General features: G+C 38.6%; 3 protein-coding genes and 1 long non-coding RNA gene across 5 annotated transcripts; 2 read left to right on the top strand and 2 right to left on the bottom strand.

Moving 5' to 3' along the window:
* Positions 1-1,245: 1,245 nt before the first annotated feature.
* On the bottom strand, positions 1,246-10,906 carry ak1 (adenylate kinase 1). Of its 2 annotated transcripts, XM_042394350.1 has the most exons (7): positions 10,798-10,906; positions 3,013-3,049; positions 2,265-2,300; positions 1,993-2,156; positions 1,705-1,821; positions 1,427-1,618; positions 1,246-1,329 (listed from the first exon to the last, which is right to left on the bottom strand). In XM_042394350.1, the coding sequence occupies exons 2-7, from the start codon at positions 3,017-3,019 to the stop codon at positions 1,261-1,263; spliced, it is 585 nt and encodes a 194-aa protein (XP_042250284.1). In that variant the 5' UTR covers positions 3,020-3,049; positions 10,798-10,906; the 3' UTR covers positions 1,246-1,260. The 2 variants fall into 2 exon arrangements, with proteins under 2 accessions (XP_042250284.1, XP_042250283.1); XM_042394349.1 differs by lacking the exons at positions 3,013-3,049; positions 10,798-10,906 and adding an exon at positions 2,396-2,503.
* A 767-nt stretch (positions 10,907-11,673) lies between these two features.
* gpsm1b (G protein signaling modulator 1b) lies at positions 11,674-39,538 on the bottom strand. The gene is made up of 14 exons (XM_042395706.1): positions 39,257-39,538; positions 28,799-29,020; positions 27,182-27,317; positions 26,891-27,033; positions 25,989-26,112; positions 24,369-24,484; positions 23,905-24,060; positions 23,704-23,812; positions 23,478-23,592; positions 21,185-21,255; positions 20,896-21,066; positions 14,427-14,589; positions 13,998-14,203; positions 11,674-13,850 (listed from the first exon to the last, which is right to left on the bottom strand). Exons 1-14 carry the CDS (start codon positions 39,316-39,318, stop codon positions 13,650-13,652), a joined length of 1,995 nt encoding a protein of 664 aa, XP_042251640.1. The 5' UTR covers positions 39,319-39,538; the 3' UTR covers positions 11,674-13,649.
* Positions 39,539-41,427: 1,889 nt separating this feature from the next.
* On the top strand, positions 41,428-42,634 carry LOC121885990. The gene is made up of 2 exons (XR_006092653.1): positions 41,428-41,660; positions 41,774-42,634. It is a non-coding gene; the product is annotated as an uncharacterized LOC121885990 (long non-coding RNA).
* Positions 42,635-58,787: 16,153 nt separating this feature from the next.
* lhx3 (LIM homeobox 3) lies at positions 58,788-70,510 on the top strand. Its single transcript, XM_042395532.1, has 6 exons — positions 58,788-58,857; positions 64,770-64,941; positions 65,073-65,275; positions 67,186-67,337; positions 68,423-68,594; positions 69,236-70,510. Exons 1-6 carry the CDS (start codon positions 58,788-58,790, stop codon positions 69,667-69,669), a joined length of 1,203 nt encoding a protein of 400 aa, XP_042251466.1. The 3' UTR covers positions 69,670-70,510.
* Positions 70,511-72,089: the final 1,579 nt, after the last annotated feature.

Here is a 72,089-nt window from a genome sequence, read left to right on the forward strand (position 1 = left end):
CACGGGCTCAAAGGAAACATAACAGTGGTGACCTTTGCCTGAAGCAACGTGTCCTGCATCCTGTTGTGTCTACATGCTCCAGCACCTTGACCATGTTTTCTGAACAGAAGAATGTTTCCTTTATCAAAGCTGAAGCATTGAAGTCCTTTGTTTAACTGTCTGTACAGTTTGTGTTTATCCATGATTAGTTACAATGTCAGCCTGTATACTATTAAATAGTACTGGAAAGTGCATCCTTTAAATAGTCAAATACAGTCATTGCTAATAAACTAATTTCAAATGTTAGACATTTTGTACCATATGTGTCTGTACAGTTTGTGTTTGTCCATGATTAGTTACAATGTCAGCCTGTGTACTATTAAATAGTACTGGAAAGTGCATCCTCTAAATAGTAAAATACAGTCATTGATAATAAACTAATTTCAAATGTTAGACATTTTGTACCATATGTGTCTGTACAGTTTGTGTTTGTCCATGATTAGTTACAATGTCAGCCTGTGTACTATTAAATAGTACTGGAAAGTGCATCCTCTAAATAGTATAAGTCAAATGTTAGACATTTTTCCTTATTCTTTAATTCAGATTTTTTTTTTACTTATACCACTTTATAGACATCCATGTTACATGTGTACACCCTGATGAAAAACTAAAATGTTTCTGTGCTTTAAATATAGTTGCAAATAGATTAATAGAACTTAATTTATGAAGTAATTTAAAAGTTTTGTCAATGTACATGTATACAGAGTTTCACCAGTTAGGCCACAGTGGATGATCTCTGCCATTGTCTAATGGCACAACCAAAAATGAGAACTCTGGACTCTCTATGGTAGGCTTAAGAAGAGAAAGAAAAACATTGTGTAAAGTGCAGGTTTTCCCCAGAGTGAGCGTGTGCATTAAAGGTTAGAGGATTGTTCACACCTCATGTGTAAAAATACTTTTCACCTCTTATACCCTTATACAGTAGTTTTTGAGCTGGGTACATCCACATACATGTTCACCACAGAATGGAAACAAGACTTAAATATAGACAAAAGTGGATTTCTAGGTGCTGCTATGTATAAACAGATTAATTGTTGTGTGAGTTTAAAAATGTAGATTCTTATTGCTGGATTAGAAGTAGAGTTAAGGCTTCAGTTTTTCTTACCAAGGTGAGTGGGAGGGGTATTATTTCAGTTGTTGCTCATGTTTCATCCTTATGAAATAGACACTGAGACAATAATTAAACAACAACAACAACAACAACCAGACAGTTATGTTGTTTTACTTCAGTGCATCAATAGCCTTGGAGACTTGGCTGAAGACTTCATCCACTGGCAATTCAGAGTTAACCTAGGCAAAGCAAGATCACACCATATGTGTATGTCAGATTTCACATAGGATTCATGTTTCACTGTTATATTTTCACAAGCATTGCAGATGTACTCACCTTCCTTACAATCCCACGGCCCTCATAAAAGGCAATGACTGGCTCAGTTGCTTTGTAATACAAGTCCAGGCGCTTCTTGATGGTCTCCTCATTATCGTCAGCACGGCCGCTGGTCTCACCACGCTTCAAAAGCCTCTTGACCATGGTCTCTGCTTTTGCGTCAACGTACAGCAGCAGGCAGGGTTTGCCGATCTGGGATCAAAGAGAGTTTGCTGATTTAAGGTTTTTCCTTTATTGTATGAATTGTATGAAGTATAGACCAACATATTATCTCCTACCTTCTTCTCAAACTCCTCGCCCTGCTTCACCTCACGGGGGTAGCCATCAATAAGGAAGCCCTTGGAGACATCAGCCTTGGCGATCATGGCATCCTTAATCATGTCTAAGACTGTGTCCTGAAAGCCCAAAACATTATGATCAACCTTCACAATGAACTTTTTTATTTCATCTGTTTGGTATTGCACAAATGGATAAATACAGTGCTCCTTATTTATTATTATCACTTGCAAAAGATGAAATCAATTCCTGTTTTAAAAAATAAATTAAATTAAGTCCCACTTTCTTACCAGGGGCACAAGCTCTCCCTTTTGCATGATGGCCTGGAGGTGTTTGCCCCTCTCAGAGCCAGAGGCCACCTCAGCACGGAGCAGATCCCCAGATGACAGATGGGTGTAGCCATACTTTGCCACAACCTTCTCACACTGGGTGCCCTTTCCAGAGCCAGGTCCACCTGAAAAAGAAAGACAGAAGGCATCAGTACAGCATGAAGCGTAACTATTAGTGGTCAAATGTGTTGCTGCCGAAGATGAGACAAAATTCAGAGTTTGAATGTACTCACCCACGACAAAGATGATCTTTGAATCTTTAATTTTGTCTGAAATAAGCAAGTACAAATGAGGTTATTAGTCCATACATGTGATATGCTTTCTTTTAAGCAAGAGTTAAATAAAAGGATTTTTTGTAACAAACCATCTCGAGGGTCAAATGTGGAGGAAACGCCTTCAGTTGAATCAGCGACACGCATATTTTCCATTATTTAGTTGCAGGACACAGTGTCTCCTGGTCCACTATGCTGTTTTGACTGTGCTTGTTTTGGTGTAGGTTTGTGTTATTGCTCAAACAGTGTCACCATGGCAACAGTTGTCACTTAATAATGTTATGTAGCCAGGTAGGACACTGCAGCTACATGCAACTGTTCACAGGACACTGCAGTCTGAGTTATAAATCTAGTGAGCAAAAAATTCTAATAAAACACAAGATATTAACTTAACTTAACTATATTGATAATGGGTGTCACTTTATTGTATGATAATTGCAAATCATGTTTTGTCAATTGTATATAATATCCTAATAATTTATTGGACTGCTTAATAACAACTGAATATATGTGTTTAAATGTAAAATAAGACCTCCACTGTATTCTCTAAAATCACCAAAAGAGGGCAATAGAGTCCTAGTAAATAAAACAAGTCTGCTTCTGCCTTACATCAACTCTATAAAAATGCAAATACAAATCAACATTTTCCACATCATTAATCATTATTGATATACATTTACAATATTACTTAAACACACATGTTATTTACCTGCCATTGTGTTGCGTTAGTTGAGTGTTCTCTTCAACTACAAGACAAAAAAGGACACAGAAAAGTAAATAATTTTACTACAGCAGATGACAATAGAAGAATTTAAGGTCACACAAGCAGTCCATTGTTGTATAGAGAACTGACCCTCTTGGTTGACAGTGTCTAAGTGTCTGGACAAGGGCTCATTTCAAAGCAGGGGTTAATTTCACACAATTAAGACAACAGATACTTAGTCGAGCATGTTATCATTCTATCTACAGACTATTCCGTAAATCCCCAAAGATAGTCCCAGTAATGACTTATATTTATTTTTGTAGCAGCATAATCAAGATCATAAAGATATTTCTCCAAAAGTGCTCTCTGGTCTTTTTCACTTCTGGTCTTGTGTTTCATATGATCTGTTCAGACAATCTGTACCACTCTATGCATATATATGCAATTACCAAGGAATCCGAATTCTACTTTTTTCTTTGGCAATAGTTCTTAGTACTTAGACAGCACTGTAAGCAATTGCTGTTAATTTACAGCCAATTTTCACCACTAATCTGCTTTATTTATGTAATATGGTTTTGTACCTTACTTAACAATGCACTGTGGGCTGGTCCATTTGAAACAACAGCACAGAGGCCCTAAATAGTGTGTTAATGTTTTATATTACAGTAACAATATTTTTTGGAAATTGGGTTTTGCAGAGAGAATATTGGAGCTCGATAAGAAGTTTGATAATAAATTGGCATATTATTTTAAAGGACCAGTGTGTAGGATTTAGTGTCATCTAGCAGTGAGGTTGCAGTTTGCAATTAAGTAAATACCCCTCCCCTCACCCTCCCCTTCCAAGCATGTAGGAGAACCTACGGTTTGCCAAAAATATGGCCTTCTCTAGAGAGCCAGTGTTTTACCATCAGAACTTGATCCATTTGGTCCGATCACATTTCAAAAGTCTAGAAAAGCCGCATGATTTAATTGTTTTATCTACATTCAAGTTAGCCAGAGGGTTCAACTTGAAGTTAGCCATCTCAGCTAGTGGAAGTCTTTAGTTAGCATGCTCCATGGCCTATGCAGCACATAGAGAATGCGCAGTATGTTTTCATCTGGGCAATGTCTTTACAGTGGCAAGTGACTTTTTTGGCTTCATAAGCTTCTGAGCAATATTCATAGGAATGAACGGGGCAAATTGAGTAGCTAGTAGGGATGTGCAGAGGGCCCAGTATTTGTATTTGTATCTGTATTTGTTGAGGCAGCAAAATTATTTGTATTTGTATTCAAATAAAAGTGGCAGGAGGTTTAAAAATCCTGTTTTTGTTTTTATTATGCTTTTAATTTTAGAAAATTAAAGTGTTACAATAAGTGTTCATGAAGTGTTCCCTTGGGAGCACTTTGCTTGTGTCAGTAGCTCAGCTTTATCTCTGGGGAACACCCCCAACTCTGGGAGTGATGTCCACATTATGAAATGTGCGTCATGTAGCAGGTGGATGTGACTCTCCTCTTTGAGACCTGCTGATAGACGTAACAATGGAGCAGAGGTAAGAGACTGAAATAGCGATGTAACTGACCTGCACACTGGTATTTGACATGGTTTTTTTTTCTTACAGAAAACAAATAATTTTTAAAAGATTTCTATGAGACAAATATTCATTAAAAAAAAACACTATTTGTGCTTTGCCAAATTATGTATTTGTATTCGGGCACACCCCTAGTAGCTAGTGAGTTAGCTAGCTAACAGCACTCAACTCACTGGCTTCAAAGGTTTCCATAGGGTGTATGATTTAAAAATGTCACTTATCAGTGAGGCTGAGATTTGAATGTCACTGTATTTTATCAAAACAGTTCTAAAGACCACAATTCATGGGGGCTGGACACCCTTTTTAAGGGTTGAAATCAATATTTAAAATTTTCCCAACCATATTGGTCAATACTAATACATATTTTTGTAAGAATGTTTGTACAAAGGCAGGTGCAAAACAAGCTAAGTTTTTCAGACATGCCTAATATAAGATAAATAAGTGGATTTTAAACAAAGACTAAGTTGTTTTTTTCTTTAGCTAATTTGACAGAAAAAGAAAGGCCATAAAAGTTCTAAATCCACATTTGGCCAAATGTCTGCAGAGACACTTATATAGCTTATCAGCGATGTACCCAAAATCTTTCTTTGTTTCTTATGTTTTTTTTAGAGACAGAGACAGTTACGTTGGATCTGTAAATTATTCCAAGCTCTTCACCACTGAGTAGTGCTTTGTCAGTCTCTGAGTCTTCATCGCCATCGTCATCAGGCACTCAATCTCATTCTAACCCATCACAGCTGTCGGCCATTGCATTATTGTTAAGCCAGGCAGGAAACAACGATTCAAGCAACAGACCTTCTACATCTCAAATACTGAAAACATGGCCAGAAAAATTCCATTTTCCCTGGGAACAAATGCAACAGGAAATATGCAATTGTGGAGCGACAATGGACCAGTGGAGCAATGGAGATGGTACAAGTGCTTGTAGATGAAATGAGGAGGTATGAGGCTAACCCCACTCACTCGCAGTGCCTCACTGTTATTCGAAATATCAAGTAGTACTGAAAGAATTTTGCTGATGTGACAGTAGATGGGTCACTTTTGGTTGGAGGTTTAATGTCACTTTGGTTCAAGTGAAAAACCGCATTGAGAATGTGAACTGTGACGGAAGCTGTGCATCGAGCCTCTAGATCCAGTTCTACATACAAGAGACACCTACAAGATTTCAGCCACAACTCCCTCTAGAAGAAATTTATGAGACTGTGGGGCAGAACTGCCAAAGACTAGAGGAGATTTACAGACAGGAGGGTGCAGGTAAGAAACTTTGGTGTAGTAAAACAGACAGCCTGGAATTATCAGCTTTATAACCATTGATTAGGCATTGTTATTATACATTCCCAAGAGTTATTTTGATTAATTATTTGTTTGTTTGTTTGTTTGTTGCTGTTTTACAGTGGCAGCACTGGAATAAATCTATGGAGAGGAACGACAACCAGCCAGATGATGTTCATATCTAACTGACCCAGAAGATTCCTATTTGAATCAGGACTGTCCCATAGACTGTATAAAAATAATGGACGTAGCCACCGGATATCACCCATTGGTTTGTGGGCTTCTGTTTTGAAGCCTTGAGTTTGGCATTTTGACCATTGCCATCTTGGTTTTTAGTAGCCAGAAGTGATGAGAAGTGACCATATTTGGATAAGAGTGTGGAGCTGGGGAGGAGCTCCCCAGGGTCCAACTACAGCACCCCACACACTGCTGTGGTAGCAACTTGTCAATAACAAGCTAGCCACGCCCTAAAGCATACCCTGCTTTATCATCTATTTTACTCTGAATGGGGCCATAATTTACAAAATGAACATCAGACTTCCGTACAATTGGACTTCTTTTCAGAGCCAGTTGAGTCTCCCCCTGCTGGCCATTAGAGAGAATACAGGTTTAAGGTACTTTGCATTGGCTTCACTTTTCAGACTCAGAGCTACGTGCTTGGACTGTCCACACCCAGAGACTTTTCCTGTAGCTCAGCATGCACCTACTTCACAGGACTCTTTTGAGGGGTAAAACACAAGCCAATCTCACAGGACTATTATATTCCAGAAGTAAAAAGAACCCAAACAATTTATTTTCCAAATGTTGCTATTGTTGCATATTTTCAGAATGATTCTATATTATCAAAATGGTCTTAATACTACAGCAGAGAATACATTGCAGTAAATTTATATATTTTGCATATATTTTTTACTGCTTTTTGAGAGAACCTAAACATACCTCATTGGATTCTTTATAGGTTAAATACTTATTCCCTCTGTATTAGTTGCCTTGGTATTCAGCCCACTTGTTTGATCCAAGGTTAAGATCAAGTTTGGTAAGAAAAATCACTTATAGCAATAATTTGGAAGGAGTTACAATTTGTATCTCAGGTATTTTCACATTTGGTAAGGGGCAGTCTCTGACATGCAATGTAAGACTTTTGGTTTATTGCCATTGTTTTGAGCAGATACTATTAACTTTTAAATAAAAGTTTGTTTGATTTATATCCTTTCTAAATTGTGTATTTCTTATTTTGCATAATTTTCGTAATAATGCATATTTTTAAGCAGATGTCTGTAGCCCACAGAACAATAAAGTGCTAATGTTAATTGCATTGAAGATTGAGTTATTGTATTATCAATTATGTCTTTTTAGAGAAAACAGTGAGAAGTTAAAGTAATCTACTGGCAACCCCCTAACCAGAATGTTACTATTAATTCAAAAAAGCATAGAAATATACAGCATTTCATTTTTACTGTAATAGACTGTATCAGTCAGTCAAAAGTATCAGTACTGTAGAATTACAGTGTTGCAGTTACTCTGCTGCCAGCAGTTTACTCTTATCTAACAGAAAAATTCTTTAAAATGCGGGTACCCTTCAACTCAACTCTACCTTTCAACGACTTTTTAACTTATCTCTTGTGCTTCACATCCACCACACAAACACATAAAAACATCAGCAGAAGTAGTAGTAGTAGTAGTACTGGCAATGTTGTTATCGATGTTCTCATATGCATCTCTCAAGGATGTGTCATTGGTGCATATTTTCGTAATGTGAATACTGATGATGCACAGAGAAAAGTTCATTTTCAATGTCTTTATTAATAGAGACATTACAATGTAGCCACACTAAACTTAAATTGAGCATAACAATACTGAGTAGCACTGTATGTCTCAACTCTGATAAAAAGTTATCTCCTATGGCCTTTAAGCTATTTTGAATATATTTTTGCAAACCAATGATAACCTGGCCTACCCGTGGTAGAACAGTAGAAGCCTCTGTCTGTAGCATGTAGGGTTATTTAATGCTGACAATTCAAAATAAGACCACAACAATCTGTGGCACAGGAATCCCCATAAATTCTGGATTATTCGTACTGAATATATCTAAAGAAGACAACAGCCTGATGGTTTCCTGTTTCTCTGACTTAAAGACAGACAAAAATGAGGAAGGAGATCGGGCAAAGTCATTGGTGCTGCTGTGTGTAAACAGATATCTTAGTTCAAGTAGCTGCTTGTCTGTGTCATGCCTCGGGTGGAAAATGAGTGTGTTTGACAGAACTGACTTAATATAATTTTAAGGTTTGGCTCAACAGGTGTTGCCTGTGCCAAAATAACCACCTAGTTTTGTACAGGCTGTAGGGAAGGCCTATAGTATACAGGCCAGATTTCTGATACGTATCTATTTCACCAGCACAACTATTTTCCACTGATGTTTGGAATTATTTCAGAGTCAGAATGCCATCTTTATGCCACCTGTCAATGCACAGTATATGGATCATATAACATCTATATATATTATCATCTTACAGTAACTCCCCCCTTTGCATACAGTTATGCAAACTCCAGTTTTGACTACTGAACTTGTCACTAGGTTACCAGGTTACTACATTAAACACACACACATGCACTATGCTCATCAAGTAACTTGAGAAGTTTCTGGTCTGAGTTCTGTGAAACCAGATTTTTGATAAAAAGGCTGATTTCTTAGGTTACTTAAAGCTGCTCATAAATAAAATAGAGGGAGTTCAAGAAGTGTTACCCTAATTACAAATATCTCTGTACACACACTAAAATGTAATATTCTGAGTACAATCCCAGAAAAAGAACTTACACGGACCATAAATAGCAAAGAAAAAACAAAAATAGGATAAGAAATATGAAAGATGAGTGAATTTGTCTCTCTTTTAAGACACATTCAACTAGTTCTTGATGGGTTATCCCAAACTTTACATTATTTCAAAACCCTACTTTACAATAGATACAGTAGAAATGGGTGACAGTACATAAAATTGCATGTAATATTAATAACGTTTTTAAAGTCAGAGACTTGAATTTGACCTTGTGACCTTGTGGCTGTTTGTTCACTGGCACATGGCTGCTATTCAAACAAATCTGTTACTATGAGGCCAGAATGATAAATATCAAAGGTGATACTAGTTGTTTCACTTCAGCAACACTGAAGCAGAGAATCAAATAAATGACAGTTAAACATGGTTCAAAATAATAATTCTGTAGCTAACACATCTTTCCTGGTTCACTATGAAGGACATACTGTAGCAGACTATACACTGAAGTTGCTACCAGCTTGTTCTCTGATTCTTACTTGCAATAGTCCTCTGTCCTAGTGGTGCTGCTTCTCAGGTGTCCAGTTTTATGTCAGCGGCTGTTAACCCTGTGGCCTGTCTAAATGTCACTTGGACGCTGGTATCTGAGTCAGCACAGTGCCTGTTTGGGAATCCCACTCTGACCTATTATGGTGCCATCTAGAGGGTGTCTTGCCTTTTTGGTATGTCAAACATGTTCTGGTTCTACTAAATTGCACAGCTCAAGATGAATTGCAATCAATACTGTATGTAATCAATATGGCATAATGATATTTATATATTGTAATCAATATGGCATGGAATTATGGAACAGAAACCTACTATTCGGTGGAACATAACATGGCTTTGCTGCAGTGTGATTGCTCTAATACTTTCCCCAACAGAAGTTGTATAATTACTAGATATAGATGTGGCATGGTGTTTAAACTGGACTTTATCATATGTAGACAAAGCCCTGTGAATGTTGGACTAGGATTGGATCCATATTATGTTCCTTGAAATGGACGCATTTCTTAATAATACATAACTATTGCAATGCCATGCATAGCCAGAATGCAAGAGTACTTAGAGAACCAGATATATCAGTGGAGTCACATTTGAACACGTGGGTTTTTTGTAATTCTATCTGTATATTGAAATATTAAGATACTGGGTTCACCACAACCCCCACCCGATGTCAATATATCATGCCTGTCCCACCCCAATGTCTTATTACTGTTCTTTAACATGTAGCCCAGCTAAAAAAAGACTCAGTCAGTCTGCAGCTGTTAAGGGATAGCGTGTCAACCATTCTCAAAGAGCACATGGGGATGAAGCTTTCACTGACTGCCCTTAGAAGCAACAGGAGCGAAAACAAAGTACTGAGCACATAATCTATTAGTGCATTCTCTCTGTACGGTTGGTTGCTAAGGTGCTCTGCAATTTAATTGAGTGCACTGTCCCTTTAAGGGTGAACAGGGGATCCTTTGACGTCAGTGCAGTGGGAAATATTCCATGTTGTTTGTGAAAGGATGGAGTGAGATAATTTCCGAGTTAGCTGTGACTGTCACGAATGTGTTTGTTTTCCAAATTGCAAGGTTTGATTCTCTTAATCGTGTGCCGTCTATTCACAAGAATCAATGTCACTCAGCCCCTAAGCAGCTGTCAATGACCATTACTAGGAGCTAGAAACATGGCAGAGGAATTAAAAGGTTGTATAAAAACGGCTTTCAATGGATGGAGGTGGAGGAAAATGTTTTTATAGTAACCGTAAACAAAAAAAAAAGAATAAAAAAAGAATCAATGACAGGACTACATATTTTCAGCAGAGTAATTATGCCATCCATTGAGTGGCATCACTGTGGGTGACATACAAGACCTACATGCCCTTGCACTATGAAGAAATGCCTGATCTACTGACACTCAACCATTTTAAACAGTGTGACTAACCAAAGTGCTGAGACAGATGACAATTTACCATTACAGTCTCTGCTTCTGTAATTCTCACTCTCCATCCCATCAAACAGCCCTGCCCACTCTGCCTGCCCACTCTCTTTCTCTCTGACATGTCTCTCTGTTCATTACACATTCTGACAAAATCCGACCCTTTCCCTGCCATTTCCTGCCTGCTTGTCCTCTATGGAGCCTTTGTCCTCTGTACTGACCTGTCTTTCGCGCTGTGGCTCTAGATCCCAGTGCAAGGGGCTTCCGTCCCTGAATCCCCGTGTGTGTGTGTCTGCACAGTTCCTGCTGCACGGCAGCCCTCCCTCCCCCATGCTATGCCTTTTTATAGCTCAGCTGAGCCTGCTCAGCCTGCGCTGCATTCTGGGTAAGAGGGAGCAAGAACAGGCAAGGAGAGTGAGGAAGGGAGAGAAAGGGAGATGGACAGGAGGAGGCACGGGTGAAATTAGAGAGAGAGAGAGGAGGGGAGGGCTGTGGCAGTGTGCACGACTAAGTATTAGTTCAGGTCATTGGGTGACAAATGGCTGCATGAGAATGTGTCACTGCAGCTTCCTTTTAAACTTAAAATGTATTATAGAGACCATATTTATGAGGATGTAAGCTAAAAGCGGATGATTATTTGTGATGGTAATGTATTGTGTGCATGATCTGGACCAGCAAATATTCAAAACCAGAAACCATACTGGAGTGCTTTGTAATAATGAAAGTGACACAAAAAAGGGGGGGAAATGGAAAAATATATTTTGACTGTTGTTATAAGAGAACTGAGAGACAAATCAGACATAACCAGCATGTACATGGTTAATTCGTTTCAATAAATTCTTTACATTCCTGCTCAGACTTGATTATGCAACCAAACTGGAAGATAACCAACACGTTTGGTCAGTCCTTTGTGCTTTGTTCCACCAAAGATTAGAGGTTGGGAAATTCAATCCATTGATTGCACTATTCTCAGGAATCGAATGCACTCTAACTGTAGTAATACTTCTGTGCTATAGAGGTCAGTGTTAACAATGTCATTTCTGCAGCATTGGTATATCAATGCAAAAGAAGTGTTACAAAAACAAACAGAGCCAAAATAACATCTGAAACATTTTATTAAAAGCATGAGGGGACATATTCATGTCCCCAAATGGAACATAAATACAAAATATATATATATGTACAAATTATGGCAGTGACAAATAGAAGTGTACCGGGTACTTTCTAAATATGTTAATTCACAAAAAAAAACTGAGAAAGAAAATATTAACTGTAGCTCCCAATGTGTTCTTTATCAAAGAGAGATGAATCAAACATAACCACAATGAACTTGGTATATGATCCATCTGGGTTCAGAACTCAGTATCTCTAAGGTTCACAACCTTTGAGATACAAAAATGAGGTATGCTCTACTGTTAAAGAAAAAGCAAGCCCATAGGTAAGGTCAAATATTTTTTGTACCATTATACAGATGCTCTGTACAGCTAAATCTTTCACTTAGCCAATCAAAATTTCTGCAGTTTGCACTGCTGTTGCTGATTTTTTTCTGTACATCGGGGAGCTTTTATGGCAGCAAATGGATAGAAATGTACACCTGGCCCTCCCCGATTTTGACGATAGGCTCTTACTTTTATGAAATGATTTACAAAACTCTCCACATTTATGGTACAAATTGCTGAAAGCACAATATCATTATTACAACTGTGTCCTACAAATAGTCAAGGAAAGGGAATACCTTTTATCCCCAAAGACTGCACTTGTATTTCACAGAGGTAATACAAGGTTTTGACCACATGGGGGCAGAATACCAGCAGCACAGCCTAGAATTAGCACTTCCATTATCGTTCATGGTTTTAGATTCCTCAAAATATGACACATTCATCTCATCCATCTGTTTCTATTCCTATGTTAAGTAATAAAAATGGCAGTAAGCAGTAGTCTGTTATTAGATGTTCAGAACACTATGGGCAGCAGATATTGCAGCATTGTAGTCACTTTAAAAGCTAAGCAGAAACATTTATTGGAGCTTGAATTATCACACAACTCTAATATTGACTCTATAAAATAAGCAGCTATTTCATATTCTTTGCTCAGTAACCTCAGTTACTGCTTACTCTGTGAGGAGATTGAGGCTGATTTCTATATTATTTATTTGGAAAATAATATTTCAGTCAGTCTTTCAATTGAAATGAATCATACTTTGTCTGAGCAAAAGTGAAGCGTGATTATAAATCAGTGGTTTCAAGTTTGAACTGACCAAAGCAGTTAGTTTAACACTGGATAGCCATCCCTAATACTGTTATTGAACAAATAACACCAGCCCTCGATGAGCAGTGGGAACCACAAAAATTGAATGTAGCAATGATCAAAAAATAATTGAATTGATACATTTTGTCTAAAATTCAACTTGTTTGATAAAGACATTTGGCATGTACATTATAGTATGTACTTGTTTTAAGAAAAAAAGAAAATACATAAATATTTGAAGAAAACAGGCATAATTTATGTCAAATCTGGCTGTTTTAATCATTCATGTCTTTATAAAACCGGTTTAGATTTCAGTGCAAATCCATCATTTCTTGGATGTTTTCAACAACAGTTTCTAGGATTAAATCTTTGTGATTTCCTCAACTCATAGGTCTCCACGTTAATTGTCCATATTACACTGTGTGCCCATCATGTGCTTCTAAAAACACATCTGACACAAGGAAATACAATCTTGAGTCCGAAAAAAATGCTGATTAAGGCATTAGATTGAGTACATATTTCACGTTTGTTGTTATCATGAGAGCATTTTAAATTTGTAAAATCCCAACTTGTATCTTCTTCTTCTTCCTCACGCAGCCGCGCTTAAATTCTGCTTGTTTTCCTGTTATATTTACACACATGTAGGACTTAATACGAGGAGCAACATTTGACGGGACACCACCTTTTGCACATGGAATCTGTCTTGTTTTTAGAAATCTTGTTAGTTCACCGCTCAGCGCTCTCTTCAAATGTTGGCTCATCCTTCTTTCATTTTCTTCTATTTTTTTTTCTTTTTCTGTAAGTGTGCTGCATTTTTCACCAAGTCCTAGCTGGAGAAACCACCAGGTGGCTCTGGATCAGGGGACGGAGGGCTGTCCTGGTCATCTGTGGGCAGCTGGACACGCTGCTCATCCATACGCTTGGCCTGCACCCTCTGGATTAGACTGAAGAAATCTTCATCAGGCACTGTGGGGGCGTGGGGGCCTGCTTCTGGTGGGGAGCACCGCTGATCATCAATCCTGGAGGACTACAGTCAGAAAGATTGATACATTTAGAGAATGGAGGCAGCTTCCTCTATTACCTACAAAGTCCATCTCCAAAAGGACTAATGATTAAGAATCTAAACACATTATTAAACCCTTAAGCTCTTGTTATATATGAATTATGGTCTTACCTGGCATTTGATAAGCATGTTGAAGAAGTCATCGCTGGGTTCTTGATGATCTCCCTCACCCACCAGGTGACCCAGGTTGTTATGGGTAATCCTCAGACCCGGAAGGTTTCCAACATTGACGCGTTGGTCATCAAGACGGCGACTCTGAGAGCTAGCAATCAAATCAAACAGCTCCTCGGTCTGGGGGGAAGTGGTAATTGCAGGATCTAGGGGAGGAGAATATAAATAAAATGTAATGTATTTAATGCTCTCAGGTGTTACAGGGATTCATTTTTCACAGACACAGAAAAATAAAAAAATGCTTACATGATTCCATTGAACTTCAAACATCTCAAATCTCACTGTTATTAAAAAGGAGTCTAGGTATTCCTTTAAAAACAAGCCTATACAGGACTGAACAATGTGAACATGTGAATACTCTCAACCGACCTATCATCTCATTCAGGGACGGCATGGAGTTAGCAGCACCTTCTCCGTTGTCACCGTTCTGTGGCTCATCAAGATGGCAGCGCTGGTCATCCATGCGGCTGCTCTGGAACTTACTGAGGAGGTCGAAGAAGCAGTCTTCATCGGAGGGGTCACGGCCCAACTTCTGAAACGAAAAATGACAAATTGGGAAAACATTAATTCTTGTTCGGTATAAACACACAAAGACTAAACCCTTTTATCTCTAGAAATCGTGTCATTTTATTTACTGCTTTTACTGGAATACAGATTTCCTTAACAGTACATCACAAACCCTCAGGACATCTGTAGGTGATCAAATGTTCTTTACTAATAATAATAATACAAATTCTGCCCCGTTTCCAAACTAGTCTCTGTTCCACTTTACTCCATTCCTCAATGCATTTTCTCATGGGGGCCTTTATTTCACTTCTTTTGTTGCACTTCCGCATCGTCAAGTGAACTGAAAGAGAATTTGGTTCACTTTGTTTTCACTGGACTACCTGTTTATGTTGAACTGTTCCTCAAAGTGCAGATAAAATAATTAAAATCGATGCCAGTATGAGTTACGTAATGAGGATTTTCAAGATGAAAGGCATGTGGACCAGAAAATATTCTGATAATAGTCACAAGGGATGGTCTTCCTAGAGAGACTACCTTGACCTAGATACTGGAGGTGGTACAATACTGTATCATGAAATGTAAAAATAAATAACCCATTTTCATTTAAGTAAAATGGCCCACATATCACAAACCCGTAAAATCTGATTAAAATATAGACAGGTACAGCTGTGGAAGCCATACACTGCCAAGTAACAAGTTATTTTCAATTTACCAGCAGTCCTTTGTTTCAGATTCAGTTGGCAGTGCTGGAAATGAGCATATAGCTCCGATCAATGATCACCCGATCAATGATTCGACTGAATGCAAAACTGACTGGCCAAATGCATTTTATGTGTACTGTACATCCCCAATGCTAGTCAGTAGTTCTTCCATTGTTTGTTTTGAGATAACACCAAGAAAGATCCTGAAAGATGCTCCTTCACCCAGTGTCACGCTGTGAATTATCCACTTCAGTTGTAAAACTGAAGTGGATAATGTATGCGTGAAATATATTCTAGCTACAAATGCACTGAGCTCGCAAAGCAAATGTGGAATTTATTATGTTTGAGCAATGCTACTGAAATATTCAGGCAATCAGGCTGTGATGTCATGATACTGAATGAGAGCTGATCAAATGGACAACAGCAATAAAATGATTCTACACAACACTGAGCCAAAATAAAAGTAAAGCTGCTGGCTCACTGAGAAATTATCTAAGAACATCTAAAACTGCCAATAACCTAATTTAACTGTCAGATGAAAGCAAAAACATCATCATAAAACAAGCTTTCAGCTATGACTTCAAACACAATGATAAAGTACTAAAATAGACGATTTGTACTTTCTCGATCTTATCCAACAAACTTCAAGGTGTCTACTTAGAAATTGGTATGATCTAAGAATCAGGTTTACTATGTTGCCTGAATAACTTTGCAGGGAAAACCTGGACACTTCTGAAATCTGGAGCATAAACATTTGCAAAGCGACCTTTTACTCAGTGAACTTAACCAAATAAATAATTAAAAACAGCCTCTTAGACCAAAGCCTCGGTCACTCTTTGCCTTTAACCTGCAGGACTGGGAAAACAGTATTTCATCTTCGAACACTATGCTTCTAAGCATATGAAGATAAAATCTCCATAATATAGTAGTATAAGTAGTAGCTAAAATTGAGCGATCTCGCTGATACATAATTGATAGTTTGGGCAATAATATCAACTAATCAGCTGAACAGCCATTTTATATATACGCTCCTCCCCTGCCGTAACAAACTACCCCACTAGTTTTTAACAAAAAGTCAGTATTCACTATAAAAACTATTCTGATTTAAAACCAAAACAGGACAAGATATAATACCTTTAACAACAACTAGTGGTTAAAGTAAATATCCCTACGCCTTACAGCAAGATGTGAAGTAGGTCAGCAGACACCTGATTTCACTCCGAAGAGTGTTTTCTATTACAACTTTTATAATAGAAAATCAAACTATGCTTCAAACACAACAAATGTTTTGCTGTTTTCCATAAAAAGTTTTTCACTGACACTGCATCTACTCCCTGAAAGACAGTAAGTAAGTAAAACATCTGCACATACAGTGCAAACACACAAACTACAAGTACTTAAAAAAAATCAGCAGGATGAGATTGATAATAACCTCTGGTATCCTTTGCACCATGTTGTTATTCAAGCTGTAAAACATAAATGAAACATCTTACCAGCTGTACTTCTTCCTTGTCCTCTATCTACCCTACTCTCTCTCTCTCATTTCTCTCTGAGCTCTCTTTCCCCTCTTGCTCTGTCCACACTCCTGGCTCACACCTCCTTCTCCCCTACTTTCACCCACCACTTTACATCACTCTCTCTCTCTCTCTCCCTCTCTCTCTTTGCTCCCCTGCTGTACATGACTCCCTCCCTCTAATTTCCTCTCCTCTTGTATCCCTCTATTCCAGCCTTCTTTTAATCTCTACCACACACTCCCTCCTCCTCTCTGTCTCACACTCTCTCTCTCTCTGTGGCTCTCCTGCAGGCCATTTTTGTCCCGTTCGCCCACTGTGGGAAAACAACTCATTATGGGAGGCAGGGGGGTTGACCCTGTGGGGAGGGCAGTTCTCTGATCAAGGTCACATTATCAGCAGAGAGGGAGAGCTGGGGGGACAAAGGGGGGGAGGGGAGAAAGGGAGTGGAAAGATGGGTGCAAGGGCATAGTCATGAGTAAATTGCATGCCAGCACTGGAAACCAGCAGAGATCAACTACCCTCGACTGAGAAGAACCACTAATGTCAACACTCAATTCAGACAAAGCTGTTTATAATATTTTTTTTTTCCTTACATGGACATTAAAAAGTCTTCCATGTGATTAGCATTTACTTGCTCATTGCATGCTAGTCAGCTATGACTTCTAGCAATTTATCTCCTCTGTCCTTGGCCCCTTGGTCTCTGTGTGGATCTCCTCACTTCCCTCTCTGTATTGTCCAATTAATAAAGTAGGCCACAGGGACAAAACAAGAGAGAGGGGGACACGTGATGATGATGAGACTGAAAGAAATGCGAGCAAAAGAGAGTGAGAGGAGTAGGGAAATTAAGTGATGTGAGTGTGTGAATGGAATGGAGGAAAATAAAAGACATTGTCTTCCTGGACTATATCACCAAAGTGCTATCTAACTAAAAAAGACATACAACCTTAAACTAAAATTAAATTAAAAATTAAAATGCCCACTCAATCCAAATATAGCTTTTTGCTTATCATCATACTTATAATACTTGGGCTAACTAGCTTTACTCTGCAATACAAGAACAATGCTGTTTCTTTTCTCATGAGTTTTGCTTGACATATGCATCTTTAGCCTCATCTTTTCGCATTATAGTACGTATGTAGCCACGGAGTGCATATTTAAGACCACTATAAGAGTGCTTTTAAAACAAATCAGCAGGAAAATGTTAAAAGTCAGCCGGAGGCGACATTTTCGTCCAACTCGCGTAGCGTTAGCTTGTTCAGCTAGCTAGCTACAAATGATAAAATTTGCTTGCGAGATTTGTCATTTCAGCCGACAAAATCAACTATCACTGGCAAAAAATGAGAAGCCTGCTTTTGTCTAACTTTGTCAGAAAGCACAAGAACCCTTTGTTTCAAAAGTCACTAATATCAAACGGTAAATCTTCGGCTGCATATGTCATGCGAGAACAGAAAGCTTGATAGGCGTAGCAAAAATGACTGAGGGGGAACAGGGCTTAGAGGACGGTCAATTGTCAAAGGAATATCTCTCATCTGGCCATGGTATATTGTGATTATATCACAGCTAGGGGCATTGTTCGGCCCAACGCGCAGGCGAGGTTACCAAACGGTTACCAAATATTACAATATAGAATTTATAGACCGAATCCAATAAAAACTGTTAAATAACAATTGAATAACAATTACATTAGAGTCATTTACAAAAAAGTAGGTCCTGGCTGCCTGCAGTTCCTGTGCAACGTTAGTAAACTGCTAAACTAATGTTCAAGCCAGCAATCTAACCAGAGTTTATTTATTCACATTAATTTGAACGTTCCCCATTAATTGTACACCCATGGAAAACTGTCTAATGTTACCGGGGTCACATTGCAAAGTCTTTGCAATCGTGTTAGGTCCACTCATTTTGTTAGAAGATGCATTGCTTAGTGTGGCGAGGATGCTGCTCCACTTTCTCCAGACACCGAGCTTCAGTCGCCAATAGTTCTGGAGAGAGTTCCCACATTTGTGCTTACGAACATTACCTCTCTTGCTTCAAGGCCCGCATCCTAAAGCTTTTGCACCATGGTGCTGCAGAGAAAGTGGTTGGTGTAGCGTCGTCTGCGTCGTCCCTGCTTGCTTACAGATTGAGGGCAACATTTTAACGGTAGCCACGGAATGATAATTAAAAACAGAACTGTAAAACAACATTAAACGTCATAGCTGTTGTATACACTCATTAAACCACACTTATCAACCAATCAGACTGCAAGACTACCCGTTTTATAATGAAATATTCATTAATGTGTCAGGTAACAGCACAAATGTTAAAATGTTTGTACTGTATAGTTGTGATTTGGTCAATAGTTATGGAACATACATAAGTATGGAAGTTCAACTGAGATTGTTTCGTTAACTGCTGTTTCCAAGGTCAAGAGTGAATTGTCGAGCTCAAAGTCAATGTGTGAGAAACAAGAGTCCTACTAAAATGGGAAAATATCTACAGTTCCACAACAAGAGTGTAAACTCTCTCTGCTGATGAGGACTGTGGTATTGTCAAAAAGATATGGAACAAGCAAATGGGTATTGACGTTGTTGTTGACCAATAAAATGTATGTAGGTTGTGGCACCCAAACATGATTTCAGCTGGTGCATAAGAAATAATGTTTGAATGTGAACTTCATTTAGATAACTACAATAATCATTTAATAATAATCTTAATTTAATACATCCTAATGACATCACAAGGTCAAAAGGTTTAACTTGTGTAGCTTTAAGAAAAAAGTGGCCCAAATTCACAGATGAGCAACTGACTTTACAAGATCAGACGACATGAAAAGGGTATGCTTCAATGTCAGGATTTCCAACATTTAGTTCCAAATGCTATTTCTAGTCCCTTGTAATGAACTATCATCATGCAACCCAATAATTTTCACTCCTTTCCAAGATGTCAGCTTGCTGATTACAACAATTAGCACTGTCACAGGGATGGAGCATGAATAGCGGCAGTGGGGACACAAAATTTTAGGGATACAACAGCTGTGAAACGACATATTCATTAAGAATCTAGTTCACAGGAAATTGAGAACTGTTGGCATTTAATGAGAAGACACTTTACACTGTAGGTGACTGAGGTTATACAATATGATTACATTTTATCGTATAATCTCATGGGAAATTAAAGGAAGTGTTCCCAATTGAATCTCTCTAATTTCTCTAATCTTCTCTTTAAAGTAGAAGCCCTGAAGACGTGTTGGATGGGATGAACAGACAGGAATGGAAAAAGTAGTTGAGTGAATTCAACGGTCAGCGTTTTAGATCCCCTTGATGCTTTCTATGACAAAAATTAATCTCATCTTTTCACAGGTGGGATTGCAGGGATTGAATTACAAGGCAGGAAGATCTAAGATTCAAAGAGAATGTGAACTAGAGATTGGTTATAATACATTTTGGTGGTTATCTTAATACTTAGAGGCATGAAATTGAATTTGGAGCTTGGACAATTATAAATTACACAGACCTTTTTTCTGTTTAAAATATTAAGAAGAAAATAATTATATTTTAAATCTTAATCGTTGGATTCTTGGGGGGTTTTTTTCTTTCTAAAACTGAGTCTGGTATGAGTCCGTTATGAGTCAGTTATGAGTACAGTAATATATAATTTAGGAGAGTACAAACCTTACAATTTATACACAGTTTCAGTTATTATACAATATTAATTCCAAATTTTTAAATCATATGGTTAAAAATACATCAATATTCAAGACTTGAGGGGACTGAAATGTTAAAAAAATTACACGACTAAAGCCAAAGATAGATTTTTACCAAGATATGAAATGGTTAGCTAGGTTATTCTTTGTCAAACCTTTAAAGGAATAGTTCAACATTTTTAAGAAATATGCTTATTCACTTTCTTGTCTAGAGTTAGATGAGAAGATCGATACTGCTCACATGTGTGGGCAGTATACATGAAGCTACAGTCAGGAGCTGGTTAATTAGCTTAGCATAAAGACTAGGAACGGGGGGAAACTGCTAGCCTGGCTTTGTCTGGATTTAAGCTTATACCTGACACCACATAAGGAACACAATTGGATATTAGGTCAGCATTATAAGCTAATACGACAGTAAAGCTATAAATACTCACTGGCACTGGAGGCGGAACTTGCACTGTGATGTCATCAGTGTCTACAGGGGAATCCAACCACGGCCTTTCATCTGATGACTGACTGTCAGGATAGCCTTTCCTTTTACCTGGCTGTGACAGCTGACTCTTCGATCTCCTGGGTATACTTTCCAAGTCTTGGTTCTCACCGTTCTGCAGTTAAAGGAGATATTGTTGGAGAGGGACTTGTTATTGTTTGGGGAGAGGTGTGTGGATCCCCTTCGCATGCACATTTTCCTTTAGAGTGTCATACTGTAATATGAGAAATCACCTTATCTGAAGAGTACTTCCACAGTTCTACACTGTCCATGCTGTTTCTCTTGGTGAATTTGGGTCTTGCTCCTATAGAAAAAAAAAACAGATATAAACCTTACATTACATAACATTAAAACTTTAGTATCATGAGCCACAAGGCATTCCTTGTTTGCCTTTTTTCTATAGCAGCCTTTCATATCAGAATAGGTCCCATGATGTTCCATGTGGATGTGAGGTTTAGGCAGACAACCAGGAAAACAATCTGAACTAGAAGAGTGCACTCAGTAGAGAGCAAATCTCCATTGTGTGTTTGGGGGCATGTATAGTCTCAGTTTTCTTTAAGATGCATTGAATAGTGTGATGGTATTGTAACCTATTGTCCTCTTAGGTTCACCTAACTGCATAAACTTAATAAGGTAAGAATAAACAGGACGATAAGTTCAAACTTCTCAATTTAAACCCTGATATTTATTTAAAACACTTTGTTCTAACACACCACACAAAGTAAAACCCCTCCCTACCTCCCTCTCCCCTCCCAAACAAAGAAGAGTCGAATCTCACTCAGTTGTCCTTCCCAGCTCCCTTACAGTCAAGATGGCAGCGAAGGTAACAAAAGCAGGGATTTATTCATCTTATATCATGCTTAACTGTAGTGGATCATAACATATCGGGTATGGAATTAATCCGCAGATGCTAAGGTCCAAGATGTCAGTCTTTGAGCCACAACAAAAGCCAAAATGTGGCCTGCAACAGACTTGTTTTTAGCCTAGGCAATTACCGAAAATGCCTTTTGCTGTGGTTGTTGATCACTTGCAGCCCCTACCGGCTGGTTAAGAGAAGTGAAAAGTCAGCAGTCAATGCCGATATAAAACGCATTATAAAATCGTTTTTTCAACAATTGTGAATCACTGCAACCATGAGAGGTCCTTGAGCATACAGTCATAAATATGCACAAAAAATATTAGGCTGATAGGTCCAGTATTATGCGAGATTAGATTAGATTACTCGGACAGACACATGGACACGACCAAACACACGATCTCCTCCAGGTTTACGCCTGTCGGAGATAATAAGAGTCTGTTTGCCAGCTCTGCACCAGAGAGGGAAATGTAGGACATGGGTGTGAGTTTCTGCCCACAGGAGGGTTCATGAAAGCAAACATCACACAAAAGCCAGGCTGATTGCACAGATAAAATTGTGCAGTTTCTCCACACTGCCTTATAGGAGATTCAAATCCTCCCAGTTATGTGGGTTGGCAAATCATTTGAGGGGAATCTATCATAATAATCAACTTTGTTATTTGAGGTTAATGTTTAAAACATACTGTGTGTTAGCAAGAGATCCTCTTTCTGAGGCTGGGGGTAAAACAAGAATCTTCATTCTAACTCAAAAATATACACACCTCTTGCTTTTCTCATATTTAGCCTCAGTTCAGACATAACACAGACACTCGCTTGTTATGTCTGTCTGAACTTTAGTTAGTTTTACATTTAAATGGCCACCTTGTGTACACATACAGTATTCCAGTTAGCTTGCTCAAGCCCACAAATGTTATTTTTGTCAAACATGAAAGTTAAAAGAGCAGCACCTATTTGAAAGAACTTTATGAAAATAGATTTTAAAGTCTATAGTTTTAAGGTGGCCGATAAATGGCTATTTACTAAACCCTTCAGTGAAGTTTCTACATGATTTAAGCAATTTTCTAGAACTCAATAGTCATCATTTTTGTTCCCATGTCTAGGAGAAAGGGAGGGCAAGTAAAGTTCAAAGACAGCTTCCCTAAACCACAGTTTGCAGAGTGCAAACAGACAGGTCCCTGTTTTCTATACGCATTCAAACACATAAATAAACGCCCACACACAGAGTTGGGCTTTTTCATTTGCCACACCCTTTTCCTTGTCAGGATTAAGGGAACTGAGTAACATGCTTACATGACATTTAAGAAATCAAGTTACATAAGTGCATGTTAATACACTGGTGGAGAAGACGCCAGTGACCTCAAGTGAACTGAAGTCTTCAGTTCAGCAAGTCAGCTGTTTCATCCACAGGGAGAAAGGGCACCGCATGATTCTTTTCTTTGTTTGTTTCCATTTGTACCATTCAATGCAGAGGATATGACAAACATACAGGAGGGTCTTTTAAATCAGACTCTCCACTTTGTGAAATCCAGTCTTTGTTACATCCCTCAGAGTTCCATGAAATTACTGTATAACACCTTTCCGTACTCTTATTTCCTGCCCTTTAATTTACCAGTCTAAGGACCATACAAGTTCATGGTCTAGGAGGTAGAAAGAATGTTTTGGTGTCACCTTGCATCTCAAACTCTGAACTGGAGGGTGAAAGGTCGCTCTCGTTGACCCCGAGCGCCTCCATCAGCTGTTCCACATTCATTCTGGCTGTCAGTTCTCCATTTCTGTCTCCAATCTGAGGACAAAACAACAAACAGAACGAGACGATGAAGTTAGGTCGAATGCGAGACACCTAAACTTCACCGAAGGTGCATTTTTCTTTTAGAATTTTGTAACAATGTCTCACTTCTTTAGAGATGTCCAGATGCTTTCGTGCATAATGGAGAGCTTGTTTGTGATTCCCTAAAGACACATATGCATTTCCCAGACTCCAGCAGGCACGGCCCTCTCCAACCCTATTGAGATATTAACACACACACAAATGTAAAAAAAACTTCCTGTGTTCATCACACGTTTGTGTGAATGCATTAGAAGGTGCTCACTCTACCTATCAGTAAGCTCCTGGGCGATGTACAGGTGTTTCAGGTGGTAGTCTATGGCCCTCTCATACTGTTGCAAAAGGGTGTAGGTGTTTCCAAGGCTGTAACAGGCCTGAGCCTCCATCACCTGGTCCCTCAGCTGCCTGGACAGTTGCAAGGTTTTCCTACAGAATGAGAAACAGAGGGCTTTATGAGGTGAGTAAAGGAAAAAAAAGATGTAGAGTGCAACAAAGGAAGAAGGTAAGAGGAGAGTGTGTTGACAGATGAATAGGAGCGGTTGAGATGACACACAAACCTGAGAGGACAACTAGTGTGAAAAAATAAACATTGATTTTTTAAAAATTGATTTTAGGAGTCCTTGTGTCATGCATTACTCATTTTTCATTAGTACTTCAGTTGCATTTCCTCTTTGGTTGAAAATGTTTCACTTCACCTTCTGTCCACTAGATGTCAGACTGCCCTCTTCTCTCACCTGTAATACTCAGTGGCTGTGTTGAACTGGCCCAGGAATATCAGGGCATTGCCTAGATTACTGTAGGCTCGCCGTTCTGCTGCTTTGTCCCCAAATTCTTTAGCAATGGATAGCCGCTGTGAATGACAGAACAGCAAGGTCAAGTCAACCCCTGTAGAATCCGCAAAACACTTTTAAGTTCAACCAATGGCACAAAAAGTGAAATTCTTATGGTCATTTTACTTTACTTGGCCCTATTTTTTTGGCTCAATGTACAAGCACAGGCAGCTGCACAAGTTCAAGTTACAAGCTCTGTTAGGCACATGATGTCATGACCAGGGGGTGCTGCTGCAGCAGTGGTGCATCAAATCGGCTCATCTGATTCCCTTTAAAAGCAGCATGTTCTCCTCCACAGCACACCAATAGATTTGTAATGGGGGAGAAAGGAGAGACTAGCTCCCAAGAGGAAAACAAGTGGTTTACAATGAAAAGTAACAGGGAACATGAGCTGACGGAGCCTGAAGCCGTACTTGCCAGTGATCCACCAAGAAACCAATTTACTACATTTTTTTTTTCCAGGAGAGGCCATCAATCTCTGAACACTGTGTTGGTGCAGCGTGAGATGTATCATGACCCACTGAAAAACTCACCAAGGTGAAAATTATTTGCAAAAAAGCTGGTAAGGCTAGCATGACTTGCAATCTCACATTATCATTCAACGAGCAAAGAACACACATTTTGATCAAACACTCTTTACCCTCTTCCTGTCCTTGTACTCACTGCCAACCTTGCTGTATTTCTTTTATTAAATAAGAGGTGTTCAATAAATGACAATACTTAATACTTTTTGAAGGAGAGGTCCATCCTACCTCCTCTCTGAAACCTGCTGTGCATTGGTAAGTCTTGCTATTTTGCATATAAAATTTTAGGGAAAACAAGGTAAGATGTATTCCCAAAAAGAAGCAAACACATAAACTGTACTTTGCTTCCTCACTGAAGTGAAATCTGACTACACCTATAAGCTAAAAGCTCAAGTCATGATAACATATGTGATCACAACGCAACACTAAATCAAATTTTGTGGAAACCACTTGTTTGCTTATGGTTTGCAAATGACAGAAGCACAACCAAAAGGCTGAACTGGATGATGATGAAGCCCAGATTCATCATGTGGTACTGTGGCTTCAAAGAGGACACTCAAAGATCCCTGACCACACAGCATGTGCACAAGCCACCAAAACACCCCCAAACCACATTTTAATGTGTATGGCAATGGTTTGTACAAGGCAAACCAAACATACATAAAACATGATCATGTGTAGTAGTATCATAGTATTTGTGAGACCGGATATAAATAAGGGGAGATTGAACAATTGTATTCATTTTTATTCATTTTTTGTGCCCCTTTATTTGTAATTCCTCCCCCATCAAGTGCATTCCCTGCACATGCTAATGCTGACAACATCATGGTGAGCCACAAAGTTACTGAATAGCTGGAAGGTGAATGACCTTGTGTCACAAGCAAAATTAGGCTGCTACAGTACACTGCTGACGTAAGGTCACTGTTCTGTTCTGGCACAACGACAAGGCTGATAACTCATATCTGCACTGTAAGTATGAATATGGTTCTAGATTTCTCACCTGACGGTGGAACTTGATTGCTTCAACAAAGTTTCCAAGAAGATAGTGAGTGTTACCCAGGTTCCCATAGGCTCTCCCCTGAGCGGCTCGGTCACCAAGTTCTTTGACCAAACACAAGTTCATCCTACAGAGGGAAGTGCAAAGTCAACTAGTATGTATATGATATTAAAGCAGACTGTCAGTATATATGTTAATAATTGAACACACCCTTTACTTGTCCTTCAGTAATCCATTTGACCTAACTGCAAGGAGCAGGTAAGTTATTATAAATTCTCACAGCATACCAGTTGTAAAATATGACAGTGGCAGCATGTTGTGAGGTTGCTTTTACCATCAGGGACTGAGAGAGATTGTGAGATTAAAGACAACTATGAATAGTGGCAAAGTCAGGTAAATGTTTAATGATTCTGCATATCAGGGTACAAGATCTTAGCCAAGGGCAGTTAGTATTGATACAGCCAAATTCAGTCTGGACTGCTTTTTTAATAGGGATTGTGAAAGAGTGGTGCTACCAAAACCAAGACTGATACATCAGCCAAAATCTGTGTAAAGACTTTAGGTTTGCTTTTTTGCAGATGCTTTCCAAATACGTTGTTTAAACCTAAGCAAATTTGTGGGTAAATATAAGATAAAAAAAAACAAAACACAAATCCAGATGTGCCATGTAGGCACAGATGTATTCAATAGAGATATAGGTGTAACAACTGCCAGAGGTGAGTTGGGAAATAGGGATCAAAGCAGCAATACATGCCGATTTCTGTATGTAATTTTGGAAAACCAAATACTCTCAAATGTATCAATACTGTGGAGTTTTCTGTGTAGATCGGTGATAAACTCAATTGTCACTGTCTTTATGATTTTTTGGTGTTGTATACGATCAATACATTGTCAACAATACATACTCGTAAAAGCCAGTAGCCCTTTGCAGTGTGTCTCTGACATCAGGAGGCAGGTCCCCTGGATCCTGGGTGCAGCCCCATAACTGCTGTTTGCCCTTTGCATGAAACACGTTCCCTATGTTATACAGTGCTCTGGCCTCTCCAACCTGCAGCCAGACAATAAGGGACACAGAATAGAAAGGTTAAAAAAATGTCAAAAAGGATGAAGAAAGATCTGCAGATATCAAGTGTTAAAAAAAAAATTCCAAATAAACATACAGGCATGTATTGTAGCTTTTTGAAGACTAAACTTACCTTGTCGCCCTGCTCTTGAGAAATATCCAGATGTCTTTGGCAGCAGACCACAGCCTCATCAAAGCGGCCCAACACTTTTAATGTATTTCCAAGGTTGCCACTGGCTTTTCCTTCTCCAATTCTGTCTCCTATTGTTCTGAAGGTGCAAAGAAACACATTTTTTGATATTCAGTGGTAGAAGAAAAGACTAGGCTATAGATTTTCTACTTTCTACGTTACTTTTAATTTATTCAAAAAAAGCCATCAAAAGTACTGTAACGTGATTTAATTGAGAGATATACTACATTTTAATTGCATGGTTACTTCCTGGGACCAGCTCCCAGTGGCCCTGGTGAGACTGTAATGTAACAAGGTAAATCTCCCCAGGGTCTTTAATCACTTCCCTGCTGAAATACCAGCTGCACTCACTGCGGGGGACCGGATTACTCATACAAGCTGAATATCCAGCTGGTAGCTGTCAGCTGTTACTATATGGAAGTCCCTTCACTTTTTCTTGGAATGCTCGTTGTTTTAGTGTCAACATATTAAAATCTGGTTAAGTAAATAAAATCTGTTGTAACCTGAATCATCTTCTTCTCACACTCTCTGTACACCAAATGAATCATTAGAACATTATTCCTAGATACCGGTGAACAGCTCAGCACTGAGCAGAGCTCTTTCTGCATAAATCTGCATCACTGTAGTAATGTGAATACTTATAACCAATAAACCACCAGTTCAGAGGTGGGATAACAGCTGCCTTCACAAATTATTAAACCATAATCAGCACACAAATAAGAGCATTCCTTATTTTCACATCTTCATTTGCTACAGATGTATCACACATGCATATTTAATACAGTGAATCATTTATAAACTTGATTATTCATTGGACTCTTCACAGTTTATAATAATTGAATTTGCCTATGTTTAAGTTGATATTAATATGATATTGTACTCTATTTTAGTACCTGTTAAGTGCTTTAAGCCACCAAAGCCAACAAGCAACAAAAAAATGTGTTTAGTGTCCCTTTTCTCCGAGGCTGGAGAATGTGATTTATCAAAAATACAACTGGATACTCTCGATGGTCTACAGTTGAGCAATTTTCACACTACTTAATATCTGACTGGATGAATATACCCCTCTCAAATTCAAATGAACACAGTGGTAAGTAAACTGAGTGAGTATATCCAGTATAGGAGTATAGGGCTGCCGATTTTTTTCTCGATGGATCAAATAAAAATAGTGAAAAAATGGCAGTTAGAATTTCTCACAACTCACATTGATGTCCTTAATTAGCTTGTTTTGTCTGACTAATGGTTCAAAATTTTTAGATATTCAATTTACTATCATATATGGAAAACAACAAATTGTCTCATTTGAGAGGCTGGAACCAAAGAATGTTTGGTATTTTGTTAAAAAAATAACTGAAATGATTAATCGATTATGAATAGTTGCCAACAGATTTTCTTTTGATCAACTAATCGATTAAACAACTTAATCATTGCATCTCTAATCCAGTACCTATTTTCTCAAACCTTTGGACAGCTCAAAACAAGTAGAGGCGGGGAGGTTTGGGAGCAACTTCTACTATACAGTGTAGAGTACAGCAGTCATTAAAAGGATAAAATGCTCACCTGGCCAAGGTAAGGTCATGTTTGTGGTATTCCAGGGCTTTGCCGTACTCCTTCAGGTAGAAGTAGGCATTGCCCAGCTGGCTGTAGATGGCACTGAGTGTCTTCAGGTCTTCTGTGCCCACCTGCACAGCTGCCTCAAAAAACGCTGTTCCACCTTTAAAGTCCCCGGCCTTGCACAGCCGCTCTCCCTCCAAGGCCAACTCCAAGCAAGACGCCTCCATCCTGAATGGTGCACGCATACAGTCACATACACACACAGGAAAAGAGAGAAAACCCATATAAACATACTGTACATGCACAGATAAAACAATGTACAGTGAGATGGACAGTGGTAGTGCAACATCCTCTCACAGTGAGGAACAAATTGGCAGTATCACCATGACAACAAGTTCTATAGCCACATCTGTGGATTGTTGCCTTAGCAACTGAGTCTAAGGCTCTGAGATGAGCACCTTGAAAAGGTGTTGCACTTTTCACTCATTACTGCTCATATGAGTCAGTCTTTTAAGAGTTTGATTTATAAAGACACACAGTTGTCTTGTATTGATAGTTGATTATATTAAGCTGATTAATCTGTTTGTCTTTCCACAGTGTACACAATTATTGTATAGTCATGCTTTCTGTGAAGAAATATTTGAGTAATTCATTAACTGATATTGTTTAAAGTCCATGTTGTGAACATAAACAAGCAGTTCAGTAATGTTCAGTCAGTCCTGTGACAACCATTTGATCCAAGTGTATCTCTGCTACTGTACAGTACTGTACGTTGCTAAGCTGAAATATAATAGACCCACACATTCCAGACATAACTATCAAAAGCTAAGTGAAGGGGAGTCTTCCAACCACCTCCTCAATGCGTTGTTTACCATGGCAACTGCTGGATCAATGACGCTGACTTGGGGAATGTAAAACAGATGTTAACTTTATGTCTATTGACAAGTCCCTTATTGTTAAGAGGACAATGAGATTCAGGTACTTGATTGAACATATTTTAATAATTTGAAAAGTAAGCATTTTACAACTGCAAGATGTAAGATTGATGTATGTATCAAGCCAAAACTGTGTTTGGTTATGAGAAATGTGTGTCAGAGTGTACTATTAAACATAGGATCCTTAAAAATGAGTTTGCACATGCTGAAGACATTCATAATAAGCACAACAAGGCCTCATCAGTCATCACTGAGTTGTAACCAGTAGTATACACCCCAGATTCATTGTATAATCCAGGATAAACTAAAGACTGACCAAATTTGGTTGAAGCTCTAAATTCCAGATAAGGTACTAGAATGTAGAGCTAAGCAAGGATTATCCTTGAATCTAATCTGTTTTACAAATGGAACCATTCAAAAGTATAGCAAAGAGATGTGCACCATATGTAGTTTCACCTGCTGGTTTAGCAGAAAACTCAAGGGACTGGCAATTTGTTCCACTGGTGCATTCAAGAGACATTTCACTCATTTGCAGACCTCCTCTCTCATCAAGTCTATCACTCAATTTATACTGAGCAGGTTCCCATCTTTTTTGTTCTTATTGTTTCTTTCTTTCTTTTAATCTGCCTCACCAGGAGCAATTCACCATAATACATGATTATGTTAGGGACACAGGCATCAATTATGCACAAATCACTGCTTTGGTTCCTTGTAAGGTACAAGCACATTTTACTATTTCACTTGGTACAAGCTCTTTTGGATTATAAGTGTAAGGTGTAAATTGAAATGCAAATGTACCTCTGTAAACCTGTGCCAACAGGTTTTATTGCAACTGGTAACTAACAGTAATTTACATTACCAACGTGATCACATCCAGGCAGGGCTTTAGGCACATTATTAGCATGTCTTCTATCAAAAATTTCTCAATGTTTGCTTGCGGGGCAACAAAATTAACACAGAACTGGTCCTTTTTGGTGTTCTAGCGGTACCTGTGTTTTTGCCTGCTTCGTGTTTTGTCCACATACACCTGTAGCTCCAAGCGTAAAGGCCTTAGCATAGCTTGAGGTCGAGGTCCACGATGAACCAGTCTACACATAGCTCTCTCTGCCCCAGTCAGAGGGCAATGATCAGATGCCATGAGGGCAAGCTTTACAAGACTACCTATGTCCCGAAAAACAGAGTAATGAGCAACACTTTACAGAGATATTCCAGTTCATTCAAGCAGTGCACTTATCACTGACAATACAATACTGAGTCATATCAGCTGATATAACTAATCGAGATGAAATATCCAGCTACCAGATTCTTTGTTTTTTTCTGTCAAGTCCATATTGTCCATTGGATTACGCCAGTGGAATCCACAATGTCAGCAAAATTGCAGTGAACCTGGACACAATCCAACTGAAAGTTCTATGCGCTGTCCCAGACCAGCCAAGAATCACATCTGCTTTTCAAGTCCTCTCGAGCCTTCCAAAAACTAAATGCTGAACTTCTCTCGTAGCAACGACAGTCAGGAGGGAGTAGTAGAAAATCCCACGAAACAGTGGCTCCAGTTGCAGATGTATTTCTTAGCCAAAACATTTTGATTCAAAAGTCTAACAGAAGGCATGTTTCACTAATCCGGCTGAATTTAATCAAGAGGCAGAGAAGCCAGCTGCTGTTATGTCATTCAGACTTTACTATCCCAATTAGGAATGTGTTCCCTTCTCCTTTGATCCTCTTCCACCTATCCTCAGCTTTGACAGCGAGATCCATTGTTCCGCCTAGCAATAACAAGACACGATTTAAAAATCGAGGGAGGGTATAATGTAGGAAACATTGTGGGTGAGAGCAGGGGGACAGTAAGTGACGACAAAGCAAACACAGTACTTTTAAGCTTGACCGATGCCCCAATGAGAAACAGAGAGGAAGGATGAGAGAGAGAGAATCGCTAATCCAGTGACCTGCACCTCCTTGGTAGAGACCACACAGCACAGTGAGAGGCCCAGACTAATCCAACTATCTGCTGACACCGGCAGAAACATTATTAGGTCACCAGCCAAGACATGCTGTATAAGACTGTGAATGAAGAGGGGGTAAGGGACTTATAAATGTCAACACTTTAAATTACTTTCACTGCAAGCAAGCAAACGTATGGATGAGAACTCAAAATTTATGTTCAGGTTATTTGTCTGTTATTCTTGGTTTAATTATTTTTATGATGCATCTTACAAAACACATAATGTAATACATCACATTATGACTTGTTACCAGCCAAATGTTAAATATATTGACTCTCAACTAAATTGTCTTAAAATAATTAACTACTTAAAGCTTTTCATTTTCCCATTGCCACAACTTGGGAATCCCATAATTCCCAAATTGTGTCAAAGACTTTGCATGCAGATTAATTCATTAAGTTGGGCATTTATAGTTGGTTCGATTGCCAACCCAATACAGAAATTATTTATTATAATCAACATTAAATTAAATTATGACTCTCAAACTTCACACAGAGTAATGATTCTTTTATTTCCATTCAGTAATGGTGCATTTCCATGCAATGCTGTACCAAATGAATAAAATATACTCAAAAAAGCTAAGCATAAGGTCATAGAAGCAATATACTAAACTGACAAGGTTGTACAAACTTGAATTAATAAAAAGTTAACGTGTCTCATAAAAAATCTGGACAGCTTAGATGTGATTAAAAAAAACATTTTAACTACAAAAAACTTTGTTAATTCCATAAGGTGACTCTAATATGTGTAAATAGCAGGGATAAATGGAGTCGTTTGTCTGTCTTGGGTGAAGAGGAGACCTTCTCTTTCGCTTGTTTCTTGTCATACAATCTCTGTGTCATTTACAGAACGCCTGAACACTCCTTTTGTTGACAGGCAGCACTGCCATCTCCATTATCTCTGTTGCATACAGCACATGCACACAGTGTCTCAATACCAGTTACCCATTTGACCACTCAATCAGATGACCCCTCTCAGTCAGACACTGATGCCTCGGGCCAGGGAGAAACATGTCCTCTTTGATCTGACAAAAAAATCAATTGACCATGGGTGAACTCACCATGGGAGCGTCAACCAGAGGGTCTTTAGTTTTTTTGCTTTTTTTCCTTTGACGCTTATAACTCTCTGGGAGTGGGAGATATGGAAAACAATCATCTATCCCTTCTGAAATCTATGTGACGCAATCAGCTAGAGAGAGCACAAATCACTCTGTTAGTGTTGTGGGAACTACAGACACACTCCCATTCATTCTTCCCAAAGCCTACACACGTCTACAATTTGGATGGACATGAAACTCCCCGGTTTAATCATCAGACCAAAAGATTAACAACTGCATTAGAAAATATCTGGTTCTCTGATAAAAAAAAGTCAAGGATACAAGGGAAGAAGTTAACTACGATTCCCAATGTGCATTTGGGAAAAAAAAAAAAAAAAAACATCCAATCACCGAGCTTAAAATTCTGTCACGTGTGCTGCTAACAATAGGTGGAAGCTAAAGATTTCACTTTTGAGATAAATGAATTTTAAATCTACAGCATAAATCAGTTTACTTGTAATTTCTGGGTCAATTTTGGATGAATTCAGCAGCTATTGAGGTGCATTCAGTTTACAACCCCAACGCCAAAGCTTCTTGAATTCGCTACCACTATGATTCTAATTTTCACTCTTTCATGTCGAGAAATCCTTGCACTGTGGGCTGTCATGAAGGAGAGCAGATCCATCAAAATATGCCCTAATTGGCCCCAATACCAATTCTTAAGGCAAGAATAAATATTGAGCCATCTGAACCTTTAAGTTTTCATTGCCCCTTCCCTCAAAGGGTGACCTGATATTAAATGATTGTTATGTTGTTGGGGCAACATAACTGAGCCCAAGGGCGAAAGTACTCCAAACATATTTTAGGAGGGCTGGCAACTCTGGAAAGTGGACAGAACTGGTTACCACTGTGGATAACAGTCAATGAGGCTCTTGAAAATGCAAGATCATCTCCTTGACATTAAATTAAATGGACTTAAAATAGTAACACCTACTTCTCCAACAGTTGAGGCTTTTGAATATGGGGGTAAACTCTCCAGCTCTGAAATGCTTGAGCAGGAAAAAAGCCCTGAATGGTTGATAATTCCAGCAACTAGATCTGAACAAGTCCCCAAAGGAGGACCCACAAAGTCGTAAGATTAGCCAAAGCTACTCTTCAGTGCAAACAGGAAAGTGGGGCAGGCATTAATAGCAGTAGCCAGAGGGATGAAAGGTACATAGTCCATGCAGTTACAAACAATCACAGAGGGAATATATTTACATTTGAGCAAGCACATCCATGATGTAGGAGACACTAAAAGCCAGATGTAGTTTACCAATCAGCTGTTAAGACTCACCACTGACCCTTCAGCTTACATCAGCAGTATGGAACTGAGCAGGCTGTGATTCTTTCTGATGCTGCAAAGACAAGGTTTCAGCATGTCGACAGGAAGCAAGAGCTCACATGTGTACAAGAGGCAATGGACATGACTGGCAAGGACTTATATGTGTCTTGTATGGAAGGAGTAAAGGATGGAAGCAGTAGGATAGAAAGCTAATATCTATCCAATCAAACATGGATGCTCGGACATCAGCGCAGTGTCTTCACGAGAGCATGATATTGATGAGGAGTTCAGTTGAAGCGAGTAACTACAGAGGTGTGGTTACAGAGGAGGGGAAGAAGATGAGAAAAAAAGATATGAGTCCAGCTTCAGATGGTGATGGGGTGTCTGTAAACCACCCCTGAATTGTAAAACAGTTTGTGGAAAAAGGGTGTAGCCTAAAGAGCACCTGGTGACATGGTTAAAAGTCTTAAGCTGTGAAGTTGTAAAGTTAGAGGCCAATATGTTAGAATGCATCTTGATCAAAGTCAAAAAAGGAAAAAAAAAAAAAAAGGAGGCTGCTGCATGGGAGGTAGTCTGAGAACTGACAAACAGAAAGAGGGGTTAGAATCAAACAGACCAAGAGTGAGAAAAATGCATTTATGAATATGTAAAAGAAAGGCAAAGCAAGGAGACAACAAGACATTAACAAAAAAAAGGGATTAGTCTGCATGAGAGGATTTTCACAAAGTGACTTTCATTCTTGCCATCTTTGTGGTCGGTGTAAGAATGGATGTGTGCGGTACAGTCTGCCATTCTCCCCTCTGATTACTGCTCTAATTGGTCTGTTTGGGAGACACTCATCCCATAATAGCCTGCCTGTGGTCTAAGAAAGACAGTCTCCCAGTGCTGTTACCATGGCAGCACGGAGTACATGTAACATATGAGACAGGTTTCAGGGAGTAAGTTAAGAGAGATAGAAGAGAAGTTTGCATGTAAGCTGAACTGTGTCTAAGGTTTGTCATTTCAGTGGAAAACAGCATGATGCGAACAATGAACCTTTGTCAAATCACCAACCACAATGTTTTCACTGTTGATACTTAAATATGTGCAGATCATGTTCCTCCGCAAGAAGATCGGGGTAAGATTAGGGTTACGTTTTGCCATATAAAAATTCAGTTAAGATGAAGCAACTAAGGGTTCAGTAAGTAACCTTTTCAGAATGACTAGTGAAAGAAACCATCTATGAAAAATATACAATGTCAAATAAAGGTTAGTGTAAAACAAGCTGGCCTCAGTTTAGTCTACATCTCAAGGCTATATAACAACATTCTGTCCATAAATGGTACTGTACTGCACCTTTTTCACATAGTTGTAGAGGATACTGTACTTCTTCTCCCTCTGAAAGACAATAGGATGTAAAATAAGATATTCACTGGAGTGCCACTGATAAATACTTTAAGAAGACCCCTACTACACAATGCAACTTTTTCAACCTAAAATACTTGGGAATATGCTGCAATATGTACCTGCTAAATGCCGTAAACAACCTCTCCAGATGCGTTTTTTATGAATTTAATGAAAATCTAAGTCAGCATTGGCCATTTCCACTGTGTTGAAAATTTCGGAACTCACAGTTGAAATCCTCAAACATGGTCTAAATATTGGAATGGCACATAATGTCAACATAACTGTAACAGCCTTAACTAACATAACAATTCAAACAATTAGCATTAGTGTCAGCAGTCAAAAATAAATGTTCTTCTGGTCCAGTTTCATTTCACAAACATTCATGTGATCAACTGTGTCTAAAGCATAATATAACCATGACCATAACTGCACAAACTCAAATCGAATTGAGCCTCTGGTTTATGTTTCCAGCTGTACTTGATATGCAGACTTCACCACAACAAATGTACTCTAACTGTGCGTCATTCTGATCCCACACTTTCTCCCTCAAACTGCAATCTTTCCACAGACAGAACATATTCCATTTGGGTTTTTGATTTTTATTATTATGATTATTATGTATTCACTTCATAAAAGTATATATATAGTATGTGTGTATACAAAAACAAAATATCCCAGATTATTGTCATACATAATTAGGGGGAGAGGACAATCAAACGAGATTCCGTTGAAGATCTGATTTAGCATTTATTAAATAGTAAGAAACGCTGAAATACAATAAGATTAGTAACCCTAATCTGAATATTATATACAGAATGAGCAACAAGTGTGAGTAATTGTGATTAAATGTATCTCACTAACAATTAAATCCCATGGTGAAAGTGATATACATCTTTAGGTTCTGTTTTTCATTTATTTGAAAATATATTATGAAATATTGCTTATAAAAACAAGCAGTATCTCTCTGTTTTACTTGGAGCTCTTCCTCTGTTCACATATTCCATATTCAGAGATCCACATTACTGTCCCCATGATCCTTGGCCTCGCTAAGAAACTCTGTGCTCAGAGTAGTAATCCAGCCATAATTACAGAGTGCCACGGCTCGTTGTCAGGGCAACCAAAGAGAAACTCTCTAGGAATGTTTTTCCTCTTGCAGTGCATGTCTCTTTCAGTTAGAGCTGGATACTTCTTTCTTCTTTTGTCTGATTCTTTTGTGAAACTGCTTTTTTTTTTTTTTTTTTTTTTTTTAAATCTCCATGATTCTGTTTCTCTTCACTCTAAATCATGTTGTCTGTCACAATATCAATGGCGCAGTAGCATGCAATGCGGTCCAAGAAAAGAGTGAGAGAAAATAATAGGGAGGAATAATATTCCTACTGTAGAGCTTCCAAAATTGACACACTGGAGGTTTGTTGTAGCATTTGGCTTCAAAATGAGTCAATTTAAATTTACATGCGGCTTAAAAATATGTACTGAATAAGAATTACTCATTTATAAGATCCTTGATATGGTCTCTGTTAAGAACATGACATGGATCTCATGACATACCCATGTCCAGTGTCAGGCATGTATCCATTCACAATGAGGTGATATTTAAGGATACTTAAGGGCACCTGCTTTTGATGCCTATGCCTATGTTCTGCAGCCAATTCTGTGTGTGTAATGTAGGTATGGAGATACAGTAAAACTGTTTTACGAGTGAGGACAAAGATTATATAAAGAAGCAAGTCTAACTAAGGTTTCAGTGCAGAGATTACCATCTAATTTAACAGAATAGGCCCATGTTGTAATTAAAGTATACACATAAGCTTTGAAAATTGCTTCTAGCCTGACATGGTTTTCATCTTGCAATATCCGATAAATAGAATTAATGACTGGAGCCAAAAGCCTCGCAAAACAAAAGCGTGTTATTGTATTGTTAGTTGACAAAGGCACCGTAGATAATATCCTTTTGTTTCTCACATGTGTGTCCTTAGAAGCTACAAACAAAAAAGCACAAGTGCGCACACACACAAATATCCACAACCCGCATTGTAGAAAGGTTATGTATTGACTTTATCTGTTTGCAAAATAGAGGGAAAGCTACCACAGAGGTTAGAGCTGGCCATATGATCATATGCGTGTTTATGTGTGTGTGTGTGTGTGTGTGTATCTCATGGCCATGACAACCTTGTAGGGCTTATGAATGTCACTTCATAGCTCAACAGTTATTAACATTCCCAGCAGCCCGCTCTGTGTAATATCAGGTTTTCAGAAAATATCTCTTGAACCATTCCTTTTGAAAATGTGACCATGCACTTATTAGATACATAATTTCCTGAAGTTTTTTCGAAATCCAGTCAGTGGTCTGTGTGATTTATTCTACCTGACAGATTAACAAAGATAAGAGGCCCCGCTAATCTAATGAGCATTACTGTGATTAGTAATTTTTAAAATGTCAAAACACGAAACAGAGACTCAACCATTTCATTCTCATTCAAGTTTCACCAAAACCTGATCGGTGGTGTCTGAGATATGGCATGACACAGGGTCAAGTAAACAACACATTGAACTCTCCCTTGAGCCAAGTGTCACTGTCAACATACAGTTATAGAGAGAGCTACAATGATTAGTCCATAAATTAGTCAGCCAATTAATGGTGTCAGTCATTTTTCAAGCAAAAATGCCAACAAAAGGTTTGCTTTCAACTTCTCAAAACTGAGTGATTGATGCTTTTCTTCATAATATTTGATAGTAAACTGAATATCTTTGAGTTCTGGACTCTCTGGGCAGATAAACAAAAACATTTGAATCAGACAGGATGGGCATTTTCCACCATTTTCAGATAGTTTATCAACAAAACAATTAATAAGTTAATCAAAAAAATAATCAGCAGATTTTTTTTGATAATGGGAATAATTCTAATAGTTGCAGCCCTTGAATAAGTAGGCCAGAATGCTAGTTTCTGTCTGCTTACAATATGTTTTGTCACCTGAAGAAGACTATTAGTAGTTCAAACGTTGTCATGTCCATTAATACAACTCAATACCACAGTGTGAGATATTGCATAACAGACAAACTATTACTTTAACATACTGAGTGCTCCATTGAGACCGGTGATACACTATATTTGGTGACCCATCAGATTCTGTGAACTGTAGTGTTGGTTAGATGGTTATGATAAGAATATCAGGGTCGGTCACATAATCTGATGGGTCACCAAATATGATGTAACACCAGCATTGAAAGACAGTTAAAAGTTGAAACTGAACCTGTTTTTTGACACACAAATAGCACAATAACACAGATATTAGTGGGGGGGGAAGGAACATGGTATACAAATCTATCAGACAACAATTTAATGGAGTCAGTCATTTTTCAATCTGTCGTTTGACCCTGCACATATGGTGTGATCCTGCACCTCCATGGCACGTGTGTACTGTCCACCTGGACGCAGACACTCTTTGCTATTTCCCTCTTACGTCCACATCTTATGAGGCTCCTCTCAGTCTGCAGAATCCAGCCACAGCAGCTCAATGACCCGAGCCAGGAATGAGGCTTGGAACCGGGCTTTGGCTGCAACTGTGGCTGGGTCTTGAGCTTTAAATCAGTGAAAGCTGACTGGTTAAGTTCACCCCTGTCTAGCTCCTCCTTTAGTGAGCTGGCAGCCTCTTTTATTCTCCCTCCTTTCTGTCTTTTCAGCCGCTCCCTCCCGTCTCCAATCTTTCTTCTTCAATATGACAAGCTACGAGGCTGAAGACCCCCTCCTCCCCTGTCTGCCCATGTACCACCTAGGGTCCTTACCTTGAGTGGAGCCGCTTGCTGGCCACATCCTGGTCCACACCGTTAGCAGCCGACTGAGCCATAGAGCCGCTACTAATGTGCCTCCCTCCTCCCGCTATGAGGCCCCTTCACAATTATTCCCCTCTGAAGCAGCAACCCTTTTTCTTCTTTCTCGAGTCGTTCCGCTTCTCTGTCCCCTCCCTCCCTCTTTCTCTTTCGTCCTTTACCACTGTCTCTTTCCCACCCCCGCCCCCAACTCTCTCGTCTTCCCTCATTCACCACAAACAGAGCAGCACAGCAATGGCAGCTGCTGAGGAAGTGAGGTGTTGTGCAAATAAATCATAAAAACACACAGTCCCGCCCCCCGGCATGACGTCGCAGGCCGGGGAGTTGCTTATGAGGAGCTGGACAGTGAGGAATGGTAATGTCTTTCACATGTAGCATCACTTAACATGTGCATGTGACGTGCAAGAGAGCTGTAGCACTAACAATAAAACACTGTTTCTTATCCAAAATCGAGGATTTTCTCTCTTTAAGGGGTTTTTATTAACGGACACTTAATGCAGCGTCCTTCAAAAATATCATAAGCCTCTCTGGTCCACACTCACATCACATCAGGGATCATTCATGTAGTCATGAGTGATCTGGTGCTTGTCATTTTAACTTTTATTGTATCATTGTTCGCATATTGTTTGTGTCTTGCTCTGTTTTGCTGCAGTATGTGGCATGAGTTAATTTTGCTTCCTTATACAAATAAACACTGAAGATCATTTCCAGACATGTCAAGATATACAAAAAAAATACTGTTTCGAATCATAATTTGTGTCTGATCTGATTTTTCCACAAAGACATTTGATTAACAGGTTCAAATCCTTAAAATGACATCTTCTTCTCATTCAGAAGCTATGAACATGCTAATACTTTTCATTTCAAATTGTTTAATTCTCAGTGTATACTCACTGGAGGTTTCAAGTTTCCACATCACACTGTGTAAGTTGCATACTGGACTAGGATTGGCTCCAAAGTAGTTGTGTAGATCACAAATTACTTGTAGGTTCATGCCTCAAAACCTGATTCAAGGTGAGCACAGTGAAACTTTTCCCCCTTAGCAGATGAATGTGAAAAAGTCTTCTAGGGTCCAACTCTGTGTACAGTGAAGTTCAAACATCTACATGAAATAAGAAGAAGAAAGATAGACTTTTGACTGGAGGGGGAATTTAAAAAATAAAAATAACAGGGTACTTTTGCTTTACTTTTTGTACGTCTCTGTTCAGTCACATTGTCTGTAAATTTTCTTTCCCAACATGAAGATCTAAATGTTTCAAAGACCTCTCCACACTGTCATTTACTGAGTCATTTACTCTTTAATTTAATTAAAGTAGTTAAATATCAATAGAATATATTGAGTCTAAAAATACTGGAACCAGCCCATAAAATAATATCACCCAAAGTTGCAGATTCACAGCAAAAAATATCTAGGATGTGACTTTAGTGTCCTTGATGGTGGCTACAGCTCTGCCCACAATTCTTAATGCTCACCATACAAATGAATTATTAGTTTTTAAAACACCTTAAAACTTGATTTCAAATTGTAAGTATTCTCTATGACAATGAATATTAATGATTAAATGAGAAACCATCAAATTTAAACTTAGTAAAGTAAAGTAAAAAAATATGATTATTTAATATATTAACACTCCAACACTCAGCTAATATGCTTGATTGACAGTGCTGGCATCATAAGCAAACAACCCATCAAATGTTATCACATTTTGATTAAAATGTCGCTAAATCCTGATTGTTGCACAGAAGTACATCAGCATTTCCCAAATGAGCCACTTAACCAGTGAGAAAAGCCAAGACAAAAACATAAATCTGTTGCGTGAAATAACCTAAAATGTTTTAACTTTGGCAGAACATTTAGCGTCCATGTCAGACCCTCATTTATTATAAGAGGTTGATTGGAAAGATAGTTTTTCAGGACCTTTAAACAAAATCTGAATGTGTTGCTGGTACTATTCAGCACCTTTACGCTTACTGTTTTGTTTTTTCCGGCCTCTCTGAGTTCACCTCCTCCTCAGGTTGAGTCCCTCCCCTTACCTGTGAGCAAGCTGCTCCAAGATCATTTACACAAATCAGCTGTACACTACATGAAGGTCAATTGTGTAACAAGTAAAAGAGAAACAGGTCTCCTTTCAAAGCTCCTCCTTCACATTAGACAAAATATAGTTGAGGAGAAGGGCCTCTGGGCTACTTTGCTTACCCTGCTGCTAATGTGACCTGGATAAGGGGCAGAAAATGGGGGGCCAGGGAGATACAAATATTAGTGAACCTGTCAGGTCTAAAAGAGTAAATATTGGATTGGCACTCAACAGGTGGGGAGGAAGAGGAGTCCAAATGAGGTTGTTCTGTTCCTGCAGGATATGTAAGTTGGTTAAGGCTGTTAAGCTATACCAAACACATTTTCAATCATATTTGGTTAAATATAAGTAATGCAGCATTTCAAATTTCAATCCTGAACTTTTTCTGTCCTTGTAGTCCACCCTGTTGCCCCTTCACCCCACCACCTGGTTTGATGCCCTCACAATTGCATACTGAAAGCTAACGGGGCAACAAAGCACTCTTGCACACCAAAATTTGCCTGTTTAAGACTGGACTGAGTTAATTTGCTGTGTATTTCCGAGACAGTTTAATGAATGACGGTTTATATATGAAGAGGATTGTACGTGATTATATTGTAGACTTTTATATTACCCATGGATGGAGTTCTGTTTTTGATTTGTCCTCAGCCCAGAGCAGCTATTGCCTTTTGTGTTTTTTTTATTGTTTTCCTCAGCTTGCTCTTCTTTCCACACCTGCCCTGCATTCAGTCTCGTTAGCCTTGCCCTGCTCCATGTGTCTTTCCCAGCCAATCAGCTCCCAGCCTGCCCTTGTGTTTTGCCACCTGCTCCTTGTTGCTTCATTAGTTCAGTTTGTATTTAAGTTCTGGTTTTCAGTTCAGTTTTGCTGGATCCTTTGTTCTGTTTCTGGTTTGTTCTGTTCTGCCTACACAAACCTAGACTAGATGAGTTATTTTTCAGCCTTGTTCTGCCTGCAGTCTCCTGCATCTGGGACCATCTGCTCTGTTCCACCTAACATATAGACAACTATGTAATGTTGTCTATATGTAATGTGTGGTTTGTGAAAACCAATATCAGACTCCCTCTGCTCCATAGTTGTGCCTGTGCTGCCACAGTTATATAATGAGGTTCTTCTTCTGTTGTATCAACAGCAACATGCCATCTTAATAGTGACATTGCTGGTATGATCCTGTCTTATTCTTGTGTTTGTCTTAAATGTTTTCTCATTTTTTTTAGAGATGCACCTAATAAACATGTAACACCTACGGTCATCCATCAATCAATCTATTCATTTATCATACTGTTTATCTCATGCCAATCTAATATTATCTGTCACAGATATTCATGTATTAAATCACCATATGGATTTAGTTATTTACATATAAATAGCTAAATGTGTCCTTCATAATTAATTACATGTTAAAGAAGATGTTAAGCTGTGTTGTTTTGTTTGTTTACATAAATATGACTTATTTCATGTCACACTGAGGTTTTGTGGTGAATTGACGTCATATAATTAAGAGGTCTCTGCAGTACCTGAGTTTCACCATAGGAGTGCAGCATTGCACTAGTGAATGACAATGAACAGGCTGAGTTTTTGTTAGTTCAAGGATCTCAAGGATGCAGGAAACATGAATGGAACACCAACAACACAAACATATCAGTCTAATGATATCCATTTCAAATGCAAAATACTTACATACTTACTTACTTAATACGTTTTTGTTGAGGGTCCAAAACCAAAAACTGTTGACTCTACATTGACATTGAGTTTCACCATCTTTTAAATACTTAAATATTGCTTTTATTGTGAGGTCTTTATATGATCTTTGGCTGTTTATTGTTGCTTTGTGTAATTTAATTCCATTTACTTGCCCAAAATGTTTCTCTGTCTTGGATCCTGGATATATTTAATTTAATTTCACTATTTGTATTATTATTGTTCATTCATTGACCTCATTAATGTATGTTCAAAACTTGATTACACCCTCTATTACATCTCACATGCATATGGACCAGTGCTGCACCTACTGTAGTTGTTTATACAATAATACATAATTTTAAATATTTGTCAATAACAAATATAACAATTTTGTCTGTTATAAATTAAACTGTATGTACAGATTTATATTCTAATAGCAACATGACCATGCATAATGGGATTCAGATATGTGAATTTAATCTATAGAGCCACACATCCATGCAATTCCCAGCCCTCGTCAACCTCCACAACACACAGTAACACACTTAAGGCAATAAAGTGTTATAAATATTAAATATGTCTGATAAGCTTAAAGGATCATCATCTGTCATGTTGAATACAGGTCTTCTCTGTGATGTTCAAAAAACTATGATAGAAAGCAGCTGGTGGCTAAAATTCATCATATACTGTATATCACACTGTTCCAAATGACTTTTTTTTATCAATACTACATTATCAGAAAAAATGTATGGATATTTATCAAATTTCTTTATTATTTAGAACTCCTGGTTGAACAAACTAAGGATAACAAGAAAAACATACTTATGCTTTATATTTGTTTTTGTCTGCCATTTTTATTATTTCTATTGAAACCACTTATTCTAATGAAGTACCATTTGTACATTCAGAATAATAAGCTCCTCCAGACAGCTACTTTTTTCTCCTTTCTATCTCTAAAAAAAAAAAAGTGTTTTCCCCTGGTCTCTTGCTTGACATTTCTATGTTTTTGCCTTAATCCTCAAACCACACAGTATATCAGCAGCACCAGCGACTGCTCATTACAGACAACGAGGAGCAACAAAAGCAAAATGAGATTGAGGTAAGCTGATTTCAGATTTAAACTGAACAACTCGAATTTGTTTCTCTTTTGTGAGCCAGCCCATTTCAGAAAAACAAAACCATCTGCCTGCATCTATTAGGTACTCTTAAACATATTGTATTGTTTTTCAAAAGGTTGGAGTCAGTATGTAACAAAGGGACACGCACTTTCTTTACTCCATCTGGATATTACTGCATGTTAGTGGAAAAAAAAAAAGTACTGTTTCACATTGAGTCACAAGGGTCACAGTTTTATTCCCTCTGATATTTTATCTTGAACCATTTTGGCACAAAAACACAAAACAGTGAGGAGGGAAAACAAGAGAAGGAAGCTTTGGTTTTCTTAGTGTCTCCTGTTCACAGCAGGGAAGTCACTGTTGTCTCCAAATCCTGCTCAGTTCCAGGGTTTGGCTCGTGTCAGTGATGCATTTTCCAGATTCCCACCTTGGCCCCCCATTCGCTCTCTGTGCAATAAAAATATTTGTTCTATATCCTCATCACAAACCTGAAAGGATAGAAATAAGAACTGGACCTATTTCTGATTGGCCTCCTGAAAATTTACAGGTGCTCATATGGGCAGACATTCTTTTTGAATAATTGCTGCTTGTGACATTTCACCACTAAAAAGAACATCAGAATTAGTGAGTGGGTGGTTGATTAATTTAATCCATCTGTATTCTTCTATCTTGTGTTTTTATTGTGGCAGAATTTGTGTCATTTGTTACTATTAGAATAGTATAGATGGCCTTGTGTCAACATCTCTGCTGCTGTTCCTGAGTGTCCAAGCAGTCACCTGAACTAGTTTTATTCAAGACTGTGGCTTCAGTACTCTGCCGGTGTCCTCAGCTGACATTACTATCTTTCAGAGACTGTAGCAGGCTCAGTTGTAAAGCTAGAGTGAAGATACTACTATCATATGAAACTAGACGACCCAAGGCATCCATTGGTATCAACCATGTCTAGCTTGTTGGGAAGGGGGCTATATAATGCTCCAAAGTAGTTATATTTTGGCGAGGGAAGAACTAGTATGGCCATTTTAAAGGGGTCCCTTGACCTCTCACCTCATGATATCTGAATGAAAATGTGTTCTATGGGTACCAACGAGTCTTCCCTTTACAGACATGCCCACTTCATGCTAATCCCATGCAGTTTGGGGCAAAAACCATGCAGTTTTTTTGCATGCAGTATAAATGTGTTACTTTCACCTATTCTAAAAAATGGTGTATTTGAATATGTCTTCATACTGGGGTTCCCTAAACAGTCTTGGAATTGCATAAATTTGGTATGACTGGAAAGCTGGCACTCTTGTGGATTCAATAAGCCCAATTGTATTCATGTGTGATGATGTTAGTCCCCATAGTAGCCGTTTCATTGTAGTGAGACCATTTTTTGAAACTTGGCCTCACTGTATAAAATGATCTATTGTGATCTTTAGGATAATCACAGCCTCATGAAACTTTATAACCACAAATTCACAAATCTGTGTGCCTTAAATCTTACCAGCATGCGTTTCACTGAATTATAAAATACCACAGAAAAGCACCAGTTCCCCATAAATTCTGACCTCTCAGCTGTATGCCATTTCAAAGGTATAGGGAAGCATTCCTGAATTGCACAAGCTGTGTGCATCATCAGAATCACATGGGAGTTCATGCTTCAACTTGTAACCGGTGATATGTGTTTTCCACTGCACTGTATGACATGAGACAAAAGTTATTTATATTTGCTTGTGAGAAATCAGTGACCAGTGGGTTGCATATATTGTATGTATTTGTTTGTGCTTTGACCAGAGAAATAGAAGACTGAAGTTGTCAGGTGGTTACAAGACTACAGTATGTGTATGAAAGGAAGTATAACTGAGGCAAAAACAAAATAATAGCATACCAGTACCTGTTTTTTTTTTATAAAGTACTTGAAATGCTTGCTTTAAATTCCTAAAAAAAATCATGTTGCAGCGTCTTCTATATCTTGCAAAAGATCTGGTACAGTATAACTACAAAGGCCAATGAGTCACAGTACATACAGTAGGAAAAAGAAAGTAGTAGGGGAGAGAGTTCCATATTAGAGTCAGCTTTATTGGCCAAATATGTTTATGCATACAAGCAATTTGACTCTGGTTTCTAGTGGCTCTCAATGTACTTAAACACAACAGTCTTCAGAAAGATACACATTGGCATACAGCCAAAACAAGGACAACAAACCCTAAAGGAGTGCTGAAGACTGAACAAATAAACAAAAACAGAAAAAGTTCTAGAGAGAGAACACTGAGGCAGCCATCTGTACTCCCATCTTGCTATGTACGTGACAAACAAAACAGAAAAAATTGACATGATCACTTAATGTATAAAATATAAGGAACACATATTCTTTCAATCTGTTGAGTTGATTCCACTGTACTTGTAGATTTTCCTGTATTACAATCTCAAAAGTGAAGTAAATACAGAGTTAGACAAGGACTTTGTGACATCTTTGTGACAAATAACATGAATCACACAATGGGGCTCCATTTAAATATCAGAAAGCTTCTACTTTAATGAATATTGCAAGATAAATTGACGCCAAGTTTTCCTCCTACTGTAAGACAGTGAGGGCGGCACGGTGGTGAAGTGGCTAGCACTGTCGCCTCACAGCAACAGGGTTCTTAATGCAAACCCACCTGCCAGCTGGAGCCTTTCTGTGTGGAGTTTGCATGTTCCCCCTGTGCCTGCCTGTGGGTACTCTGGCTTCCTCCCACAGACCAAAAATATGCAAGTAATGTTAATTGGTGACTCTCAATTGCCCGTAGGTGTGAATGTGTGTGTGAATGGTTGTCTGTCTCTATACTATATGTCAGCCCTGTGATTGACTGGTGACCTGTCCGTCTCTCGCCCAATGTCAGCTGAGATTGGCTCCAGCTCCCTCGTGAACCTCTAGAGGATATGAAAGAAAATGGATGGATGGATGTAGGACAGTGGGTGAAAGGCAGGTTAAATAGACAGAGGAAGATAAATGGTGATTGTAAACAAGTTGTAAGAAATTTATGGCTGCATAATGTTAAAACAATACCAACATCATCATTTGTCTCTGATCCTGCAGACCAGACAGCTTATTTTAAAAAGGTGCAAAATGAAAGCAAAGAGTTAAGTGTAGTTTACTTGCAGTAGTTGTACAGTAGGCCCTTCAAACTGAAACTGTGCAGCCTGCTTAATATGTAAAGCTTGAGCTTATCATATGGTACATACATAGATTAAGCCTGTTTAAGACCACTTGACCTCTTGTGTGAGGCATTCTGATGATTACCTTCAATCTGTGCCCTTGCTGATTTAGTCAGAGGGATTTAGCACGTTTTGAACTTTATGTTAATTTCCAGATTTATTAAATGATTATTGTTTTACATTTTGTATTCCACATATGCAAAACCATGTATGTAGTCAGCCTCAAAATGTGTCACATTCTACTGAATTTGAGATTATAAAATAAAGTCATACTGTACTGTACTGTATTGAGTGTACAGTTAATTTTATCACATTCATCCATCCAGGCATTGTCAAAAAATAAAATGCAAAATATGTGATATTTTATTAAAATATGTAATAGCAATAGCAACATACCATTCTGGGGAACCCATAGAGCCAAAGAGAGCGTTCTTTAATGACATACTGTATTATGTCATTTCAAACATACATTACCAATCCAATCAGGCTACAAATCCATGATTATTTTTGGCAGGCAATGACAGAAATGTGGTCAAACTTGTGATCAAAACATTCACTTAACTTTTAGGATTTTAAAATCAGCACAGTAAGTGCAAGATTACCTGATAAATCCATTACAATAACGGATCCTGTGTTGTTTCTCTCTACAGTACAATACCTATCAAACATCTGAGCTTTCTGATTTCTGAAAGCAGGACAATAGGCCTTTGTAGCTCGTTGTAATGCACTACATTAAAACCTGGCTATTTTCTGTTGGGTTTGGTACAAATGAGAAAGCAATCTCTCAACAAACCTAAATGATGACAGAGGGCTTGGACGGAGAAAACAATTTGCATAATGGAAAAATCAGACATAATCTTCTCCAGAACTCAGCCTGGGAGCTGTGAGAGAAGATGAGTGAAGGAAGGGAAGGGGGGAAAGCAATGGATGAGCCTTTAAATCTGAGAGTCCAACTGGAGCTGAAGTCTCTTAGCCCTATCCTTAAACCTCTTAAACCTGTTATCTTGCAGCAATCCCCAAGACAATGCTTTGGCCTCCAACAATCCCCCTTAATATAGAAGCGTTGTTTGCCTCAGTTTCCCATAATGTTATGCGGACATGTTTCTGAATGGGATTTCCAACAAATCATGTGATTATTTACTGTACCTTTACCATGTGCTACATGTATACTGTGTCTGTGAAATACAGTAAATACAGATTGACAGATTACAAATTTATAATCACATAATTTAACAATATAATGTTAATTTGTCTTGTTTGCTTTTTAAATTTTTACTGTAAATTGTAGATTTTTGTCATATTGTCATACTGTCTATAGGGACATATGGTATATATATTTTTTTCAACATATTGTAAACTCAACATGAAAGGGTAGATTTCCTCCTGACAGCCAAAGGGTGGCAGTGTTGTTTACTTCTCTCTCACTTGGGTTTACTCAAGACAGACTTGTTGCTGAGGTGAAGATTGTGTGAGTGTAAAGTACATTAACAGAGCATATGCAAAGGAAATGGTTGCATAGAATTTAATAGAAAATCATGTGGATTTGATATTAACAACTAGTAATGTATAAGCCACTGAGTTACGGAGATTTTGTACTTCAGTTTATGCATTACATGCTAAGCAACCTGTCACAAATAGGTATGCAGTTGACAATAATACCATATTTGCTTGTATGCAAGTGTTTGATTGATAAAGAATTTAAGAATGTTTGGAAAGATGTTACCACAATTGACCATTTGATTTGATTTAAAGTGAGGGGTTGTTTTAGGAGGTGTATGAGTGTCTATTTTTATCATTGAGTGGACCACCATGAACATGTTTACATCAAGAAAGACTTCATCAATACTGTCCAAGGCTGACATGTCATTAGTTACACTTGTCATTAAGGTAAGTGCTATCAGCATAAGTTTCCATGGAAACTTCACCTTCACCAAGCCTTTTAAAGATGGCATTTCCTGCAGCCTGCAACATATTTTTAATCATCTGCACAAGCTTACAAGTTGCTGAAAACAGCATATGGGGATGTGATTTAGAAAAAATATTGATTTGTGTTCACAGCTTATATTCAGCACCTCCTGTCATACTGTTAACAGGGTGTTATCTCTGACTGAGCCTCTGTATGTTAATAGAAAGTTATTATCTAATCAGGAGAAATGGAGACTGTACACACTGAAGAGGAGCTGATCAGTTTCACCTTCCACTGGTTGACTGAAACAGTAAAAGGTGACTGTTGAAGGACAGGAAAGGTTGAAGGTTAAAGGCAAGTGACGTAGGAGAAGAGTGTTACTCAGCCTTGGAGAGGAAACCATGGAAGCAAAAGCGTGATTATGATTTTCAGGTTAGCATCTGGGTGTGTCTGGATATCAGCTTGTCGCATGTGTGCCTATACTATACTATACCGTACATCAGCTTATACATCATCTGTCCATGCGTCCGTCTGTGTGTATGTGTGTGTGTCTGTGCCAACGTGTGCTTCATTCTGTCTGTCTGTCTGGCAGCATGATAATGCTGAGCCTCGTGAAGCCGCTTGCCTCTCTGTTGTGGCTCCTTGTTCTTGGCCTACTTTGGGAGAGGTGAATTGAGGGCAACTCGAGTCTATGGGTAAGGGGATTAGGTCTCCAAACACGCTCCTCTCCAGTTTGGGATTTTGCCCCGATGCCAGACACTTAAAGTCTGCCAGGGATTAAGATAAAGAGAGAAGTAAGAGCGGCATGTATTGTGGTGTGCGTGGGGAGATGTTTTCAACAACACAAAAAAGGAAGAGGAGGGGCGGGTGGCGGTGGTGGTTAATAAAAAAATAAGATGCATGGTGGTGATATGATCTAATACATCAGTGAAGCATTTGTTGACCTATTTGGCTGTGGCTCGTGCCATGATGTCGGTCAGTATGTTTTCAAGGGATAAGACACAATAATAGAGAAGCTGTTCTTTTGATTTCCTTTGTATTAGTGGCTGATCTCTGCTTAATTCAGTCTTTGCATTACACTGGCACAAGATGCTCAGAAGCATCCCAAGAAGATCATGATCCATCTGACATGATGGCCAAGCATATTTGCCACTTTGTTCCACTGAAGGCTTCTCCTCTTTAATATCTTTTCTCAGTTTAAATCTTCCAATAAAATAGAACATCGTCTGCATAAAATGGCACTTTATATCCTTTATTAAGAATCTCAAACACAACAACAGGTGAAATCAAGAATGAAGGAGGGCTCCGACTAATAATTGTCTTGAGCCAAGAACAAAGTGGCATGTTCTCTGAATTATTTATTAGAATGATAAGAGCATCAGGTTGAGGTATTAGTGTTCCTGAACCTCTTATTTGGCTTTCTGGAGTCTTCTGCAAGAGTCTGTCTTTTCCTTTGTCTTGTGTGGGTGTGTGTGTGTGTGTGTGTTGGGGGGGGGGGGTGTCCCTCCTCCCCTCCACCCTGCGTCTGGAGGCTCCTCCTGGGTAAGAGGCCGCTGCTCCATCACGCTTCTCCAAGAAAGTGGGTCATGAGTCTGAGACTGTGGGATTACGACCGTCAGGCAGGCGTGTGCCGGGCAACCTCTTATCCGTAATGTTTAGACCCACCCTCCCCTCAATGGTAAAGAAAGGAAAAAAAACACACACACACCCTCCACCACCCACGGGTACACAAACATCCATCTTTAGTTTGTTAGTCTAAGACAACTCAGAGATGACTCCCAATGCAACCATTGTCAGCTCATGTAAAGAAGAAAAAAACAAATTGATTGAAAAAAAGTACATTATATTGCATCTGCTCAACTTCTTAAAAGTCATGGAAGTACATATTCAAAGCAAATAACATTGTATTATTAGTGTAAAATTAAACAAACATTAAAAAACTGTTGGCATGTCAGCCTGGGATGTGTGATTTGCACAACGTTCCCAATGAATTGTTTTCTAATTCACTGAATCCTGGCCAGCTCAGCAATAATGACATCTAATAGCGACACAATGATAAATGTTGGGTTTTAAACAGCTGACCCCGGTGATACTAATGGCAGGCTGGTTGTCTGATATGCTCTGACATCGAGTATGATTAATCCGCAAATAAATTACTAATAATAAATACGTTCATTTTGCAGCAGAAGGATTACATCCATCACTCGAGGTCACTGATGCCTTGTGCACTCGCTAATCAGTGGTCCTCTCTCTGCTTTCCACCTACTAATGGTGAAAGAAAGGGATACATGAAGGAGTGACAGTGTGAAAGGTGTACAGAAAGTAAAACGAAAGATGGGGTGTAAGTGTTTGTTGTGTTTTAGAGCTATGGCTGTTTCATGTTGCAAAGAGGGAACTATAATCTGAACATCTTATTGTTTTGGACCAGATTGCGGGACTATAGCTGTCTCTGGGAGGGCTCATTAGAGAGAGAGAGAGGTGCAACAGAGATTTCAATTAGAGTTCAATTATAAGCGGTCACTGCCACACATGACCTCCTTAAAAATCTTCACTAACACAGCATTAAATTGAGCCACTGTTTCTTTTTCACATGATTTAGTATTTTGTCGTACTAGCAGTTAATTTTTAGGCCTTATGAAGGGATAAACATTACATAAATAAAAGGATGTATTTACAAAATCACATTATGACATGATAATAAACAGAAAGTTACATGAAAAATATTATTTTGACAGCATTTTCAAGATATTGTGCCATGCCCTCTTTTTTCTTTTTTCCTTACATTTCTGTCATTTGGGACCACAGGCAATATATCATATAATCTCAGTGTCCTCTAAAGAGTACAAACTTATGGACATGCTTGAAAAGTGTAAAAGTGTGCTTTTTAAAAATAATAACTTGTCTTTCATCCATTTTCCATCCAGTATAGGGCAGTAGGTCTGTAGGACTATAGGACTAATAGGACAACTGATTTATGTCTTTTGAATTTGGGTTTTGACTTGTAAAACATACTAATAATATTGATAATGTCTGAATGCCAGGGCCATAGTATTATGTAAGCTGACTGCTGAGGATTACTGACACACCTAAATGGACCAGAGTCATCATCAATGTAATTAGATACACCTGTGCTTCTCCAGCTGTGACAAGTCATATCAGCTTGTTAAGCTGTGGACTAATTGCTATTCAGAAATGATGTTGGACATTGTGGATATTAATATCATGATACTAAAAGCACACCAGCTGGGTCTTAATGGTCCTGAACAGAAGTATTCTGTTCAATTAATAAGAGTCTACAGCTACGTTAGCAGCCCTGTGAGGCTAGGCATAGTGGTGCTTTGACCTAAATGCTAGTGTCAACATGCTGACATGCTCACAGTGAAATGCTAACATGCTAATGTTTAAGCAGTATAATATTAACCATGTTCACCATTTTAGTTTTGCATGTTAGCATACTAACATTTGCTAATAAGCACTAAATACAGCTGAGGCTGATCTGAATGTCATTGGTTTTTCAGGCTAAACTATATTTCATGACAATCCATACAGTAATTATGGAAAGTTTTTTGTTAAAAAAAACAAAAATATCAAGTGCATGGTGACACAAGATGAAAAGTTAAAGGATCGGTGTGTAGGATTTAGTGGCATCTAGCGGTAAGGTTGCAGATTGCAACCAACTGAATTCCTCACCCCTTCCACTCCAAGCGTGTAAGAGAACCTATCGTAGCTGCAAAACATGCGAAAAACACGAAAGGCCCTCTCTAGAGCCAGTGTTTGGTTTGTCCGTTCTGGCTACTGTAGAAACATGCAACATGGCGGGCTCTGTGGAAGAGGACCCAGTCCCTGTGTAGATATAAAGGGCTTATTCTAAGGTAATGTAAACATGATTCTTATTTTCAGGTGATCATTCACTAATTAAAACATACTTATGAATATTATATTCCATTTCTGCCAATTGATCCACCTACATCTCACACACTGGTCCTTTAAGTCAGTAGTATGCGTCATCTGCAGACCAGGAATATCTGTACAAAATTTCTTGGGAATCCACCCAATAATTGCTGAGATATTTCAGTCTGGACCAAAGTGGCAGACTGACTGACAGAAAGGCAGTAGAGCCACACCACAAGCATATAAAGAATGTCATTAAGACTCACGGCAGCAGTATTACTTGTTCAGTTCAGTTGGCCATTTGTGTTGGCTGGCATTTTAAAAATGGCTAAAAATCATATTTTTTTCTGAAATAGAACAACATTTAGTCATCACAGACATATAATAAATTTTTAAATAATACATCGATCCTTATGTATTTTATTCTGTTAAATATTGTTTCTATTAAATGATCTACCACAGACCCTGAGCCATGGACATCCATCCATGGCTGCATGGATGCCTCTTTTTGATCAAAACATGTCACTGTGCAACACAATAAGAAAATCCTATCAAAACTTCCAAAGCTGATTAACTTACTTTAAACCAGTTGAAAGATGTAAAGTTCAGATCACCGCTAAGCTCTTCAGAATTTCTTATCTTCTCTTTTTAGTTTTCCTATCAAAATACACCACATGCAAGCCAGAGAGACCCCACAGCAGACCAACATCTGTAATGACAAGCTAGGTCAAGCCTCAGCTTTGCCTGAAAGGTTTGAACTCTGACCTCCCAGGCATTATGTCGGCCTCTGGGTGGCTTATCATTGCTCTAAAAAGCTGATATTTCCCACCCTGGACAAAGACAAGCGAAACACAACGTAACCAGCCAGGTCCCCAGACGGTGCGTCAGAACTGAGTAACAGCATCGCCCATATAAATGGATGGACAGTTGTTAGCCTTTTTTGTCTGAGCATGAAACTGAGGACACATGTTGGGTGGTAAAAGTGTCAGGCCTGACTGAAGGGCCATTGTATTGGTTTCCAGTGGTAGCAGTCAGGCTTTGTTCCCTGTGTTGTTCATCATTAGCATATCAATATTCAAAGGGGCTGATGCCGGGCAGAGGTGGCAGCCTTTTTAGCCTAGAGTAGACCCTCATGCACAAATAATGCAACCTGCATTGAACTCTTAAGGGCCAGCTGTTGAGTTAAGCCCATAATGATAAGAAGTGTGATGAATCATAACTGATTTAAAAGTGAAGCTGACTTTGAGTCACAACTAGGAGCTTTCGTCCAAATTTTGAAAGATCATAAAAATAAATATATTTTACAGTACGCATGAAACACTTCTGACCTATTTCTCCAGTTAGCTATCCTCGGGATGTCTTGGGGTGAATAACAAAGGGCTAAATGGTGTCACCCATTCTGCCCCACACCACCCCTCCATCCCTCCCCTTCCTCGACTCCAGCCAGCTGACCCCAAGACTGGCAGGCCGGGGGACAGTTAGCCTCGTGTGTTATTGTGTGCGTGTGTGTTTGAGAGGCAAAGCCACCAAAGAGTGTCGGTTACTCCGAGGGCCAAGCGGAAAAGCGGTTGGGCAGTTTAGCCAGCTGCTGGGGGAGCGAGCCACGGCTGGCCTGGTCAGTGAAACCTTGCCAGATGGAGCCATTTCAAAACAATGAGAGCTGCTCACTATGGTTGAAAACTAGATGATGGTTGTTCAGGGGCTGAGAGGGTGGACCTTTATCTACAGTACATGAGAAGGTGCCTGGAGTTCACCATACCTAGAAATATTATTTGGCTAAACTTTGAGTTCCTTAAAGTTTTCCAGTTGTAATTGACTTTTCCATCTTAAACTAACCACAGCTATCTAAATTTAATTTCTTTTGACTTTCTATTCTTTTGTGTATCCACTGTTTGTTTTTCTCATTCAAATGACATTCTCTCAGCTTTGACTCTGAGTCACATTTACATTATCTTGCTAACTATTCATCTCTTAACCCTCATCTCTCTCTCTTTCACACACACACTTGCTCTCTTCCTCTTTCTCTCCAGACAGCAACAGGCTGAGGTGTCCTGGGACTACTCCGCTTAGGAGTAACCAAGCCTGGGTAATGAGGCGTGTGATTGGTCCCCTCCCTCCTGGACAAGGCCAGCCTTTGGAGGACATGATTGATCATGACAGGATCACAATGGCAGCCTGGTGTCAGAGGGGTGGCATGGGTGCACATGGACCCCCCACAGTAACACTCAGTGTCCCAACTCAGCTGTTTCATACAACACATGACATGTATGCACATATACTGTATGTACACAATTCAGGACAGCACAGCATGGCACGCGGAGACAATTGTGGACATACAATAGCATGTGAAATGGCAAATACAAACAAAGCAAGATCATGTGCTCAAATAGGTGCATGCAAAAACAGCCAGTACATCAATAGTCAGTTTTTGGTATTTAAACAACAAATAAACACAACTTCTAAGAAAATCTCTGAAATCTCCTTTGAGAAATGGCCAGTAGATTAGAGGAGCCTATTCTCAAAATGTTTCATTCTTCTATTCATACTTTTGTCATTAAGTTAAATTAAGGCAATTATTATTATATAAATAGTTTTATCGTCTAGAAAACTGCTCCTGATTTTTGGCTGGTTTAACAAATATATTTTTTGAAAGCTGTCCAGATTTGATATTTAGGTACAGTTGATGCATACATTGTCTTTTTTGCAAAACACTGGTGAAGCAGTGTCCAAATCCCAAATCAAAATAGTGTTTTTTAAAAATACATTCTTCATCCATGAAAGCATATGTCAGAATATTATAGACAAAAATATACTGTTTTAAATACAGTATTAGCAGCAGGGAAATTAAAAAATAAAATAAAATTCTGTACATTTTTCTTGAAATATAGCTTGGATCAGACACTATAAAGTTCAAATCTACTCTAATGTTTTATTTTTGTTTACACCTGTAGTAAAAATGTACATATTTCTGCTCAAACTAAAGTCCTTTTTATTGTAAAACTACAAATATAAGCTAAGAGAATTTTCTATCATACATGAAACACAACTGATCTTAGTAAAGATTTGTATTCATGAAACTATTTCAGCCTCTTTTCAGGTACTTTAAGTGACCCCACTTGAAGGCAAACAGAGGTTTCATATGCAGCATATTGTTTGTTCTTTTGAAATAATCCTTAAGGGCCTGAGGTACTTGTGAGCCTGTTGAACCTGCACATACTCAAGGTCAAAAATCAAGTTCTAATAGATGCAAAGGACCGAGTCTTTATGGAGGACCATTAAGGGCTGATTGCAGCTGCTTTCTCAAGGAGGACCCAGGTGTATTAACACTTCACCAATTTTCTATGATGATGCTCATAGGCTTCACAGAGGACAAACACAACAGGATAAAAGCCTCTGCATGGTTGAAGATGTTTTGTCGGCTCAACATAATAGTCACGCAAGGGAGATGAAGGTACCACACAACACAGAATGTTCATACAAGAAATGACAGTCATTATAGAAAAGTGTCAGTAACAGCATAGTTTTTCATACATTTATCATTTTTATTTCTGATTTTTGCTCCGTGTTTCCTTCCAGTTTGTCACTCTATGCATCATTAAACATACATTAACAGCATACATTGCTTAATATTAGCAACAATTCTGTTTTTGGGAAAACATATGATAAATACAGGAAAATGGTTCTCTCATGATGCATCATAGAGTATTCATTCACCTTTATTAGTAAGAGGGTTTTTTGGGGTCTGAATTACATAGATCTTTTAGTAAAACACGCATGAGTATCTACACATCTTCACCATGCACAGAGTTACAGGGGAACAGCAAAGACAATCTGAGAAAGGCTCTCTTCTCACAGTGGAGAAAGGAAAGGAGAGCAGTCCTGTTGTTGTGCTTGTAGTCTAAGCTCTGTTGATGCTGCATTGGCTTTAGGATCCTAGTTACTGTGTACAGCTCCTTCCAGATTTACAAACAGTTCTCCCTTAATCTGCATAAAGATCCAGACTGACTTGTTGACCAGAGATTACTGCCCATGCACAAAAACACAAAAACTTGTTTCTCATCCTTGAAAACAAGCATCCACTGACAGGATAGTGTTGTTTTTTTGTTTTTGTTTTTGTTTTTTTGAAATATCTTGACATTGGGAACGTATAGTGGAATTGCTGAGTGGACACAAAAAGGTTGTAAAGTAGTTTAGATATAATGACGAAAGGGGGAAAAAGCCAGTTGATTTCTTTCCAAGTTTGAGAGGCTAATTGCCCTGAGTGGACTAATGAAGAGCATATAGGTCTAATTGGCTTACACCACTTGCGGGCTGGCGTGCTGGGCGAGTAAAATTGAATCAAAGCTGTAGGACTACGTCAGAGTAGTTTTGTGCGTTTATGATGATAATTGGCACGGTCTCAAAAGCATGAGGCATGGCACTCAGCCAAATAGTTGCGCAGCTCTGCGCAAGCGCCTACTTCAACTGAAATTTTACAGGAAAGCATAAAATTAACTAACATATTAGTAAGAGAGAAAGAAAGATATTAGTGATTCGAAGTTACCTCTATGTATTTTAAGATTCAAACTACTTCATCATTCTATGTCTTTACAGTGGCCATATTCCTCATTAACGGAAACATTTGCAGATGAGAAAAACCTTATCACTGCTTTTCTCAGAACTCATGTTTTCTTTCAAAATTAATACAGATGTCAACCGTTTTAACCAAATCCCAACAGTAAGGATGGACATGTCTTATGATGCATGTATCCGTTTTTTGTTTGTTTGTTTGTTTGTTTTTTGTTTTGTTTTGTTTTGTTTTGTTTTTTGTTTGTTTTTGTTGTTGATGTTGTTGTTTTTTAAAATCTGTATAGTCTGTAACCGTAACACCATATAAACTAACCTAACGGTATGACGACCACTTGTATCATTAATGTGAAGCAGTCTATTTTTAACCAAACAAAAGAGAGACGCAGAGATGGAAACGCTTGACAACAATTGTCCTCAGCAATGCCCAATTGCCCCATTGTGCGCCTTGAAAGACAGACACGTGCACAACACAACATAGATAAGGAGAGAGAAGGGAGGGCAAGTGTTTGTGTGTGTGTGTGTGTGTGTGTGTGTGTGTGTGTGTGTGTGTGTGTGTGTGTGTGTGTGTGTGTGTGTCCAGGGGGATATAGGAGCACCACACACGCCTCCAGCCCGTTTAGAGAAACTCCCCCTTTCAGCACCCTGGACAGAGCCAGCGCTGACCGCCGCTTTCTTTAGTTGAAGTTAAGTCGCAGGCTGTCGGGCTCACAGTCAGGTCAGCTGACGCTGCTAATGGTCAGACACTTCTGCACTGCCACCCGCCCCATCTTCTCCACCTCATCTCGAGCTTATCAACGCGGAATCAAAGAGCAACTTGATGAATATTCACAGTTTCCGTTCTCGGCGGTTGACGAAAGGACAAAGGTCGACGGACGCCCTTTTTAACACTTTTCAGAAACCAAGCTGCCATCGAACAGAGCTCAACTCGCTCTTGGGAGGATAAGTCGCCGGGAAAGTGCGGGTTTGAATCCATCGGGCACACTCACAAGCTTATAAGGCTCTTTTAAAATTACAGGCGTGCGTCTTTTGGCGCTGCTGTTTTCTTCCGTCGGACCGTCGAAGCATCTTCAAAATGTTGCTTGAACACCCGGGGTCAAGTTGTCAGAACACCGGAAATTTCTCCCGTTACAGTGCAGGCCAAGGTAAGAGCCACTTTAATTTTTTTTTTCGCTGTGAGTATGCTACGCGGTGTATTTTTGTTGTTTGGGAAAGAGCATCTATCAAATACAGGAAGTACTGAGTTTTAATTGATGTCCTAGGGTCCGCTAATGAGTCACAATTAGGCGTGAAATGGAGGATAATACAGGAGATCAGCACAGCAGGACGGGAGGGTCCTTGTATTGTTGAGTCAACTCTGACAAGCATGAAAGAGACTGTTAACTTAAAAAAAAGGTTTTCAAATATGATGTATGTTAAATAGTTTGCGGTTTGGATACACTCAAATGGGACATGCGCACAAAAAAAGTGAAGATATTGAAGTTGCTGAAAACGCTCCGTTATTTAGCGACCCATGTTGTTGTATACAGACTGTTTAGAGGCGCTTTTTTGCACTGCGTGCGGGAGACGTTATGAATCTGTAATGAGCCTTCATTGTTGGGAGAATCACACGAACAGATGTTATGCGCGTGCTGTCATTTCACACCGCCGCCTGCGGTTGTCACGGGAGCGCAGGGTGCAGATCTAGCGGATAGGGGAGAGACCACCGGACCCACTGTGGCGACAGCAGCCTTTTGCGGCTGTATAGCTACGACAGACTGCCAGCAGACGCGGAGCTGCTCTCACCCGCAGCCCACCGGCTCAAAAGTGCTCAACAGGTGTCACATTCCTGCCCTGACAGGTGGGACACCTCAGGTTGCCTGGGGGAAGGAGGTGGAGCGCAGTGGTGGTCGCATTCATAGGTTTCCAGCAGCAATAACTAAATTATTAGTGGGTTGTTCAAAATGCCTCCAAAGACTTGAAAATGCATGTTTGGCCTGTGAATGAGCCCTATTTTTTTTAAATATTTATTCTAGTAAGACATCATTTTTTCCAAGTTACGGCCATTAAACACAAAAATATATGTATTTAGCTACATAAATGGGTTGTTTGTGAACGCAATTTGACAGAGAAATTTAAAATTATATTTACATCCAAGTCGCCAATCTGTTTTTTTTTCACTGCAACTTCAATTTCAAATTTCAAATTAACACAAAAAACTTAAACGAAAAACAGGAATTTATTTTTTTTTTATCATCCTTATGGCTTTCTCTGACTAACTGACTGACTGACCATTACTATGATGGCCATTTTATCGCATTGTTGTCACATTACTGTCGGACTCACCCCTCAAAACTGAGCGATCAATATGACATAAAGAAATATTACAAAGCTTAAAAGTAAGAAGGGCACCCATGAACCGCACACCTTTTCTCCAAAACGTCTTTCATATACTTCTGAAATGCAGGCAAATAGGACATTGATTTTAGATTCATCAGCGGCCCGGGCGTGCTGTGGCACTACCCGTGATTTCCCCAGGCGCTCTTTTGTGCCAAAGATCAGTGTCAATAAAATTCATTGGGGTGTTGGCCCGATCAACATGTTATTGAACAGCCAATCTCTCCCCTAAATAAACACTTGTCTTTGAGCACTCAAAGCACATGAGATGAAGATTGTGTGTGTGGGTGTGTGTAAGACTACATCAGATATTTAAAATCACTTATTTAAAATCTCATCGAATACAAAGCAATAGATACACATTGCCATAAGTTAAAATAAGTATGTTAAATTCATTTAAAAAATGCATTGTTTATGTATAATAATAATAATAATTAGAAGAAGAAGAAGGAGAATACAGTGATTTTTTTTTTTTTTCAAGTGTGAAAATACTTGCAACTGTCTGTATAACAGCACGGTAATTTTGCATTTTGCTGGGCAAATGCTATTTTTATTTTAGTTGTTTTAATAAACAATATAGCCATATATGCTTTGCAGAAAAAATACATCAATTAGTTGAAAAAAACAGGCCAATGTAGGGGTCTAAATTCAACTACAGGTTTCTCTCGGGGGCCCAATCTTTCTTTTACGCATAGCAGTACCGGAATCTGAATTAAAAACGGATTCCCAAGGCGTGTCCTCGCAAGAAACTACTTTGGTCGATTTACATAATAAATCTAAAACATAATAGTGTCCAGTTGTCTGGATTTGAGGCTGTGCATCTAGTTTGTGTTGATCACACACAGGGATCATTAACATCTGTTGATCTAATAAAGCTCTTCCTTTGGCTTCTAATTCAAAAGAGATAAGAAAATATAGAAAACTATTATGTCCTAACTTGATAAAACAATGGAGAAGCTGTTGCTAAAATCTGTTGCATAATATTTGCTGTAGTTATTCTTTAAAGGCGGCATTTGTAACCCTCGTACAACACTGTAATAGCACTGGCACGCCTTTTTCTTTCCTTTTTATGAATGAACTGGTCAACCAAAAAGCTATTAACATCCTAATGTTCAGTGTAATGGTTGTAATACTTAGAGAAATAAAATATCATGGGACGAAGTCATTTCAGAGTTAGAGAAAAGTGGATTTGAATTTGTTCGAATTAAAAATTGAGGTAGAGAAAATAAATTATTTTCTTGTTGTCTTCTTGTTTTGAAAGTAATACAATATTGTAACGCGTTTCTGAGTAACGTTACCACCCAATACTGTAACTCTATTGGCTTTTACCCCCCTCACCTCCTGTTTTTTTTCTCCTTCCGGGTAAGATACTAGGTGGGTGATGTTAATCTATCTCCCTGTCGCCCAGGAAACGGCGCAGCGTAATCCTGCACAGGCTTCAACACAGTGAAGCATAAAAGCAAAACTCCGCCGCACACTAGCGCCCTTGTGCTCACATTGGGGGGGCTCGTGCTATTCACAAATTTGACAAACTCTGCCTGGATAGATCACACACAGGACAGATTTGCATTAATGTAAGCGTAAATCATGAGCAATGGATGGACATGGTGAGCGCAACTCTCCAAAAGAGGCACCAAATAACACGGAGATGCTCCTTGCGTTGCTGTCGCACAGTGACGAACTACGGAAAGGTAACCGCAAGCCAAAATATGATTATATTTTTTCGTTCTTGTACTGTTTATACTACACATATTTGTGTTTACATCCTGCGTGTGATCATACATACTGGACTTTAGCGTCTTTATTTACCTAACCTCTCAAATAGGCCTGAAAGTACGGCTGTAGGAGTAATTGCGGTCTGCTGATACTGCTTCCAATATGCTCAATGAGATGGTACATCAGATACTCAAACTGATAAATGGATAATGGATGCTACACCTCTGCAGTCTTTTTAATTTTGGAGAAATACCCAGCCGTTTTAAAGCACTCGAGGCAGAGGAAATGTGCCATTTTCGTTGCATCAGATCTCGGCATTGCAACTTTTACGCACCGGACTTTAACCTTTGATTTATTTGAGTGGTTGTTTGACTGTCGATATAACGGCCTAACGTGGGCAGATCTACACCTGAGTTCACTGTTTTGGAGGATAAATCAGACGTAACTCAGTTTATCAACGTTTTTATTTGGAGGATCGGTTTTACGCATTTCCAGAGTCTGTTGTAAAGATTCAGAAGGTTGTGCATGTGGAAGAATACAGTGTCAAACAGATGCTATGTTTTTTTTTCTATGAACTTTTGTTGAATGGTTGTGCTTCCGCCTTATTTACCAACATCCAGAAAACGTCCAGTTTTCATCATGCTGCATCGAATCTCACCTGCTCCAAACACAGACATTGTGGATACGTAAGATATTTCGATTGGGATCTATAATTGTAATATTCCAAGTGGGCCTACAAGGTGAGCAAATTGCTTGGACACCTTATTGGTTTGCACAGTGAGACTATAGGCCGCAGCTTTCTAGTTTTACAGAGCGCGATGAATTAATGATGACTTGGATACACCTGTTCTTGACGTGGCTCCCACCGCACTTGTGCTGGGCTCGCTGGTGATGCCAGAAGAAATGGCTCATTAATGTTTTATGAATTGTCACAACAGAACAATAGGAATGCGATTCCTTGCACGGATGGAATATGAAGTGGTTGCGCTTCTTTTAATAAGTAATAAAGTGGCCAGATAACGTCTTACTTGGCATTTTAGTTGCCCTTATTACTACTTTAGCTGTTTTTAGTTCTTGATAATAAAATGCAACAGAAAGCTATTGTCTTACTCCGTTGTTTTTTGCTTGAGGGGTTTGCTGGAGGGTTAAAATACCTCAAATGGGGTTTTATGTTGTTCTGCAGGCCTGTGTATCTGAAACCGACCTTGCGTAAATATAGGCTGCAGCTTGTTAAAAGTGACAAAATAATAAGCAACCAACCACTATTCGTTAATGAGCTGTTAATTCTAAGCTGATGCTGCCATATAAGGATTTGAGGTTCATCTTTAAATGTTCCTCTTTTTTCTGCAGGATTTTCCATATAGACTATGCATTCTCAAGCTATTTTTCATTGTAATGTATAGGCAGAATAAGTGTGGGAATTTTCTTTTTTTTTATCATGGTATATAAATAAGGACGTATATCAATTTATTTAGAGCATATTTTATAAGCACTTTAAATATTGTGAGTCGTTTAATTATGTGTAGTTTTACTTAAATGCAGGTGTCAATGAATGAGAAAGCCGAAATGTAAAATAACATAAAATATTTGAGGCCTGTCTTGATTATGAGACTGAGCTTGGACTATGGACTAATGTTTGTTTTTGTTTTCCTCGATCACATGAAACTAAGGCCGACTTGCTGGAAATGGATGTCCTCAATATCATGAGCTTGACAAAATCTTTAGGTTGCACCAAAACTAGTAAATGTGAGGACACCACTGAGTGATGTCAGGTGACTTTAAGTCCCTCTATTTTTTTAGCATTTATAAGCAGTATACAAACATTTAATAGATGATTTATCACATACTATTATGTAGTTTTTAACAGATATAAGTGTTTATCAATGTATAAGTCAACAACTATAACTCTTCATGTGGGCACCCAGAATTGGAGGCTAGTGTATAAACAGATTATGAATGACAATATAGTAAAACACAGTTGTAATAATATAAAATAGGAGAAGTTATAATAATAACAACAATAAGAAATAATAAAAAGTAAATAAATAAATAAAAAATAAAAATAGTGATAATAATAGACACTTTACATGTCTTCATATATCTTTATAACTACATTATAGTGTGTTACAAAGCATTTATCAAATATTTGCTTATAAATGCTAAATAGAAGGATCTAAGGTAAAGTGTTACCCTTCAGCTTATTTAATCATGCCTTTTTACACACGCGATCCAATCTAGGCTCATATAGGTGCACGCTACTATCATGACCATTTAATTTTATTCTTTCTTTCTTTCTTTCTTTCTTTCTGTCTTTCTTTCTTTCTTTCTTTCTTTCTTTTACCAACATGCCCTCTTCTCCATCATAGCATTGTGGTGCTTATGCAATTAGGGAAACTGTGGTGTTGTTGCATTTCCTACATGCTACGTGCAAGCGTGGATTAATGACATTCATAAGTTTCTTTCGGGACGTGTGATACAAAAAGAGTGATGGTGGAGGTGGCAGTGATGATGATGATGATGATGATGATGATGATGGTGATGATGATGTAGTGATTAGAAAATATATGACAATTCTGTTCTGTTGAATACAGCTCAATGTAATTTGATCACCTAATAAAATCGGTGTAGTATTTTACAGACTGTTTTATAAAATCCTTTTTAAAAAATGAAACGACCAAATAAATGTCCAGAAAGGAAAGGAAGAAAATCTAAAATGGGGGGAAATGGCGTGATCAGAAAGATATAAGCTACATCACTGACGGTGAAAAATTTCCCGTCAATGAGAGTCTTGTATAATTAAACAGGTGCGATCATTAACATATAATTGTGTTATAAGTGTGGCAAGGATGCACATATTTTCAAGTATTTACAATAAGCAGGTTCAGTTGTCCTCCAGCCTGTTTTATGGACAATGTTTGTTTGTTTGCTTTTGACTAAATGTTATTGCGCATTATGTCTCCTGCAGAGATCCCAGTATGTGCAGGCTGCAATCAACACATCGTGGACCGCTTCATCCTCAAAGTGCTGGATCGCCACTGGCACAGCAAGTGCCTGAAATGCAGCGACTGCCAGGCACAGCTGGCGGACAAGTGCTTCAGCAGGGGCGACAGCGTCTACTGCAAAGACGATTTCTTCAAGTGAGTAGCTTTCAAAAAATGTCTCAGGGATATTTTTGACAATTTTTTTTTTCTCTTTGTTGCTAATTATTTAGACATGAATGCATGGAAAGGTATTATGTATTGATGGCGACTTTCTAAATTCCCAAAAGGAGATTCGGGACCAAATGCGCAGCCTGTCAGCAGGGGATACCGCCCACACAGGTTGTGAGGAGAGCGCAGGACTTTGTCTACCACCTGCATTGTTTTGCCTGCATCGTCTGCAAAAGGCAACTGGCCACAGGTGACGAGTACTATCTGATGGAAGACAGCAGGCTGGTCTGCAAGGCCGACTACGAGACCGCCAAACAGAGAGGTGAGGTTCATCTTTAAATGACCGTCCCGAGCATTTCTGTTATTGGCTTGGATGACAACATTATTTACGATTTTACACAGACCTGTTTTTAAGTACCTGCTTTGAGTTGTGGGTTTGGCGTGACAATGAGGTCACCCATAAACTCTGACCCACCTGCGCTAATTGCATCGTTGCCCGCAACCCAATCGATAGCGAACTGCGTAAAGCGGAGGCCTGGAGGCTTACACGTGCACTTTGCACTTGAGGGAATCAGCTTTCAATAACTCCTGTTATTGTGCTGCGCGTGTGTGCGTGTACACAGACACAAAGAGAGAGAGAGAGATGTGTGTGTAGACCTGTGTGTATGAGAGAGAGAAGATAGAAGCCCAAGAACTCATGTGGATAAAAGAATAGCATTTTTGTGTCATTATATGCAGGGATCCATATTATTTATAAGTTAGGAGGAAAAACGATTATCAGCTATAATGATTTAAATGTCGAAATGTCGAAATGTGAATTCATTCCAAATGTCTGACGCCATTTGGAATGAATTCACATTTTGGTAGTTTTTTAGCACATGTTTCACATTTATTTAGCCTATGTTTATTAGGTATATATGTCTGACTCAAAATACATGGAATACATTCAAGGCTAGTCACATATAATACAATTCAATTTACTAAAAAACAAACAATGTAAATGCATTAAAACAAAAATGTCCATGCTTCTGGGTTAGTCATTATTTTAACTATTTAAAAAAATGAATCAAACGAGAATTAATGTTATAATCTGTTATCTGTAATGATTTATCCTTTTTCTATTTATACAGAAAGTATTAGAGACAATTTCCTACAGAGACATTTAATTAGTGTTTTATTCATGCTACTGTAAATGATGTAACACTTTACATTTTTACAATTTTTTTTACAAATTAACTACTTTATGTTTATGATATTTTTATTACACGTATCATGTATCACATCTACTTTTACAACTACACAATGAGTATCACTATAGATATTTATATTCACTATATATAGGTTGATGCACATGTATTGCTTTTCAATATATAGTTAGCTTGTAGTGAATATACTTTAACATCTGTCATCATTGATAGTGTTTCAGATTTCCTCTCAACACTGTTGATCTGCTATAAAGCCAACAGCCCAAAGCATTTTCATTAGATACCCAGTTTATATCAATAAAGAGTCCACTAACACCACATCTACTTTACTGGAATCCCAGCAGACTGTTTCCTCACCGAGCAGACTGGACATGGTCAAGTTTTATCTCCCCATCTGTTTGTTTGAATTTACTGCCCTGCACCAAGTGCTGATTTATGCAACGAGTTAACGCAAGTTTTCACAAAAAACACACACGTTTATTTTACTAATGAGAGGGCGCAATTACTTGGGCGGCATCCATTTGGATGATGTGCCCCGTGTTTTGCTGTGCTGGCCAGCAGCTATGCAGACATGATGCAATTATGCACAGGATGCCAGATTTTGCTTTATAGGCAGAAGAGAATTTATTCATTCATGTTAAAATAGAATGTTGTATATTATACAAACTGTTTTATGTTACTAGGTGCTATGAATGTGTGTTTTTATCAAAAATTTTCATGTATGCAAAGGAAGAATTTATCCTGAGACTCTATACAGATAGTATATTTGTTTTATCATAATTCATTTTTGTATCAGAGAGCAATGAAATGAATCAAGGATAATGGAAGGCAGAGGGGAAAACACTATCAGACTTCTACTGTATGCTGTATTCTCACTATATACATCCTCTAATTTCTTATTTCTTGGGAATTTCATTATTATAAAATTAATCTACTCACATTTTTCTTGAGAAACCTTGAAAATATACACATATCAACAGAATAGCAGCATTGGTTCACATTGTGTATTGTCTGTTCCATCTTTCAGAAGCAGACTCGACTGCAAAAAGGCCACGAACAACCATCACGGCTAAACAACTGGAAACGCTGAAGAACGCATACAATAACTCTCCCAAACCTGCCCGCCACGTCCGGGAGCAGCTATCATCAGAGACGGGCCTGGATATGCGGGTTGTGCAGGTAAAGTATATTATTATCCATTAAGGGCTGTTCCATTAGTGTCCTGACTTCATTATCAAGGGACAATTGTGGCTGAACTGGCACAAGCCTACTGTACGAACATGTGTGTGTGTGTGTGTGTGTGTGTGTGTGTGTGAGTTTGGGGGGAATTTACGGCTAGATGGAGTAAAATGAAGTCCACATGAAAGTCAGCATGGTTTAAGTGCAAGCTCGTTAACAATGCTAAGAGGGCCCCCTCGCATATTGTCTGCTGCTGAGGAGCCTCACGCCGGTTGCTAGGTGGTGGTCATATATATTGTTTTATTTGCAAGGACAAAAGTAGAGACGGAAGCCACTAAAATGCTCCTCATTATTCAGTGAAAGGAAAGAGGTGAAGAGGGTTCACCCAGGGCGGAATATCATTAAGAAGCATGTAAAACTGCTTTTTGTGCTTGCAAGAAATAGATTAATTCTGTGTGTGAGATCAGATTAATGAGAAAATTTAATTTTCTATCAGATTTCATAGATATTTTCAAGCAGTGAAGTCACAGGCAGTTGAGATCTATGTATGTTTTCCTGAAGTGCAACCTAAAATTTATGGATCAGATCAAAAGAGGATATAGAAAACTTGAAATAATTTAAGTCAGTGGCATTTTAACCTGTCTGCTCCCTGGGGTGAGGACAACTTGTAGCTGTCGTAAAGTTAATTAAAAGCATGATAAATCGGGTGTAAGGGGATGCCGGTCCCAGGGTTACTGTCCAGAGTCACTGTTTCAGTCAAGTGGTGTCCAGATAGTCCTTGAAAATTAATTCTGTTTTAATGCTTAGGAGTATAATATGTGCATTAAGGTGGTCTTTGCATGTAGAGGACTTTGAGATGCATGATGACTAAAACACACTGTATACTATTTGTTTAAAATATATAGAATAGTGTAAATAAATTTAAATTAAATTGCATTAGAAAGGATTTTGTTGAATTTTGCTGCAACTGACTCAAGGCTTTTTTTCAGTAATTAGAAATGCTTTTTATTGATTACATTTTCTCTATTTAAAATGAATCACCAAAACCTTTGCCAAATATAACATGTCTTCTTTTTCTCCTTCAGGTTTGGTTTCAGAACAGGCGAGCTAAAGAGAAAAGGCTGAAGAAAGACGCCGGGCGGCAGAGGTGGGGGCAGTACTTTCGCAACATGAAGAGGTCGCGGGGAAGCTCCAAATCGGACAAGGACAGCATCCAGGAGGAGGGAATGGACAGCGACGCCGAGGTGTCTTTTACAGGTAGAGTCAAGCACACAAAAGGAGACAAATAGGCCTTTGTCATGGCATACATTTCAACATGGCATAGCAGGACAAGAACAGGTGTTACTAACAATGTTATTCAAGTGTAGTCCAGTAAGGCTTGACACTGTGACAATGATCCACCACGCACAATACCAGCTGAATGGTTGATTTTTACCTGCTTATCATTAGGTATTCATTCAAAATTGCATTATTTGTTTAGTTTCTTGTGGTGACATTCAATTGAGAAAATGTTTGACTGAGGTATTAGAAGCTTGGTGACAAGCTGAATTAACTGGAAACAATTTTAATAATCAAATAATTGTTTTAGTCTTTCTTTGAGCAAAATGGCTAAAAATTAGCTGGTTACAGATTTACAAATTTGAGGATTTAAAGCTTTTCTTTGCATGATACATGATAGTAAATTGAATATCTTTGGATTTTAGACTGTTGATCAGACAAGACATTTGATGGCATCACTGTGAGCTATAATAAATTAAAAGAAGAGAAGATAATCAGCAATTTAATAAAAAATTAATATAATCGTTAGTTTCAGCCCTACTTCTTTGCTTGGTCATTTTAGTAAATACCATTCAACCACAATAACAAATGCCACCTGTCTACTTGTCCTTGTTGCACAGATGAACCACCGATGTCAGAGCTTGGCCACACTAACGGCATCTACAGCAGCCTGAGTGAGTCCTCTCCAGCCATGGGCGGCCGCCAAGGGGGCAACAACCATGGCTCCTTCCCTCTGGAGCATGGCGTCCTCCCCACTCAAGACCAGTTCCATGACATCCGCTCCAACAGCCCCTATGGCCTTCCGCAGTCGCCGGGCTCACTCCAGGCGCTACCCAGACACCAGCCTCTCATCACCAGCCTGGTCTACCCAGACTCCGGCCTTTCTATCATGACCCAGGGAGGCGGGCCTGGGATCAACCCTGCCGTGAGGGTCTCCATGGGGGCAGCCAATGGACCCAGCTCGGACCTCTCCACTGGAAGCAGTGGAGGATACCCAGACTTCCCTGCCAGTCCTGCCTCCTGGTTGGATGAAGTGGACCACGGGCAGTTTTGATTGGTCAATGACAACAAATTGGACATGTTAATTTTTTAAAACTTTGTTTGTTTTCTGTGTCTTCTGTCGGATTTTTAGAAATTGGGAAATAGTCACACAGGACAGACTGGACAGTTACTGTGACACTGTCTTTGGATTTCACCAACATCTGATTATCAAGTCCATTTAATATCTGATCTGGATGAAAAGAAAGGAGGAAAATGTACTTCATTAAAAGCACTTGGCCTAATAATTGTACTTCAATAGTAAAAACTGGACGTAAAGCAAAGAATATGTCAAAAAGTTCTGTTTTCAGGTACCACTATTAGCTTTTTCAGAACAATGTAGAGACCACAGACACAGACTCAGAAAGTTCAGATACCATTCATTTTGAGTTTAACCGACTCTCGTCCCTCTTTATTCTCATCTCCTCCCACTGCTTTTTGTTATCTACAGTGTGTTCAGGTGCAGAATTCAGTTCAAAGTTTAAAGAGTCTTTAAATGTCTGGTTGTTGCCAAATGTCTATATATATATATATATATACTAATGGTTTATCATTGTGGAGACTTTATTTTTATACAAAACCCCTTCTTGGTCATGAATCAGAACCCAGATATGAGGACTTTGTACATTCTTTAACAGGGATATAGGCAAAAATGTAGATGTTGTCTTAAATGGTACCTAGGGGTCCAATTACTTCTATGCATTTGTGTGTTCTCGGATGTATCTCGTTCGTTTTGTTCTACTGAAAATGACCCCCAAGGAGGAACTGCTGTAGCACCCGGGGTCTGATGTATATGTTTGTTTATGTGGAAAATGTTTTATGTCTTATTTATTCCTTCTGGTAATGACAATGATGATGATGATGATGATGATTCCTGATTAAAGACACAGGACTTTAATAAATTTGTCACCTAAACCAAAACGAAGCACTGTCTTGTGAGTTCTGTTCTCAAAAAATGTCTCTCATTTGAGACAAAATGAGTGATCTTTCAAATAATTTTGTACATTCCTTGAATATTGACCATTCAAGAACTATGATGCATTTCAAAGCCATGGAATTACAAAAATTCAGATTATTTTTGAGAATTTTTTTGTCCCAAATGTGTTACAGATACATTTTTGTACAAGTCATACATTTTGGAAATTTCTTGTCAAAGCTGAGAAACATGAGCCAACAAACTCAATGTATCTTATATCTTACATGCAGCATCTACCCTATACATTTATCTTGCATATCTATGGCATATCACAGCACTGATAGTGAAACCAGAGCGAGCCCATAGTTCTGCCCGCGTGTGCAAATTGAGTATCTGGCTAACTACCAACACTGTATCAGGGGTTCAACAGCTCTTTAGTGGAGAAATTTGATGCAGACAGAGAGTCAACTCATCAATTCAGAGATTACTGGGTCTTGTTTGCCCAAATGCCCCTATGGGAAAGGAATCTCCAATCCATTAGCCGAGAAGGGATCAGGTGCCCCTTGTGAATTTCCTCATTTGTTTAGTTATTCAAAGTCAGGTTCAATTAAATAGATTAAACAGCATGAGTGTGCGCGGGTGTGCATGTATGTGTGTGCAAATGCATGTTTATGTATTTGCTTCTATAATGGCTTGATATGTATGTGTGTGTGTGTGCGTGCGTGTGTGTTTGAGTGTGTGTGCAAACGCCCCTGCATGGTTTGTAGGTGACTTAATGATACAGATTTTTTTCTTAGCTGTACTTTAGATGATTTGTCACATTTATATTTATTCATTTATTTACAGAAGACATTTTTTACCATCTCTAAGCAAGTTGTGGAGTGTAACTGTTTGACCAAAAAAAATAGTATTTGTGGGACCCCATATCTCAGCGTACAATAACTTCAGCTGAATCATCTTAAATATGTAGATCATAAAGATAATTTACTAAGGTACATTACATAAGCACAGTTTTGAAGTATTATGCATTACATTTACTGCATTTCTGGGGGAGATATTGTACTTTTTACACCACTACATTTATCTGACAGTTACTTTGCAGTTTCAAATTTTACATACAGAACATATGATAAACCAAAAATGCATCACAAAAAATGCAATTTTATCAACTGCTATAGATTAAAGTGTCAAACACAATGTAAAGTAACTCAAATTAGCACCACTTAGTCCATCTACAACATCAAAATTCTGCTTATACATCAGTCTGCCAACAATTATAGCCAAATTATATATTATATAATAACCTAACATGCTCTACAAGTTCTATATTGAGTAGTTTTATTCACTTTTTACTTTTGATAATTAAGGTATATGTTGCTGATATAGTATAGTATAACTAATCATACTGTCAAATGAATTATGCTACACTTCATTCATACATAATCAGACAATTGTGAGCAAAATTATTGATGTGTTTAGACGAAGCATTAAGTAAATACTGTATGGACAGTGAAGGTTGT

The sequence above is a fragment of the Thunnus maccoyii genome, chromosome 19 (genome assembly GCF_910596095.1).
Source record: "Thunnus maccoyii chromosome 19, fThuMac1.1, whole genome shotgun sequence".
Taxonomy (NCBI): domain Eukaryota; kingdom Metazoa; phylum Chordata; class Actinopteri; order Scombriformes; family Scombridae; genus Thunnus; species Thunnus maccoyii.

What these genes read in the sequence shown, in the direction of transcription:
- gpsm1b (XM_042395706.1), bottom strand. Translation starts at nt 39,318, where the DNA reads ATGGCTCAGTCGGCTGCTAACGGTGTGGACCAGGATGTGGCCAGCAAG. An exon ending in ATCTGGACATCTCTAAAGAA is followed by an intron (nt 23,593 to 23,703) that starts GTGAGACATTGT and finishes TTTTGTCCTCAG; the next exon opens with ATTGGAGACAGAAATGGAGA. An exon ending in GTCCCTGAATGAGATGATAG is followed by an intron (nt 14,204 to 14,426) that starts GTCGGTTGAGAG and finishes CTCCTCCCCTAG; the next exon opens with ATCCTGCAATTACCACTTCC.
- lhx3 (XM_042395532.1), top strand. Translation starts at nt 58,788, where the DNA reads ATGTTGCTTGAACACCCGGGGTCAAGTTGTCAGAACACCGGAAATTTC. An exon ending in TGCAAAGACGATTTCTTCAA is followed by an intron (nt 64,942 to 65,072) that starts GTGAGTAGCTTT and finishes AATTCCCAAAAG; the next exon opens with GAGATTCGGGACCAAATGCG. An exon ending in CGCCGAGGTGTCTTTTACAG is followed by an intron (nt 68,595 to 69,235) that starts GTAGAGTCAAGC and finishes CTTGTTGCACAG; the next exon opens with ATGAACCACCGATGTCAGAG.
- ak1 (XM_042394349.1), bottom strand. Translation starts at nt 2,459, where the DNA reads ATGGAAAATATGCGTGTCGCTGATTCAACTGAAGGCGTTTCCTCCACA. An exon ending in CACATTTGACCCTCGAGATG is followed by an intron (nt 2,301 to 2,395) that starts GTTTGTTACAAA and finishes TGCTTATTTCAG; the next exon opens with ACAAAATTAAAGATTCAAAG. An exon ending in GCGAGGAGTTTGAGAAGAAG is followed by an intron (nt 1,619 to 1,704) that starts GTAGGAGATAAT and finishes CTTTGATCCCAG; the next exon opens with ATCGGCAAACCCTGCCTGCT.